General features: G+C 33.1%; 3 protein-coding genes and 1 long non-coding RNA gene across 4 annotated transcripts; 1 reads left to right on the top strand and 3 right to left on the bottom strand.

Annotated features, from left to right (window-relative positions):
• Nucleotides 1–19751: 19751 nt before the first annotated feature.
• LOC122298844 (zinc finger BED domain-containing protein 4-like) lies at nt 19752–20255 on the bottom strand. The gene has a single exon (XM_043108691.1). It carries the CDS (start codon nt 20253–20255, stop codon nt 19752–19754), a length of 504 nt encoding a protein of 167 aa, XP_042964625.1.
• Nucleotides 20256–43690: 23435 nt separating this feature from the next.
• On the top strand, nt 43691–46663 carry LOC122298461 (protein FLX-like 3). Its single transcript, XM_043108205.1, has 4 exons — nt 43691–43849; nt 45286–45822; nt 45976–46121; nt 46248–46663. Exons 2-4 carry the CDS (start codon nt 45296–45298, stop codon nt 46367–46369), a joined length of 795 nt encoding a protein of 264 aa, XP_042964139.1. The 5' UTR covers nt 43691–43849; nt 45286–45295; the 3' UTR covers nt 46370–46663.
• An 8947-nt stretch (nt 46664–55610) lies between these two features.
• LOC122299104 lies at nt 55611–55970 on the bottom strand. The gene is made up of 3 exons (XR_006239580.1): nt 55910–55970; nt 55748–55840; nt 55611–55667 (listed from the first exon to the last, which is right to left on the bottom strand). It is a non-coding gene; the product is annotated as an uncharacterized LOC122299104 (long non-coding RNA).
• An 11865-nt stretch (nt 55971–67835) lies between these two features.
• On the bottom strand, nt 67836–69858 carry LOC122299827 (3-ketoacyl-CoA synthase 6-like). Its single transcript, XM_043110286.1, has one exon. It carries the CDS (start codon nt 69751–69753, stop codon nt 68257–68259), a length of 1497 nt encoding a protein of 498 aa, XP_042966220.1. The 5' UTR covers nt 69754–69858; the 3' UTR covers nt 67836–68256.
• Between the last annotated feature and the right edge of the window lie 2231 nt (nt 69859–72089).

The raw sequence follows: 72089 nt of genomic DNA, 5'->3' as shown, positions 1-72089 counted from the left end.
GACATTACTTGTTTATGGCACATGTGTTTGGATAATATGAGTAAAAAAAAAGGAATGTCTATTCTGAATAAGCAGGGTTTGTTAGGTGATCAGAATATAGGGAAAATTGACTTTTGTGAGTACTGTTTGGGAAATAAAGCAGAGTTTAGTTTACTATAGGTGTTCACAGAACCAAAAATACTATGGATTATATTCATTATGATCTTTGGAGTTCATCTTTTGTCCCATCAGAAGGTGATGCTCAATATTTATTCACATTTACTGATGATTACTAAAGAAAGGCCTGGGTTTATTTTCTGAAACAAAAGAGTGATTTATTTGCTAACTTTAAACCGTAGAAGGCTTTGATTGAAAATCAGACAAGCAAGAAGGTAAAGTAACTTTGAACTAATAATGGAATGGAGTTTTGCAGAGGTGAGTTTGATGAATTTTGCAAAGATGAAGATATTGTCAGGCACTGAATAACTAGACACACTCCACAACAAAATGGAGTAGTTGAATGGATGAATAGGACAATCTTGGAGAGAGCCCGCAATATGCTTTCAAATACTAGCTTGTCTAAAGATTTTTGGGCTGAAGCAATCAACACATAGCTTGTTATTTGGTTAACCACTCTCTAGCCATAGCTATTGAATTGAAAACTCCAAATGAGGTATGATCTGGAACTTCTGCTAGTTCAACCTTTGAAATTTTTTGTTGTCCTGCGTATTCTCATGTTAGTAAAGGAAAACTTGAGCCAAGGGCAAAGAAACATATTCATTGGATATGCCAGTGGGGTGAAAGTATTCATATTGTGTTGTACCGATCCTAAATCACCCAAGTTTGTAATTAGCGATGATTTTGTATTTGATAAACAATCCATGCTTAATTTGAGAAAATATTTTACTATGTCTACACGTGAAGAGCAGGGTAATGGTAAGAAGGTGGAGTTGCAAGTTGAAGCTTCACAAGGGGTGCCAAGTGGTACTCAAGATCATAGTATTGCTGATGAGCATGATTCTAATTCTGATAATGGCAAACAGGTTGAGCAAGACTACTGTATAGATACCGATAGACAGAAGAGACAAATTAGGCTACCTCATCGGTATGCTCATTCAGACATGGTGATGTATGCACTTACTACAATAGAGGACGTTGATGGTCAGGAGCTTTCTAGTTATTCAGAAGCTATCAAGAGTAATGAGTTTGCATAGTAATGCACAACAATGGTGAAAAGATTGAGGGCAGGTTTGAGGAGTGAAAAGAGATAAGAATTTTATGAATGGTAGTAAGATAGTTTGTGAATAGTAGTGAGATAGGTTTTTTATGGAGTTTTGGGGAAGGAGAGAGAAAAATGTGAGTAAAAAATATTATAAAATTAAAATATTATAAGAATATAGTTTTATAATACTATTTTTGTTTGGAGATTCAAAAAGATTGGAATTGTTTTTTATTTTTTATTTGAAAGTTTGAAAAAGTTATAGTGATTAATTTGAAAATTTTGTATTTGAATTCTGTTTGAAAATAAGCTGGGATGAGATAAAATGAGATTAAATGAAAATTTTGTGTCTCATCTTATGCCCCAAACCTACCCTGAGTCTCTCCATAAGAACCAAATTTGGGATTTGATTAAGTTGCTTAAGAAGACGAAGATTGTTGGTTGCAAATAGGTCTTAAAGAGAAAAGAAGTAATCCAAGGTGTTGCAGATGCAAGGTACAAGGCATGCTTAGTTGCAAAGGGTGACAGTTAGAGAGAAGGTGTGGACTTCAATGAAGTTTTCTCTTCAGTTGTGAAACACAACTCAATCCGCGTGTTGCTCACCATGGTTGCTTTGTATGATCTAGAGCTATATCAACTTAATATTAAAACAACGTTTCTACATGGTGAGCTTGAGAAGACCATTTATATGCATCAGCGAGAGGGGCTCATTGTTGAAGGTAAAGAAGATCATGTGTGCAAATTGAAGAAATCATTGTATGGTTTAAATCAGTCTCTTAGGCAATGGTATAATCGCTTTGATACTTTTATGATTAATCATAGTTATTTGAGAAGTATCTATGATAGTTATGTTTATCACAAACAGTTGTCTGATAGGTCTTTCATTTATTTACTACTCTATGTTAATGATATGCTTATTGCTACCAAAGGCATGTCAAATGTTAGCTTGTTGGAAACTCAAGAAATGAGTCTGAAATGAAAGATTTGGGCACTACAAAGAAGATTTTGGGGATGAAAATCCATCGAGATAGGAAAGCTGAAAAATTGTACTTGACCTAGGGAAAGTACATTGAGAAAGTTCTTGAGAGATTCGGAATGTCCAATTCCAAACCAATAAGTACACCACTTACTATACATTTTAAACTTTCAGCATCCCTATCTCCTCAGACTGGAGAGGAGGAATAGTTTATGTCAAGTGCTCCATATTCCAGTGTAGTGGGCAGTATCATGTATGCAATGGTTTATATTTGTCTAGACATTTCACAGGCAATAAGAGTTGTTAGCAAGTATATGGCTAATTTGGATAAGGTTCATTGGCAGGCCATGAAATGGATACTCAGGTATTTGAAAGGGATTTCAAATCTTGTCTTAGTCTTTGATAAAGAAATTGATTTTAGTTCAAGGGTTGTTAGTCATGTTGATTCTGATTATACTGAGGACTTAAACAAGAGAAGATCACTGACAGGTATGTTTTCATTTTGTGTGGCTCTGCTATTAGTTGGAAAGCAGCGCTACAATCCACTATTGCTTTATCAACTACAGAAGCAAAATACATGGCAGCAGTAGAAGCAGTGAAGGAGGCCATTTGTTTGAAATGTTTGATTAGTGACTTGGGACTATAACAAGAGGAGTTTATTTGTCTTGTGACAACCAGAGTGCAATACATTTGACCCAAAATCAAATGTATCATGAGAAAACCAAGCACATTAATGTTAGGTATCATTTTCTTTTAGAGGTTATTAAAAAGAGTACTGTGATTCATATGATTTATTACAAAGGGTGTGATAGTAATTCATAAGATTGCTACTACTAAGAATCCAATAGATATGATGACGAAGCCAGTTCCTATATACAAATTCAATCTTTGTTTCGACTTGATTGGTGTTCAGGGTTGGTATTTAGTACAAATTTACTAAAGAGAGCATACTTGTAACCATTGGAGAGAAGAATGTAGTGGTTTGGTCTTCCACGTTCAAGATTCACTCTCTAGAAAAACTTACAGCGACGAGATGTGTAGACTTAGAATAAATCCAGAGTTGGGACCATAATCTACATATAATAACCGAATTTCAGTTTTGCCTATCATAAAATAAGGAAATTATGTCGGTCTTTAATGCATCTCCACATGAATTAGGCTCGTACCACTTTAATGCTCATGATCTGACCAAAATCATAGGCTTCTAGAGATGTTTTAGTGGCCTGATTAAGTCACTTTATCGATTACACTTATTGGGTCTTACAAATATTACCCAAGCCTTTATATTTGAAAATTATACAATATATAATTTATGAGTTATGTAGGTCCATTAATTGAAATACGTCTAAAAGCTCCCACTTGGACCACATAGATCTTTGGAAAAATCAAATGTTGTAAACTTTTAAGAGCTCAAACTATAATTGCCAAAATTTATAGATATCATCTCAAAACAATCTGGTTCATTGAATAATATCAATATAGGATCATGGTAGTCGTTGTCACATTTATTGTGACAGGACCCATCCATGGTCACAAACACTAATATCATCAACAATATAGATAAAGTACAGATGTGTAGCATGGGAATCTCATGTAATGTGATCCTTTATCATGCCTATTTTCATCTAATTCACCTTTATGACTTAAACATTAGCCCCTACATCATTCTTTTAAGCTTTATGTAAAACTACAATTTGAATGAAATGCAGTTTTATTTTAGAATCATCAATAAACCAAAACATGATAGTAACAAGTGTAAAAATAAATAAATACAAAATAGACAAGCTCCCACGAGAAAAATATATTACTAAGACTAACCACTCCCATATGAGCTTGATGAGTGTGCGAAAGTGCACTCTAAATACCCTATTATTGGATTAAAATGCTAAAATGTGAATAGAAATCATAGAAATTAATGTGGATTCTTAAATTGAATTTCTATTTACGTTGGGATACTCCTAAATGGTTTTTTATATTTAATTTAAGAGTTTATAAAATAGCAAGTTAAAAAACCCAGTCAAATTTAAATGATGAGTTTCATGGAGTTTGAAAGCAATTCCGATCAAGAAAAACAAGAAAAAAAAATAACAAAAGGAAACTGCAAGAAGTCCAAATCTGAAATTTGTTAGGAAATAGTTTGGACATATTTTAGTATTTTGACCGTAACTTTTTACTCACATATCAGATTGATGTAATTCTTGATGTATTAGAAATTAATCTTAAAGGGCTATAAATTTGTCTCTAATAAGAATTTCTAAATTTGAACTCCTAAAGTACGTATGTGGCTGCCAAGTTGAGTCCTAAAATTTAGGGTATTTTTTTATGCAAAAATTATGAAGACATTAGGGTTTCTTTCCTACCATATATAAGCATATCATTAGCATGAAATAAAAGAGGAGGAGAGGCACAAGGGCCTGATTTGAAGAGAGGAGAAAATTACTTCCATGACCGCTATTTGCTTTATCTTTCTCTGGAGATTTTTGTTGTCCATTATATTTATGGTAACTAGATTCTCAAGTAGGGTTAGGAATAAACTTGTAAATTAGATGTTATTTTTAATTTATGTATTTGATTTTAAATTATTAAAACTCTTTTGTTTTATCATTCTCAATTTATTGTTGATATTTTCTTCTCTGAATAATCATAGAATTTTTTCCATTTATTAATTCAGTCATGCTTTTTCTATTGAATGGATTGGTTCTTTGATTTTGTTTGTATCAATTATTTATCCATATTGATTTAGTTTTTTGTTACAATATCGCTCTTTGAGTATATTATCGTTGTTGGATTTTCTCAATAGGGATAATAATTTACGTATTTTAAAAGTGGTGAATGATTTTTCAAAGGGTTACATTTGGTTTAATGTTGGTTTATAAATCTATACCTTCTAATAGTAAATTTCATGAATTTAGTTTTTAATTACGTTATTTAATGAATTAAGAATAATTAAAATATCATATTTATACAAAGGATTTCTGATGCTCTATTATTCGTCAAATTTGAGTATTTTTTTCGTTAATCACTTTACTTTACTTTAATTTACATTTAAAATTAATATTTATTCTCTATTAATCATTTAATATTATTCTTTAGTTTCTTTGTTCCTTCTGCTATTCTTTTAATTTGTCTCCCTAAGAAATCAACACCCCAAAGCTGTGTTACAACTACTGCGTTATTCTTTGAGCATAATCAAAGCTACATGCTGATGCAGGGGGATCCGAGAAAAATGATGCTGAGCTGTCAGATTGCACCTTGATGGCGCTGAGATACCATGAGTTGGCAGATCAGTACAAAGCCGGGAATTGATTGTGATATGTTCCTAATTGGGGCCGTTTTGAGTGCGTTTCAGTGTTTTGGCCATAACTTTGGCTACGGGCGTCGGAATCGTGCATAAGACCTCAATTCGGAAAGCCCTTTTCGGCGCACACGCTATCCACATTGAGCAAGCTCCATGTGCCTTTTTTTCAACCTCAAATTCTGCTGTTTTTCTCTCCAAATCACTAGTTTTGTTATTTTTTACTATTTATGGTAATATTTCATTTATCGGTTAGGAAGTCATTTTAAACCTAATTTGGATCGGATTTTTTGCAGATTGCTTATTTTATTTTGAATTTCAATTTGGAGTGATTTTTGGGATTTTCTATTTTTGAAAAAATTCGGATAAACACGATTTTTGGCTATAACAGTCTGGCTTGTGGACTGATTTTGATGATTGGTTGATTTAATAATATTCAGTTAAACCCTAGAGACTTTTCTCTCTGGTTTTGGGTGATTTTTCTCCTGTGAATCATTTGTTGGAACTAGCTTGCAGGATAATCGCTATTCTATCTGGCGTCACATGCTCATTAAGCACTTTAGGTGGTAAGCATTTGGTGAGCAGATCCTCAACCATGAGATTTATACTAATGTATTCAGTTGACACATAATGATTTTGAACTATTTCCTTCACAACAAGAAATTTAATGTCAATATGTTTAGATTTTGATGAACTCCTATGGTTCTTAGAATATAACTCAACGGCCGTATTATCATAATAAGCCTTTAGTAGATTCTCATTCCTATCCACTACTTGAAGTTGGGTGATAAAATCTTGCAACCATATTGCTTGATTACATGCCTCATGGCAAGCAATAAATTATGCTTCCATGGTAGAAGTTGTAATTATTTATTTGGTGCTTTTCTATGACATAGCTCCCCCCATCTAACATAAAACAACATAACCTAAAGTGGATCTCCTACTATCGAGACAACCTTGGAGTTCAAGAACCCAATAATCTCTAGATGTACCACATTACCCTTTTAGCAACTTTTTAGTGATCCATGCCTAGATTGCTCAAATATTTGCCAAGCATTCCAACTACATATGCAATATCTAGGCATGTGCAAACTTAAATGAGGCTCCCTACAGCTAATGCATAAAAGGGTGTCCGCCACTTGTTTTCTTTCTTCAATGTTGTTCTTTGGGCAATTGAGCAAACTTAATTTGTCACCTTATGCAATGGGCGCAATTTTGCATGCCAAACCTACTGAGTAGTCCCTCGCCATATCCCTTATGTGATAAACCAACTAAACCACGTGATCCATCACAATGAATATGTATGCCTATTAAAAAAATATGCCTCACCAAGATCTTTCATTCCAAAGTGTTTAAAAAAAAAAAAAAAATTCTTCGTTTCGTGTAACATGCCTATGTACTACTTGCTAGTAGGATAAAATCGACACATAGCACCAAAAATATAAATTTGCTCCCACTGATTTTATGATAAATGCATTGATCCATAACATTTTCCTTAAAACTAAAAGATAAAATTACTAGGTCAAACTTTCGATGCCATTGGTGAGATACCTACTTTAAACCATAGATAGATTTCTTCAGTTTGCAAAACAAATAACTTGATTCATTAGTCTCAAAGCCCTCTGGCTGCATCAAATATATTGTTTCCTCAATGTCACCATTGAGAAAAGCTGTTGTCACATCAATTTGATAAAACTCTAAATCATAATGAGCTATAGGTGTCATGATAATCCTAAAAGAGTCTTTTGATAAAAGTTAAAAAATAAAATAAAAAATAAAAAAGTTCTCTTAATAGTCAATAACTTTCTTTTGAGTCAAGCTTTTTGCAACTATACGTGCTTTATACCTCTCAAGATTGCTTGTAGAGTCTCACTCGATTTTGAAAACCCATTTACAACAAATTAGTTTAATACCATTAGTCAATTTGACAAGGTTACAAATATCGTTGTCCTTTATAGACTTTAATTCATCTAGCATTGCTACCATCCACTTTGAAAATAAATTAGTACTTTATTTGGCTTGATTGAAGAGACTGGATCATCTTCCAAATGCTCTTTGAGATAACAATGTAATCGTTTGAAATTATTGATCTCCTCAGCCTATTTGATCTCCTTATTGGCACTTCTTGTTGTATTAGTATTAGTAATAGGCAACTCAATAATGGTTTGATGTTCTGCATTCGCATCTTGTACTATGGCAGGTGTGACCACCTCACCACCCTCAATATTTGTTAGAGGAATTTCAATTTGTTCCTCTTCAAATACAATATCCCTAGGTTGTGTATTCCCACTATCCTAAATATCATCGATGAATTTGGCATTATTCTTCTCAATAACAATATTAGTTGAAGGACAATAAAACTCGAAACCCCTCGATCTCTCAAAGTATCCAAGTAGTAGTTAATTGTTATTAAGTCCAGTTTCCTTTCACTAGGCCTATAGGGCCTAGTCTTAGCTGGACAACCCCAAACATGAAAAATGTCTAATACTAGGCCTCTTCTAGTCCATAACTGATATGAGATTTTAGCTACTGCTTTACTGTGTACTCAATTAAGGATGTAAACTTCGGTCTTTATGGCCTCTCTGCTTTGTAATATAACTATTTATATGCAAGGTTTCATTTGTCTTTAAGTGAGAGGCATGCAAATCTAACTAATAAATATTTTCAATTAAGGAGCCAGTACTAATAAAATTTGTATTTAAGAAAAAACTGAATTTCTTGTTTTTAAATGAACAAGAATAATCAGATTTGTCCAAACAATTAATAGAAATTAAATCTCATCTAAATGGCAGTACATTAAAAGTCTCATCCAAATCTTAAAAAAAAAAAATTGACTCTAATTTTAATCTATAGACCAAAGTTTTTAACTTTGTTCCGGTGACCATTTCGGTTGAGGCACTGGAACATAATATTTTAGTATTGGTATGATTCGATGTACCATTTCGAGATAGACGTTATATGAGTAAATTAGATATAATAACTATATTCCAAAATACAACCAATATAAATATTAAAAGCAGACATACCTGATAAACGTAATAATTCTCCTCATTACTCAATACAAGTCTTAAACACACATATTTAAAAAACTCAATAAAATATCATAAGTTCTCAATCCAATTATTAAAAGAAATAATCATAGATCTTCATCAATAAGACAATAAGGATCAACATTCGAAACGTTACTCAAAATATTTTCTTCAATGTCACCACCATCATCATCAATATCAAGACTAACATTACCATCGTCTTCCAAATTTAGTGAGACTAATGGCTCTTCAATACTTCCTCAATCCAAGTCTTCTTTATTAATAAGTTCTGATTCTTTGCCTATCCATCCCTCCATCAAGTCAATGTTCTCAAGGTTGATAGGATCCAAAGCATCTCTTCCCTTTTTATGTTTTGCCAAAATAAAAGTCACATATAAGTGAAAATGTTACATATTTTTCAACAGTGAAAAAGTTTACATTTCACGCAGCTTTAAGTTATAACGAACAAATACTAGATCATTCAAATGTTTATGCTCTAGTCTATTATCTTCTTTGAATGAATAAACTCAAATGTACTCTAATTTCTTTCACAGCTAGTTGCACTACAACATTGACTTAGTATATCAACTGCAAACTTTTGAAGAGTTGGAAACTCATTTCTAAAATTAGTCCACCATGCAACTATAGCAAATATGCAATTATAAGTTATTACTTAAAATTAAATAAAAGAAATAAAATATAGATTCCCACCATTTAAAAAAGGATATTGAGGTTACCTAAACTAATTTTTTCACGTTGGCAAATTGCTAAAAAATGTCCAAAATCACCGTTTGCATTCTTATACAATTTCAGTTGTTTAATTATCTTGTCTTACTTACCAGGATCAAGTTCCAACTTCATAACACAATTTATAAACCCTCTTGAAATATCATTTTTATTTTTAAAATAAGGGTTAAAGTAAATTTCAGAGTTAACAAATCAACGTGTCTAATGTAATGAACTATGAGGTTGCTTATCACACCTAGCATCAATGATCATGATGGATGACATAAATGTAGTAACTTTGTTCTTCAATCTTGCTTTCATATTCTCTTTAGCTCTTTCCATTGCATCATACAAATATCTCAATTCTTCCCCATCGACAAATTATAGTACTCGAACTCAAGGCTCACTGATTTTTACAATAAACTAACATTGAGCCCAAAACTTTCTATTTTCTAGAACAATCCTGGCTATTTCCTTCTCTTTGTTGCTTTTAGAATAACTTAATAAAACCCACTTTTCACAAGTAAACATTTGTCATTTTGTCTAAACTCTTTCTTAAACAAAAGTAAGCATTGGATACTTAAAGAATTTGAAGCAAACATTGTAACTGTAGGGCAACATAAATCACAACTTTTGGTGAAGTCTTTTCTCATCAAAGCCAAAACCCAAGCATGGTTATAAATGAATTTCATTATCTTCCTTGCCTTCTTTATAGTTTTATCAATAATAGGAAAATGCATGGGATCACAAAAATTCTCTAACATGAAATCTATACAATGAGCTGAACGGAGGGACCAAGAGAAAGAGCCATACTTCTGCTATAATTTTTTTCTTACAACCTTATAACTTGCATCATTTTCTGTTATGAACTGCAAAATATTCTCAATCCCAACTTCTTAAACAACTTCATAAAAATATTAAATGATAGTTCAGAATCTTTTCTAAGGCTCAATGTATAAATAGATTTAAAAAATATTGTACCTTTTGGGCAATAAACTAAAAAGTTAATTATTGGTTGTTACCTCTTATTTGTCCAACCATCTGCTATTAGTGAATAACCACTCTCCCCCCAAAATGTTTTAATATCTAAGAGATAATTTTGAACCTTAGTCACAATTCTTCAACAAATTTCCTCTCAACTCATCTAAAGAAGGACCCTTGAATTCTAACTCGATAACAGATATGGCATCTATAGCTGGTTGATCAAACATAGATTGAGATGCATTAAAAGGTAAATTAGCATCATACCACCACTTTTTTATAGCCATCTTTTCTTTGTCAATCATCTCATTTGAACACTTAACACTTTAAATAGAAGGTTGAGACTCGAGTTTTTCTTGAATGAAAAATAGATTAAATGCTCTCATTAGCTTTCCACCTACTTTCTCCTTCCCCTTCCCTTTTGAACCATGAATGTGTCCCTCATCATCAACATCAACATCATCATATGGTAAATCTACAGGGCTTCCAATCTTTGAGTTTATTTTTCTTTTCTTCTCTTTGTTTTTTATCATTTCATTGACCAAATCATTCATTTGCCATTTGATATCATCACTTTTTAGCATGCTTCTACATCACCTAAAATCTCACCTAAATAATACTTCAACCTCACGACGCCACCACCTTGAATTGTTTTTCTACAATAGATACATTGAGTACTACTTCTTGCCCCTAGCAATAAGCATGCATGGTCCCATGCTAGATCCTTTAATCTAGTAAGAGCAAGTGTCGTAGATGTAGCACTATTTGATTGACACCTAGACATTTAAATACTCCTACATAATGATAAAAAAAAAAATGGATCAGGTCATGAACCAACAATAGAAAGTTTACCAAAACAAACATTTATAAGTCAAACGTGTAAACTTATATTCAAATTGCAACATATTTGGGTCTATTAAAATACTACAAATTAAAAATACTCTTCAAATTATTAAGTTGCATCAAGTAAAGGAAACTCATTGGAATATGAGATGATCTAATCATGTAAGTCTAAAGTAACCAAGGCTACCAAGCTCCCACAGTAGCTTAGAGAGAATGCAGCAAGAGCCTCATTTACCATGGATGCACACCAAATCTTTAACCACATAAGCTTTATGCCCAAACATTTTGAATAAGTTTTCTAAATTTTCTTGCCTTTTACTAATAAAATATATTGAACCAACCGGAGGCCAAGGCTTAATCACATCTATATATAAGAAGAAATGCTCAAACCAAAATATCTTCAAACATTTAGAAGTCTTCAACGCACATGCCCAGTTAGCTCCCATTATTTCCATATATTGTAAAATCTTCATAGGCCATATTTGATTGAGCATTCATCAACATATATTGTAAAATTATATATATTGCAATATATTTTGTAAAAATATTATATATAATTGAGGGAGAAATTCCTATCTTATGATTTAATCAAAAGCAGATTTATTATATATATGAACATCAATCTCAAATTCTCAATACATAGAGCAAAAAGGGTGTAGATCTACAACTAATAATCTAATACTTGCAGTGATGTTAAATGAGATCTACAGGCTACGACATAGGAATGGCAGACTGGCCGAGACCAAGACACAAGCTACAGTGATGGAATGGCGTCTTTGCGCAGACTATAGAGTAACAAGCTGTGACGTTGTAGAGGCCAAGACTCATGAATCCATGATTCACGATAGGATGGCGTCATAGTTGTAGGCCAAGACTCATGATTTACAATGGTGTAAGTAGCGACACAATGGAGCTGCGGTGTTGTGGAGGTGGCGTCGTCGGAGTGTGGATTATGGAGATCGATGAAGGGTTTTCCACTTGCTGAGGCTAAGAGACTAAGCGACTGAGATGAATTCACAAGGGGAAAGGGGAGAATCAAAAAAGAAATAGTGAAAATAAGAACAAGTAGGTAAATTATAGATATGCCATGGGATTCAACATAATTACAAAAAAATCATTATATGTTCAATTTTGGACTGAAATAGTCATTTTGGCTAGAATGCCAAAATCCAGTCCAAATTGGACCTGATACAAAATACATAGCTACATAGTTTCTGTTATTGTTCCAGAACAGCAAATTTCGATCAGAATGAAATGATTTTCAAAACTTTGATGTAGACTCCAATTGCCTCCACACTAACTTTATTGTTTTCTCCCAATAGATGATTTTTTAACATCAATGTGTTTTCAACACTTAAGGTAATCCTGCATGGTAACACTTATGTGAATGGTATTTCTCGAACCTATCCACTTAGTGTTAGGTGGCACAACTCTTTATTTGCAAGCCACTTCACATACTTGAGACAATCTTTCTTCACATGACCACCCTTCTTGCAACAACAATATGTAGAAACCTTATCTTGATCTTATAGAACAATTGTCTGTGTAGTCCCAGCATCCACAATTGCTTTATCTTTATAATTCCTCTTTTTTTTATTGGCGCCCAAATTTCCATGAAGAAAAGTTGCTAGGTGAGCACTTTCTATCCTTTCTTGTTCAATATTTCTTCCTCTTGTACACAATAAGCAATGAGTTCATTAAGAGTCAATTTCTCGCTTAGGATATTATAATTAATCTTCAAGAGATCAAATTGTGCAAGAAGAGAAATAAGAATAAGATACATAAGAATTTCATTAGAAGCTCTAACTTTAGTGCTTTCAATCTAGTAACAAGATTTCATATTTCCATAATGTACTCCCATATATTCCCTTCACCATTACGGTGCATTAAGATAAGTTTGCTAAGAAGCATACTTGTCTCTACCTTTTTCAATGCAACAAATTGGTCTGCTATTTGGCTCAAATACTTCTTAGCATTTTCCTCTTTAGGCATTGCACCTCGAATAGAATCAAGAATATAATGCTTCATTATCATAAGACTTATGTGATTAGAGTGCTACCATTTCTTATAAGTTATCCTCTAATCAGCAAAATTCTGATAAGTATGCTTGAGAGGCTCACTGACTCGAAAGAAAAATAGTAACATGCACTTTCCATTTACAAGATTTGATCCATTAAGAATTGGAATATTTTTCAAATTGGTGATATTGAATATGCCTTCAGTATAAGAAAACAAAAGAAACTCACAATAAATAAATATCTCATCAATTTTTTAAGTATTGACAATGATAAACAAACCATAATTATCGTCATGCAAGCTTTAGTCCAATTGAATAGCAAAAACAATCAGACAACATGACAAAATAAATTAAAAGTGGAGCCTTATGAGGTACCTAGTGCATCATTGCAATCAAGCATTTGGGCAATAATCACAACATGCAAGTGGTAATCTCCCAGTAAGGCTAGTTAATGAAAATAATATAAAATCGAGACCTGGCTAAACAATAGCCTTCCTTTGGGCTCACTATTGAATGCATAGGTTAATCTCAAATTATATAATTTACAATTAACTATCTTTACCATCTATGACTTAGCAAAATAACAACTTTCCTTTTGAGATGATTGTTATTCGCATGGATATAAATGTGACTTAATGCAATTTATTAAAATTTTACATTTTTAAGCCAAGGATAAAATCTCCACGATAAAGGTCAATTCGGTGATGTATCACTTTACTTTCTCTAAGCAATATGTACGAATTGCCAGTTAATATCTCAAAGAAAATAATTATGTATATAAATAAGAAAATAATAAATAACATATCTATAATAGAGATATTCAAAGAAATAATTTTTTTAATATTATTAAAATAATAAATAATATTATTTTATTTTGTTAGATTTGGGTCGGGATTCTGATTCAGATCAATCGGGTCAAGTAAACCGGTCAACTGGGTCAACCGATCAAATGGGTCAGGGTCAATGGTCAAACTGTTCAAGGTCAATCCATGGGTAGGGATTTGTGATATGATCCAGCCCAATGAATACACAAAGGTTTCACAACTTGGACCCAACATATGGGCTAGACCAACACAAAACCCAATCATTCTACAAACCCAATTTACCTTATATCCTTATTAAGGGTTAGACCCAGAAATTGGACCAACTAAGGCAACAAGCCCAAAACTTATGTAAAAAAGTCCAATTCCTACCTGAATTAGAAAGTCATGACCCAAAGATTAACATATGTGACCCAATTAACTATAGCACTTCGACTTAACCAACGATTTTTGAAGAGATATGGAGATTTTTGAAAAAGGAAAAACAACCATAGGTCTATAAAAGGACTTTGGCCACCATAGCTCTATAACCAACGATTTTTGAAGAGATCCGAAGAAATAAACCCTGGCAACCACCACAGCAAACCGAGAACACCTTTCTGGTCACCCCCAAACACTCAAAATTGAACCAAAAATAATTTTGAATGGTCAAAAGCTCACAAATTTGAAATCATATTTACAAACAAAAGATATCGTATTGTTTTTCAAAATATGAAACTATATTTTCACATCAATTTGACAAGGAGCCTCCGATATTACTTGTTGGATTTGGAGAATCCAAATACGCCAAAATCTCATGTCAAACCCTTGTAGAAATTTATTAAAGAGAGCGTAATTGTAGCCATTGGAGAGATGATCGCAGCAGTTTGGTCTTTTATGTCCAAGATTCACTCTTTAAAAAAACTCACAATGATGAGATGCGTAGAGTCGAGAATATATTTAGAGTGAGGACCATAACCTATATATAATACACAAATTTCAATTTTTTCCATCATAAAATAATAGAATTACATGGGTATTTAATGAGTTTCTACACATGAAATGAGCCCGTACCACTTTAAAGCTCATGATCTGACCAAAATCATAGATTTATAGAGAAGTATCAAATGCTGATTATGTCACTTTATTGATCACACTTATTAGGCCTTATTAACATTAACTAAGCTTTATACTCGGCAATTATAGAACGTATGATTTATGATTTATATAGATCCATTAATTTGAAATATTTCTAACAATTTTACCTAAAGACGAAATAATTGTGGTAAATTTGAATTAGGTAAGCCTTACTTATAAAGTATAGCCAAATATGAAACAAACAAAAGTGCTACATTGACGTAGAATTAAGTGATATGTTAGATCTATTTTACAATAAAAATAATTTTAAAATCTGTTAAAAATACACATGCCAACTTTAAAAATAGATACTGCGTAGTTGTAGCAAATCTTTCTAAAGAGAGAACTATATGCAGATTTTGCCTACATTGCACAAATTTTTCCTTTTTTTATCGGTGAAATGTAGGCTACATGTCACAAATTAATTTTACACGAACGGTGATGTATGCCTTCTAAATATGTCTTCAAATATGGCACTAGTGTATTTTGAATTTTTTTTTTTTTTTAATGTTCAAAACACGCACACACAAATTTATTAGTAGTAACTTTTTTAAATATCTTAAAAAGATAAAAATACGTAAAATACACTAAAAAATACATTTGATAGACACATTTAGAAGGCATCCAAGCATTTCTCTAACACAAATGATCCAGATTAAGGCTTCGCCTAAATTGTGAAAGTGTTTCATTTCATATCATATCATTATTATAATTTTTTTAAATTTTTACATAAAATATAATAAATAATTTAATTTTTTTAAATCTTAAAATAATAATAATATTAAAAAATAATATTTTATTTAATTTTTAATTTTTATCTAAAATTATTTCATTAATAAATGCTGGTACCATTTCCGCCGTGCATATTAAATTTGGCATGTACCAGTAGTTTTTGCGCATTTAAGGCATACTTCTGACTTTTGAAGTCATCAACATCCCACTTGTGCCGCAACCATCCTTCAACGATGTCAGCATTGTCTCCTTCGTTTTGCATGCCATTATACGCATGTAAATAATTTATGAGTTTTGTTAAATTTATATATTAATTTATATGTTAATATTAATATTTTTATATTTAAATTTAAATTAATAATATTTTTAATAAAATTTATTTTCTGATTAATTATTAAATTTATATACGTATTGATGCGTAGAATTATTTATAATTATATTTTTTTATACAATTGTACTGTCGTAAAATATTCAAGTTCCATGTATTTCCAATAAAAAAATAAAAACAATTAAGAATCTACGTTAAACATCAAACCTTTTCTAATAGAACGTATTTTTATAAAAATTAATACGTGAGACTTTCGCATAAAAAATTTATCTTAAAACTATATATAACATTACTGTTTTACACAAGTCAAACGAGATGTGTGGCCCTGAAATTGGAGACAATTAGGAAAATCTTATAACCATGAGTCCATCTTTTGTTAGGATTATTGCAAAACTGAATTTTACACCACTCATTGAGAGATTGACACTTCGTTGATAAACATTCGCTTTGCAGTTCTAAGTTCCATCAAACATGGGATTCTTTAATTTGATTTGAAGTGCAAGAGGGTTGTCTACTTCAACATGATCGCCTTTGTGACCTTCATTTGATTTTCTTTTTATTTTTTTCACTGCCTTTTTCATTACCTTCACCTTTATATTGGAAATTGGCTTTTCAATTACTGTTCATAGCGTGCAATCGAGCTTTTGGAAAATTATATGAAAAGTTGATATGGGGCTTTTTTATTTTAGGGTGTAGAACTTATCCCTATGCTAGGCTGAAGATACTCTAACCATTTGCCATTTTAATATGAAAAATTATATTCTTAAGTCGGTATACAAAACATATTTAAGAAAGTGCTTACATGATATAAATTGATATGAAATATAAATTTTAAATTTCAATTTTATGAATTAAATCTTACAATTTAAGTGATATGGATGATGTGATGTACACATTAGCTTAATTAAGAATATAATAACTATATATTTTTTATGATATATCAAATAACTAACACATAATTGAAAATAATAAATAAACATTTTACCCATTTTATTATGTAATATAAGGATTTTAAAATGATGGTTATTAGATGTTGCATAATGCCAAAGACACGAACAAGAACATTGTTTTCTCTCAATCCATTTAAAAGATTGTCATGTGTATTTTTATTAGATGTGTCCCTTCATCATTTGAGAAGTACATTTTTTTTTTAAATAAAGAGATCTCTGGTGATTTTTTAAGGTCTTCTTTGGATATTAAAATGAGATGAGAAATCTCATATCTTCTCACTTTCTTCCAAAACATCACTTAAATAAAAATGCCTTTCAATTTCAAATTTTCAGTTTTTTTATTCAATCATTACCTAATCATTACAATTTTCCAAAACTTCCAAACAAAATACAAAAAATAATTCAAAATTTTCAAATTTCAAGACAAAAATAATATTACAAAAATTCTATTTTAACAATATTTTAATTTAATTTTTTTCTCTCTCATTTCTCAAAATTTAATAAAATATCGTAATTTAAATAATTTTACTACTATTCACATATTTCTCATTTCATATCAACATCCAAACTATTAGATAGGGGTGGGCTCCGACTCTGACTCCATTCGAAGTCGGACTCCGATTCCGATTGGAGTGTATTTGGGCTTTGGCCCACCTCTGACTCCGAAGGCCCACTTCCGACTTCAAAGGCCCATTTCCGAAGGTCCATACGCAATATTAAGTCCAACTACCTAAATAACATAAATACAAATGTCATTGATTAAACAGTCATACATTACACAACCAAAAGAGTAGTAAATTAGTAATTAAACAATAACAAAGTCTTAATTCTTGAACATCGAGAAAGGAAAAAAGTCTTGATTCTTGAAGTTGAAGCCAGTAGCCACTACCATTCGACATTCGTTCTCATAATGTTTTATATGCAAAATAATACATATGAAAATATTTAAAAAAAAATATAGTATGAATTATGAAATGGTCAATAATTTTTTAAATGATTTAAAAATACTAATCTAGTACCTAAATAGCATCACTCATCCATGTAACTTGTAACTCATCCGCAATTATCACTCATCTGCAACTATGCTAGGGTTCACTAGTAGGTTTACAAAATCATAAAAATTAGAAGTTGAATAATTAAAATATTACAAATATTTAAATTATCATTTAAAAGCATATAAACTATAAATTTACCTAATTCAAGCCTATAGTTCTCGGGATCAATGATATCTACTCCAATGGGCATTTCACAGAGCCAGTTCTGTGTACAAATGAGGGCCTCCACAGTTGAAGTTGATAATAAACTCTGATAAGCATCCAACACATGACCTCCAGTACTAAACGCCGACTCAGAGGCAACCGTAGTGATAGGAATAGCCAACAAATCTCGGGCTATTCATGAAAGAATTGGAAACTTGATGGAATGAACATTCCACCAAGTTAATAACTGAAATGCATCACTAGGTGCCTCGACATCTTCCATCAAATAGCATTCAATCTCAGATTTACGTTGCATAATATTCCTCGATGCACACCTTTGATGATATTGCTGCACCAATGGTGATAAAAGAGCTGCAGCAGAAGCAGTGTAATCACTGGAAGATGTCGAACTGGTCGGGTGTGAGGAGCTACGGCTACCACTTGCTGGAGTAGGATGACTATTATTGTTGTAGTGGCCATATAAATCATCAATATCCTTTCTCTGCTCTCTAATAAACTCTTCAGCCTTCTCTTCCCCAAGGATGTCAATAAAGAAAAATTGTATAATTTCAAACTTATATCGGGGGTCAAGAATTGCAGCCACAAGTAATAATCTATTTATCTTCACAATATCCCCCTAATATTTTTCATATTTTGATTTCATCCTCATAGCCGTGGCAAATAACAATCCCTCACTATTATCATAACTCTGTTGCAAGTGTTCATGAATCCTCGAAAGCTCATCAAAGTACAAGTTCGCAGTACAATATTTGGATCTAGATATCCGCATAGTTGTATCATAAAATAATTTCAAAAAATCAACGAAAGACTTCACACTATCCCAATCAACTACATCCGGCACACCGAGTCCCCTTCTCCCCCCAGTAGACTCCATCAAAGCATACCTTAAACCCTCATCCTCGACCTCCATTCGCTGGAACGCTCTTTTGTACTTCTACACCACTGCCAACATCATATATGTGGAGTTCTATCGAGTTGGAACATCCAAGCACAACATGGCTAGACATGGAATCTGAAGCTGTTCTGCTATCGCCTTAAATTTGCCAAGCCTTTGGGGGGAAGCCCTCACATATCTCACAATGTTGCGGACTTTGGTAATTGAATCATCAACCTCCTTCAACTCTTCTGAAACAATGAGGTTGATGATATGAGCACAAAATCGGACATGTATAAACTCGTGTCCATGAATGATATCTTCTTTTACCGTTGTATTCTTCTTGAACCACTCAATTGCAGTATCATTGGCACTGGCATTGTCAACTGTGATACAAAGGACTTTTTTAATTCCCCAGTCTTGAATACAATCATCCATCATTGCACCAATAGATGCACCCTTGTGATCAACAATCTCTTTAAATCTAATTATCCGTTTATGCAGTGTCCACTCACTGTCAATAAAGTGGGCTGTGATACACATGTAGCCCACATTTTGTATGGACATCCATGTATCAGTGGTGAATGACACTCTCTGGCTAGTCTGAGAAAACATCTCCTTCATTTCTATCTTCTCCTTCAAATGTCACTTTAAACAATCACGCATAACCGTATACTGTGAAGGCATGGGAAAATGTGGCTCAAGACAGCGCACAAATTTGTTGAGGCCTTTCTTGTCAACTGTGGTAAAAGGCATCTCATCAGTAATGATCATCTCTGCAAGTAATTCCCGCAACATCTTTTCACTATATTGAGAGATTATAAGCTTCTTAACATGTGATCTGCTAGCATCAGTTGCCATTTGAGTTTCGTAACTCAACTTGGTTTGATCAATGCCAGTGGCTGCCAATCCCTTCGTAATTTTATACTGCTGGCAACCAGTAAGATGTGCTATCAATACACTGGTACCTTGCTTCTTCGAATGACAACCACAAAATTGCCCACAATGGTTACATCTTGCTTGAGGGTTCACATGATCACCAGGAATTTTAGTGAAATATTCCCACATCCACGACCATTTTTTAGAAGGCCGTGGTGTTCGATCTTGCTCAATGGGCACATCTGCCATCTCCTCCTCTTCATTGAACATATCTTCATCTTCTCCTTATATATCTACTAGGAGTCGACTGGACGCACAGGAAGTAGCTGCTCTAGATGTTGGTCTAGATGCGACCTTAGATGGGGCTCTAGGGGTGGAAGTACACGCCGTCGTCGGGTGGAAGCCTCCACCGATGTAGAAGCACTGGTCTTGTCTCCACAATCTCTACTTCCACTAGCAGTAGAATCCATACTATTTGAAATCAAAGAACCTGAAAAATTAAATTAAAAGCAAGAAGTTAGTTGCTAAAATAAAAAAATGTAAATACTGTAAATATAATAAAATTAGAGCAAGTAAGTAAATGCCACATTCATTTCCATAGAGTTTGTGTGTATGTATAGATTGCATATGTACGATATATAAAGTTTGGCCTATTAATTAACATACATACATATGTGTGTGTTATATATGATATATAAATATATAAAGTTTATTTATATCGCTTAAAAAAAAAAAAATCATGCTCAAACATGATATTGAAAATTCATGCTAAAAAAATCATGCAAGTCCATAATACTGAAAATTCATCATCTTGACATAAATATTTTATCTTCTTGAAATTTATCATTTCCTCAAACATACATTCATTTAAAAAAATAAAAAATAAAAATAAAAACTCTAACTTGATTCCACTAACCTAATGGCCTAATAGAATATGACTCATTCTCTAGATTAAAAATTTGGATGCCTCTGGCCCTCTTGTATCAAAAAATTAAATAAAAAAAATAAAAAGACCTGCCATTACCTTTGATTTGTAAGCACCTTTGATTTACAAGAGTACTTGGGAAATTTCATAATTTATGCATGGGATTTTGTGTACGTACTCAACCTATATATATATATATATATATATATATATATAGTGTAGGTCTCTAGTAGCATCGATGATAAACACCAACTGAATTTGAACCTTTTTAAGGCATAATATATAGTCAATATTGAACTGTTTAATTTGTATTTGCGATGAGGCTAATGAGATGATGATCATCAAGACTTTGTAGTTTGTGCTAGCTGCATGGACTACCACTCGTACTACTGGTCATGAGCAATATTAATTTTATATTTCATTTCTAATTGACCTTTGATGGTCATCGATCATGATCACTGCTGCTTCTAGTTTGATCTAGAAACATTAATATTTCATTGTGAGGATAACAATTCAATCTGAATCATGCACAGCACACCACCAAATCTGAGAAATAAATACTGCTTGGTCGTATCAAACCGATGAATGAATGTTCTTTTCTACGTGCCAAAGTGATCATGCAATAGAATATATACATATATATATATATACAATTCATCCTAATTTTATTAAACTCTAAAATCACCTTAAATCCTAATTTTATGTGTATATATATCAGTTAGTATGTGTGTGTGTGTATATAAACAAGTCAAAATTGGTTTTGTTTTAAGAAACTAGTTTTGAAACAAAAGCTAAATGACCCTGGATTGAATTTAGAAGTGATTTAAGCCTTGTTCGGAGTGATTCTGAACGGAAAATCATTTGTTTTTTCTCAGGGACATTTTCACAAACACATTCCGTTCACTGTCCAACCACAAACACCATGATAAAATTTAACACATATTCACACCATGATACAAACATATTCCTAATTTTCTACAATCTACACAATCCAAAATCAATAGCCATATAGTTATACAGATTCACAAAATATCAATCAAGGCATGAATTTAAATCCCAAAACTTACCCGTTGATGGCGGTGTGAACTATGAATACGGCAACGTGACGACGACAACCTCGTGGTTGGTTGGCCCGTTAGGCGTGCGAGCCTGCGACGGTGCACCGTGAGCTGTGCAAGTCAGCGATGATATGTGCGAGAGACGAAGAGAGTGCTGTGGATTGTGAGAATGTGAGTGCCGACTGCCGAGTGGGTGCGAGGGCGATGCAAGAAGAAAGGGCTCGAGTGGTTTGGCCCTCACGAAGCAAAATGATGTTGTTCCTATTTAATTGAAACGGCATCGTTTAGTAAAATAAACATTAAACACAGATGCAAAATGACGTCGTTTTGCATCTGTGTAAAATTACTAAAAAATAATCAAAGTTCAGAGTTCGGAGTCATTTTTTACTCCGACTCCGACTCCAAATTCCTCTCGACTTGCAGAATCACTCCGATTTCTGAAACTCTGACTCCGATATAGTCGAAGTAGGAGTGGAGGTCGACCAGAGTCGGAAATTTTGAAAATCTGCCCACCCCTACTATTAGACATTTGAAAAATTGTATGTCACATGTTTAATAGACACCATTTTTATAGATAATTTCAATGAAATTTTCTCTAATTAAATTTGAAGGAAAACTTTATGCCACAAATAAAATCTACAAGAAAAGAAAGAGTAACGATAAACACACAATCTTTTACACAACTATATGTTAAAATGAGAGTATTTTTGTAAAATGGTGTTACATTTATAAGGTAGTTTATAAAGTGCCCCTAATTTAAAACATTATTGTATAAGAAAATCCAAGAATTTGTAGTTTCATGCACGATAAAGAATAGATCCTAATTGTACGTTTTATATTATTACTTACCTTTTATTGTTTCTTATCCATTAATTGTTCCGTTTGTTTATGAATAGCTCAAGTAGTGGCAATTTTCCTTTTTAGTAATGTCTGAGTCACGTAGTGGCAATAGTTCAAGGGGAGGAGATTCAATAATTGAGTACCCAATATGTTATTGTGGTATTAAAGCACGTAGAATAACTGTCCACATGTAGATAAATGAGGGGCGATGATTTTTTAGATACCAAAATGATATGGTTTAATTTTGTATTCTTGCCCATATTTCATGTGGTCATAGTCTTGTTTGCTACTATGTACTTGTTAATTTTGTAGGCTGGGCATTCGTGCAGATTTTTCTATTGGTATTACTCTAAAATATCAATATATGGCAAAAAAATAATCAAATGATTACAACTGTCAATTGATTGATCAAAAACTAAAATTGAAAAAATACAAGCAGCAATGGATATCCATACCACCACTCGGGTTAGTTTTAGTGTGATGAAGTGATGAAGATTAGTGGGAGGAGGTGGGTGTATAGAAGAAGTAAGACACTCAATAGAAAAGGATGAGTTTGCAAAGGTGGGAAAACAATAGTGGTCTTGTAGGCTCTTGATACCATAAAAAGAATCTAAGAATAACAATAATTTGTAAATGGCTACCTAAATGAATTGTTTTTTTTTTTTTTTTTTTTGATCACCAAAGAAACATAGTTTTATTCATCAAAACATCAATTACATCAAAGCATCATGACTAATAACTTGAGAAACAAACTCAGGAAAAGAATGCCACCAAATTACAAGATCATCTATATGCCATAAATGTCTAGCTAAACAATGAGCCACAACATTGGCCATCCGACCCTTATGCTTAATAGAAACTTTAGGAAATCTTTGCAAGAGCCTTCTGATCTCAAAGACCAAGTTCCCCCAGATAGACTCCTGATTTGTAGCAAGACTTTGTACCACTAGAAGGGAATCTAGTTCCACCTCGAGCTCAGCAATTCCCAGAGGTAAGAAGATTTGAATTGTTGAGAACTCATAGTCTATGCATAGATAAATATGAGCAAACAGATATATGGAAAGAATAGGTTATTTACAAGATCGGGGTATGTTAATCTTTATCTAGATTACAATCATCATTCTATTGTGTTTTTGGTTTGATCCTTTGCCTTCAACTTCTTATCCTTATCTGCAAAATGTTTGAATTTTTTTTGTTGTCCATCTTGATCTTATTCAATATTCAACTTCTTATCCTTGTCTGCAAAATGTTTGAATTGATTATGTTGCTCATCTTGATCTAAACCAATAGGCCCCCTCAGTCGCAATGGTAACTCGTGGACGTTGTGTTTTGAATAGTGCATAAACAAGTTGTTGACCGTGCTTTGGTAAAGTATCCACTACTTGGTCTTTACTTGAGATGACTTGGACGGAGAGAAGATGTTGAGCAACTTGATCACGAACAAAGTGAAGATCGAGTTGTATGTGTTTTGTTCGTGCATGGTAGACTGGGTTGGATGTTAGATAGATTACACCGATGTTGTTGCACCATAAGATTGGAGGAGAAGTTGTAGATACTCCCAGTTTATGTAGTAGAGATTTGAGCAAAATTAGTTCTGTAGCTACATTGGTGACAGCCCTATACTAGGTTTCAATGCTGGATCCTAAGATAGTGAGTTGTTTTCTGGAGCTCCATGACGTAAGGTTTGAACCGAGTTATAAGCAATAGATTGACAGAATGGTGATCTTCGATGCATCTAGCCCAGTTAGCATCCAAGAAAGCATTGAGATCTATACTTGAGTTTTTGTACAAATGAGCAAACCATGACAAATGGTTTGTCTAAGATATCAAAGGATCCTTTTAACGGTGCTCCAGTGATCATTGGTTGGACAATGTATATATTGGCATATTTTGCCAATGGAGGTCTTGTTTAGTGAAAAAAATGTATTATAGAGAGCCAACAACACTACATATCAAAGTTGGGTCAATGAATACATCACCTTTGAATTGAAATAGGTTTACAGTGGTTGACAACAAAGAGGACACTGACTTTGCATGAAGCATGTTGGTTTTTTGAGATGGTCACTTATGTATTTCTACTGAGTGAGGAGGAAACCCCATGTGTCCAGTAAGGCTTTGATACTGAGGAAATAATGTACGGGCCCAAGATCCTTAATTGCAAAATCTGTTTAGGGTTTGATTATAAGTTCCTAAAGTGATGTTGTGCTTGGCCTAGTAATGAGAATATCATCAACGTATATGAGAATTGTTGGACTAGAGAATAAATAGTGAGGTGTCAACTTTGGATGCAATGAAGCCGAATTCCATAAGTTTGTTTGAGAGGTGAGAGAACCAACCCCATGGAGCCTATTTTAGCCTATATAGAGATTTTTGAAGATGACACATAAGAAATAATTGATGATTTTACCCTGGTGGTTGGGTCATATATACATCTTCCTGTAAGTTGTCGTCAAGAAAGGCATTTTAATATCTAGTTGTTGAATGGGCCAATTTGAAGACACTATTGATAGACTGTGCGGATGGTAATTAGCTTGAAAACTAAGTCAAAATTTTCATTGTTATTGAGGCCCTAGATTTAATGCAAGCCTTTTGCTACTAATCAGGCTACACCTTGTAGCATTCTATAGATCTGTCAGCCCGTTTCTTGATTTTGTAGACCCATTTGCAACTCACTAGATTCATGTTGGGCTAAGAGGGTACCAAGACCCAAGTCCCATTTTCAATGAGGGCCTAAAATTCATCTTTCATAACTTTGAGCCATTTTGGGCTTTAACTACTGAAGAAAAACAAATGGGTTGAACGTGCAAAACATCAGAAATAGCCGTGAGAGCATTATGGGTATGGGGATATTGCACCATGTCTATTTGTACGTGTTTGGGCTTGTAGATATTGTTTTAAACCTTTATTTTCATTAGGTGTATGCAATTAGGTGAGAAGATTTCCCGTTGATTTGATTCAATAGATTTCACTAGAAAATAGAGGTCTTGAGACGATGTTGGATGAGAGGAAGGAGGTGATAGGAAGGATGGTGGGTTGGGATTAATGTAGAGAATTTGGATGGACACCAGTAGAGAGATAGAGGTAGAGCAGAGTATTTTGAGAGGGAGTGAGGTGGGTTTTGAAAAAGGAAATGTTGTTCGTCAAAGGTGACATTGTGCAATATGAAGATGCGATTTGAATAGGGGTGGAGGCAACAATAGCCTTTATGTTGCATGTTGTAACCAAGAAAAACATAGAGTTTGGAGCAATTGTCTAGTTTATGGAGGTTGTAGGCTAGCGTGGAGACACGGCCAACACATCCAAAGGTTTTAAAAAATTGGAAGTCTTGGAGTTATTCAAATGTCAATGGTTTGATGTTGGTTATCGTAGACTCGGAATAAGAGTGGATAACCATATTAGTAGTGTTAATATGAACCGGATATGGTATAAGGACAAACCTTTTGTGTTAGCACGTCAAGCTTCACAGTATTTTTACATCAAAGATACAAGGGTGAAAGGTAGTTGGTATGTTGTACAGAAGTTCATAAACAAAAATGTATATGACATTCCACCGGGCCCTATTGCAAAAGAGCATGAACCAGAAGCAAGGGACAATAATGCTTATCAGGAGGATGAGTCCTCTAATCTTTACACAACTGTCGAATATGCTGACATAGGTGTGGCGACTCCATTACATAGGAGTGACCTAGAACCAAGCCCAATTGATGACTCATTGAGAATTGCTGACATGATGGATATTCCACCAACACGAGATTTTATCAATGATGCTTTGCTAGAGTCTGGTTTAGAGGATAGCGATGGAAGTCATGAGGAGGAAGATAATGAGGATGTATCAATCAATAAAGATTTACTGTTAGACTAGACCAATCAAATCAGATGATTTTTTTTTATATAAGTAATAGACTTTACTGAACAAATGCAATAAAGTCTTGAAAGAAAGTCAAAGAAAAACAATTAAGACCTGGAGCTTTGTCTTTACACATACTGTGCACCACATGATGCACTTTGTCCTTCTCAAATGGTGAAGTTATAAGCCCTACTAATATTTTGGTGAAGTTTTATTTTTATTTTTATAGCAATGAGATTAGTAACTCTTGCCAATATGTTTGAATTTTATTCTCTTAAGTTTCACATCAAATGAAGTTGTTGGTGGGATCACTTGGACATGGAGGGTGTAATATTGGTTGTCTTTGTTAGTGACCAAAGAAGTTGAGGGCTTCATTAATTAGTTGTCTTTTTTAATACACACAGCTGTCAAAGGGTTCAGCTAGCCTGCATTTTCTCAAGTGTTAATGTAGATTTGTGATGCTACTCCAAGGGAGTTGCCCCTGCAATAGAAAAAATGGACTTTTTGCCTATTGCAATTGTGTAAAAATACTAGAGCCTTTTAAATGATCTACATGTTGTGCTTATAACTGAACTTATAGCCACGAATATTTGTGAGTTGATGTTCCATTTGAATATGTTGATGTTCTCATGCATTAGCTTATGTACTAGTATATTTCTATTCTCAGGATAAGTCAAAAATGATATGAGCATATCTTATTTTCATTTTTTTGGACTAGACATCATTAATAATAATTCTGATCGTTCTCTTAGGTGTATAACCCCGATACTCAGCTAATACCAGGAGAACATAATTTCAAGGGAAAAAATTATCTTTCCAATAATATAAATTTACTAGTTCATGGGCCAACTTCCTATTTTATTAGAGTATTGATCATATTGTTCATCAAACCATATGGCACCCACTTATTAGCTGGATAATGGCCACTTAGCTATCCACTCATTTTTAGGAAATAACCAGCCACTCAACTATCCTACCAAACAAAGTTGACACGTGACAAATATCTATGAGTTGGATAATGGTCACTCAGTAAGATGAAAATGAGATAAAATACACCATCTCTTGAATTTCATTAAAGATAAGAAAAGAGTGACTAACTTAATAATCAAAGTATCTCCAGTCCTTCAAGACCGTCGGAGGTTTGATGACAATTTTTTTGTTTCACAAGAAGAGTTCAAAACAACAGATAGGTCATCCCATCATTTAGTTGCAATTCTCATTTAACTGGTGAATGCACCAACACCAAATTTAAGGTTGGTCAATGTTCTCAAATCACTCAAAATTTGTTATGGGTCACCTACTTTGAAAGAAAGGAACTTGTTTTTCAATTCACTGGTGGCAATGGTAAGAGTTGGTAAGCATGGTAACCGTATAGGCGGCCAGGGTCAGCACTGATAGCAATGGTAAGAGCTGGTAAGCACCTTTGTCATTGTCAGTTTCCACAATCAAGCCTTTTTTGAATATGTCTTTCTTTCTTAAGAACTTGTGGTTCATTACACCAAAGGCTTTCTGTGAACTATTGAAACTATTGAGAGAGTACCAAATGCTAATGGTGACGAAGGTTACCAACTTTCGGTGGACGCGAAGCCAATGAGTTCAGTCAAACAGTGTAACAAGTCTAAGGTTACAGAAACATTTACCAACACTTGATAGGTATAGGATTGCAAGCAAATATTATAAAAATTGACTTCAAAGAATATTTCATACGTATTATGCATATGGGGTAGGTTGATAGCTAGTAACTTATAAAAAGTATGTCTCATTACAATTCCTCCAATAACCAATACTCTCATATTCATAATTATTTCCTACCCTTTAATTTTGTCCCATCAATTTTAGAAGAGATATTGGCAGGGAAATTAAAATGGCTGGGTAATTATGCAGGGTTGATGATTTTTAGCTTCATTGCACTTATACTTACTCTTGATCTTAAGGCCACAACTGTATAAACTTACATTTTATATAAAATAGAATTGAATGGGACATTACTATAATTGGCTCCATTGCATACATTAATTTGGGCATGAAAAACAGCTACAAGAGGGAGCTAATCTATTAGGCGGGAGGACTTGGCAGCTAGGAGGAAATTTAAGGTCTGAATTGGTAATTTAACCCTCATTTTGCTCTTTGATTGACAACAAAGTACAATGGGAAATGATGAAATGGCCTGTAGAGGTAAGATAACCCATTTCACAGAGTTCAAGTATGTCATTTTCACCCTTGTTCTGATTATACACAAACCTAAGAAGCAGTCCAGTTCCTTTCCTTAGGGCAAATTGCTGGAACTACTACTTAATTTATTGAGCCATCTTTTGGAAAGCTTTTGGATGAGAAGAAGTTACGTGATATCATCCTACCTTGTGGTGGGTTCTTTATTATTTTAGCCAAGCTGTGTAGTGAGGGTTCTAGGTTGAACATTGTAGCTACCCAGATGCAATATTTTATATGCATGGACTATCACTAAGACCAACTTGAAGGAAAAATGGTAAATATACTAACATAACATTTATCTTGTCTTTGTTCTAGCCTTAAGTTGGCCATATAATGTTCTAGTTTCTAACTTTTATTCTTCCCTACCCTTTCAAAAAATATTCTTTATTTATACCTTTTAATTATTCAAATAATAAGTAGGACATTTTTGGTAGGTGATTCAGAGCTATTACAAGCTTGCCAAATAACAAGTGCAACAAAGTTCCAACCATTATTTTGTGATCCCCTACTATTGTTAAGGTAAGTTGTGTAAAAAGCCTACATTTTCAGTAATTTATTATTTCCAGTACATGTCCATCTTTGAAGCTATTGTAAACATGCTGCTTTAAGATTTCTAGAATAGTATTGAGATAATTTAGACAATGTGTGATGTATATAAGTATGCCCCTCTGCCATTTGTTGAATTGTGTCCATCCATTCCTTTATGTCAATGATTTTATCATAGTATATGACATGTGAAATTTAATAAAATATGTGTAAAAACTAAATACTGAAAAATATAATAGATTGAATATAGCCGTGATGTTGGGCGCCATTATGCCCATTTGGTTGCTTTATGTGAATGTTTTCGCAAGAATGTAATTCAATTGAAGTGTTATTATGGGTGTGAAAATAGCATCATGTGTGAATATTTACAAAAGTATTTATTCACTATTTTTTTTATGACATTCTAACATGTACAGTACTTCATTATACTTAGCAAAGGCCGATGTTGCCTTTTGTGGAAGCGATATCCCATTATTTATAACCCTTTGAGTAGTAAATGTTAATGTAATGCTTACTTTTTGCCATATTAGGATGACCTATAAATAAATTTATGTTATATTCCTGTTTATTTTTAATTGACAAATGTCACTAATACCTTCTAATATCAAAGGCACTTGAGGCAATCAAAAGATGGCACCAAGTGGACGAGGAAGAGGGAAAGGCTGAGATGGAGGCAGTAGATGTGTTGGGGCTACGACAATTAGACAACCAGCACATGGTCCAGAACTTGCTTCAAGGACCCCTAGAGATGATGGTGACCATAGCTTTGATGACTTGACACAGCCACTAGACATGGTACCAGACTCTTTTTTAAATAATCTGTAGCTTCCAGCACAACCAAATAGGGATGACAATAGTAAGTTGAAATGTACATCATAGCTGTCACATTTTTTTGGTTGTATTCAATTGTCTACATTGAGATATTGTCTTCTTAGCACTATATAAGATTGACCCCTAAACAGAAGTTGTAGCCGAATCAGTGGAAGTACCAATAGCGTTACCCCCGAAGAAATGTGGACGTGGACTCGCAAAATCCAATGAGTTTGATAAGGTGTGGAAGCATGGGAAGTTTAGCTTGAAAATCAAGGATGGACAAATAGCTTCATGTTGTGAGAATGCAACTATGTTTACCACGAGAGTAACATGGATATTAGAACATCATGTAGACATGAGTCATGCTCGTTGGACTGATGTCCCCGATTCCGAGAAAGATGAGCTTATTGACCGTGTTAGGATAAGCCTCACTAAGTACAAACTAATTTTCAATGTAAATGTATCTTCACATGGCTGACATTGTATCATGTAATACCTAGGCTGACTTCATATTTGATTGGGATTTGGAGAATCATCGCAAAACTGTTTCGAAACAACTACCTAAGCGATTTATTGCCTTCCACCATCAGCTTCACAAAAAGTATTCGGACTATGCAAGTCACGAAGAAGCATTGGCCGATGGGTGTACCTTCGTGGAACCCCTAGTTTGGGTTAAGTTATGTGGGAGATGGGGAAGTGAAGTATTCAAATTATTTGGACACATATGCTGAATGTGTTCTTAGTTTTTTTAATTTGGATTATTGACTTAGCTTAAAATATAAATTGATTTGTATATGTTCATATGACAAAAAATGTCAATAAAAAATACAGAAAATAGGAAGAGGCTAAAGACTAATCACACAGTTGGAAGAAAATCGTTTGTGAGAATACTAGAAGAGAAGGTAAAATTGTATCAGCAATTTTATCTCTAGAGACAAGTATAGATGCCACCTAGAAGATCAATTTGTATTTCTCATATTACTTTTAACTATCATTGAAGTTCTAACATCTTTTTTTTTTTTTTAATGGACATGTAGCAGTCAACCACAGAGAACATGGTTGACTTCTACCAAGAAGTCCGTTGGTCTAAAAAGAAGGACCAATATGTGTCGTCTGCAACCGAAGAACTTTATGAGACATTAGAAAAAGTAGCTTTGTTTTGTTTTTTTTTGTTTTTTTCATGGTCTTTGAATGATTTGTTGCAACTTATTTCAAGTAATTAAGTTGATGGGCTTACAAATCAGGTATAATTTGTTGGTGGAGATGCAAATGGTTGGAAAGTTATCTAATTTGGAACCCTAGGTTCGTACAGCAGAGGCAACAGCTGAAGTTTTTAGGGAGGTTTTGGGGCAGGTATGCTAAAGGTTTAGGATAGATGATAATGCCAGAGTCTACCCAAAAAATGATTGAGAATGCGATAAACAGTATGCTGAAGTAGTAAAGAAGGCTGAGTCCTATAAGAATCAACTTGCAGAATTAAGGGGAGATGTGAGAGTCTTGTTGGAAAGACAACAGGAGACTAGCAAATTTATGAAGACCTTAATGTCTGAGAGGTAGTCCCAGGGAGAGTCTCTCCCTACTGCTTAGGATGTTAGGTCCTCCAAGATCTAATAATATATATTTTGACTTTTTGAGATTGATATGTTAGCATCCTTTTGGGAGAATGTGTATTTCATTTTTTAGGCTGTAGATAATGTGTTTTTGATGCAGTGTAGTAAGGAAACTAGGCCGCCTTATTTTGTAATGGTTGGAGGGTAAGCTAAATGAAGGATGGCAATAGTTGGGCAAGTAAAGGTTTGAGGCAAAAGATGGCGATATTGATGATTATGTAAGTAGAACTAATATTATCCAAAACATTCAAGAACATGGATAAATATATAATTTATAGTACAATTATCTGGCCTTCTTCAAGTGCATAATGTGTATATTGTGAACAAGTTAAGATAGATTATATGCAAATATATGGTGTGTTAACTTGCATGCATTCTGGATTCCAAACTGGTTATTGGTAAAAGGTTGACATGGGTAAATAGTGAAGTGTTAATTCTGAGGATGCTTGTATAATTGCCATCTTCTCTATGGATGTTTGTCCATTTACAAGGTTGGTAATGTGCAAAGCCCTACTGCCTCTTCTCTATGAGGTTGGCCCCTAAGAATATATTAATGCTATTTTTTCCCTTTTCTTCTAGGTGGTTTGGAAAGATTGATGTTTGTTGATGCTTGTGGTGAACAACTTAGATGTAATGATCTCTCTTGATGTGGTGAACAATTGTGCTACTATGAGTTGTCTTTCTTTCTACATTTGCTCTTTGTACCAACATCTCAAATTCTGAGAATGATGCCTTGTATATGTTTGAATTTTGCTTTAGAAATTCTTTGGTGTTCTGTTTGTTTAGAAATGCATATATTCTCAGCAATGAGCCTTGTCATCTCTATTTTGAGCATGTCAATCTCCTTAGAGAAAGCCCTACTAACTACAAGCACCCTGTATAGCTTTTGATATTCAAGCTGTTTGGACCCATTATCAATTAGTTCACCAACATTTGCTCTATTTGGCATGTGTTCATAATCTTTTTGGTTGGACAACTCCCATATTCTTGCCTCATAATCATCTCTAACTTTACTTTGGTCTTTTTTGACTTTCTGGATAATTTCTTCCAGTTGACTCTTTTGCCAACTTTGCAGTTCATTAGCTTCCTTCAATGCCTTTATAGCCACATTCTCATTTGCATCAAATGTAGAGGCCATTTGCATCAAATGTAGAGGCCATTTGCATTGAGAGCCTTCTAAATTCCTCTTGAAGCCTCTTAGCTGTATCAAGATTTCTCCATCTTGTCTTTTTGTAAGGCTTCCTTTGCTCAAATGGCTTTTTGCTCTAATATCTAACTTTGGCATGTGTCACAGCTTCCAAATCGAACACAAATCCTTACACCTTCTTCTCCATTTCTTCCTCCTAGCTTTTATTTCTAATTTTAAGATCTCTTATGGTAGCCAAAGAATCTAAAAATTCTTTCAACTGCTTCTTATCCCCTGTTGTGCTCTCTCTTGATGTGGCCTTGCATGTGTGTACATATATAATGTAAGCATATGGATTGAGTTTATAATGGATCCTGTTGTGCTCTTTTTCTACTATTTTATTAGATTGGTTATGTGTAGATACTTCAACTCCCTACTCTGTGTAGAGATTAAAAACACAACACCTAGACCCATAAACTCTCAGGTCTAATAATCCATGCCATTGGCTAGGCATCTAGGCATATTATTAATATAAGATTAAAAAACAAAACTAGGAATATAATAGCTTCTACTATTAATATTTTGTTCATATATACCTCATACTGTCACAATTAGAGCAAACAGGTACTGGTTTATTTTTTTCTAATATTGTTTCAACAAAAAATTGCATTATATGGATATTTACATTAAAGACCTGACAAGTATTTTGTTGATGAGATTAATAACATAAGAAAATGGTGCTTAAAATTGTAGTGATAACTAACGTCTACCCTCTATTGTTCTAGGCCTCTTCAAGTTATGGGTAGCTAATAAATACAATCATCCAAGAAGTTCTCGTACAAGCTCAATTTATAGGAAAGTATGGTAGGATGGATAAGTAGGTGTCAACAGCAAGGTTGGCTCAAGCAAAGCAACCCAGCTATCATAAATTACATACTTTCAGGTTATTTATGCTAGCATATGAAGACAATTGGATGGGAGGCCTTAATGGCTAGATATTACATGACTTAAGTAATACGTTTTACTTAAAATGTATCTATTACATTTTAAGCTAATTAGACTTTTTATCAAGTAAGTTGCAGATGTTGATCCACCGTATATTTGACTTGACTTCAATAGTTCATCAATGAAGATTAATGGATAGCAATGTTCTAGAAAATGTTTGGAATTGTGTCCGATCCGTTTACAATTACTATTTGATCATATATACTACATAACAAATTTCTGATGACATCATTTCATCCAAAAAAATCAATTTCAACGAAAAAATACCACCAAAATAATTAATTGCAGTGAATAAACATTCCTACGGAAATGATACATTGCAGTATTTCTAGCAGCTTATGAATCTTTTTGCTGCAAATCCTACTTGCCACAAAACATTTTTCACATCGTTAAACCAATCGTTGAGATAAATAGCTCCCAACGAGAAATGGAGCTACTGGGAAAAGTAATGGTTGGTATTTGTAGCAGTTAAAACTAGTTTTTCTAGCACTTCCAACTCGTTGCAAAAAAGTTTAAGCAACCAATAGGCAATCTCTTAGGCCACTTTTTTCTGTCGGTTTTTACGCTTTTTGCGTCATTTTTTTATTGATAAAAAAAGTATTATTATTGACAAATTTATGAATTCGACGAATAAATAAGTTGCAACCATACTTTGGCATCCAATGTGCAGCGGCCCAAAACCAATGCTAAAACTTTTTCTGTAAAAAAAAGCTACTTTTTTGGCGATTTTAACCGCTAAAAAAGGGAGTATTTCTTGTAGTGAGGGGCGGAGACATGGCCAACACATCCAAAGGTTTTAAGAAATGGGTAGTCTTGGAGTTGTTTGTATAAAAGTTTCAAAGGATTTTTGTGTTGGGTAATAGGAGAGGGAAGGCGAATTATAAGGTAAACAGTAGTGAAAAAAGCTTTATCCTAGTATGTTTGAGGTACAGAAGTTATTGCCATTAGAGTGAGGCCTATCTCGATGCTGTGACTATAATGACACTCAACAAAACCATTTTGCTCAGGGGCGTGGGGGTTGGAAAGTCAGTGGTTGATGTGATGGACATGAAGTGGGTGTGGAGAGATTGAAATCCTCCACCCCAATAATAGTGAACACCCTTAATGTTAGTATTGAAAAAGCGTTAAAATTGGGTTTGAAATTTGACAAATATGAGTGTGACATCTAATTTTGCAAAAATTTGGAAAAATCAAATATATTTAGAGTAGGCTTCAATAACACTGAAATAATATTTATTTTCTTGAACAGATTTAGTGGGGGAAGGACTCCATATATGAGTAAAAAGTTATTCTAATGGAGATTTTAACGATAACAATGGAAAAAGGGAGCTTATAGCTTTTGACAAGTTGACAGGTTGAGCAGATTGAGAGATCCTTGTTGTGGGTTACTGTAAGGTTATTTTGGAGACGATGGATTTGACTGTATGTGCTGTCGAATGACCAAGGTGAGCATGTTAGGTCCTTGATACAAAAATAAAATCGATAAAATTCAAAATAGATATTATTGTTAGATGACTAAGGAATGCATAGCCTTGAGGAGTGGATGCTTGAAAGTTTTGATCAAATTTGTGCCGATAAGAGGCAGGGACTTGACCAATTTTGGAGCATAGTTGACATTGAGGGTGAGTGTTTGAGGCGAAGGTGGCTAGACCAATGCGACCAAGCCCTCTTCCTCTTGATCTATTGTTAGATGGGGAAACCTCCTCGATAGGAGTTGGAATTAGATCCTCGACCAGAGTTAGAGGTAGTGGTTGCCACATGTGCTGAAGGATTGACAAATTCAGGGGTACTGTTTCGTTATTCTAAGCACAGCTTATGAATAACTAGGTGGCCAAAGAGATTATCAAGGGACATTGGAATGACACAGATGGTCACATAAATGACTAGAGATTCATAGGCAGAGGGTAGGCCAACAAGTAGTTAAGAGGTCATTTTAGTGTCACCAAGGTATTGGTTTATGGTAGATAATATATCAACTAATTGTTTTACTTTTGTGAAGTAGTCAATAATGGAGAGAGATCCTTCCTTGCGTGCAGAAAATTAAGGTGTGAGCTAGACATTTTTTCTATCTAGACAATAATAGAGGAGGTGGAGGAAAACATTTTTTCTAGTGTGAGCTAGACATCACGAGAGGTGTGAAGTCCAACTACTTGAGTAAGAAGATTTTTAGAGACAGAGGATAAGATAGTGCTGAGAATGTTTAATCTGGCTTAGTCCAGTGAGAGTGAGATGGATTTGGGATTTGAATAGAGGGGGAGGGGGGGAGGGTGGGAGGGAATCAAAAAGTACTTAGGAGGTGGGGCATGGAAGAGAGCTATTGAGGTATCGAACAAGATTTTGGCTGCGTAGGTATGTAATTATTTAAGCTAGCCAAGGAGATAATTATCTCGGATTAGTTTTAGCATGATGAAGTGATGAAAATTAGTGGGAGGAGGTGGGTAGAAGAAGTAAGAGACTCAATAGAGGAGGATGAGGCAAAGGCCATGGAAAAATGATAGTGGTCTTGTAGGTTCTTGATACCATAAAGAATCTAAGAATAACAATAATTTGTAAAGGGCTTCCTCAATGTATTCTTGAGGATTCGTAGTTTATTTATAGATAAATATGAGTAAACAGATATGTACAATGAATAGGTGGTTTACAAGATCAATTTATGTTAATCTTTATCTAGATTACAATCATCATTCTATTGCGTTTTTGGTTTGATCCTTTGGCTTCAACTTCTAATCACTATTTGTAAATAGTTTGAATATATTATGTTGTCCATCTTGATCTGATTCAATATTCACCTTCTTATCCTTGTTTGCAAAATGTTTGAATTGATTATATTGATAATCTTGATCTGATCCAATAGGCTGATATTGTTATCATTGAGTCCAATCGTCTTGGCCACAATTAAGAACAAAAGAAATTAAAAAAAAAAAAAGAACAAAAAAAGATCCTTCCCCTAGACTCATACCTAACAAGATTTGGAAGTGCGATTCCATATTATCCTTGGAGCTCACAAACAGCCACAAAACATCGTTCATCGACCTAGTGCTATAAAGTTACATGTAATGAAATCATTATCCAACTCGTACCCACCTCCACACCACACAAACAAAGTAAAGAATAAAAAACCCTTCTTCACAAAATCATTTCCCACTATAAAGTATGGGAACAAATGCTATTTCTTTAGAAAGAGAAAGTCCCACTTCTCTCTAGAAGAAAAACTCCTCATCCTTTCTGATCTACCATTCTGTTTGAGGGGAGGATTGAACCTTGGCCCCCATCCTCCTCTCTGTTCTTTTTCCTGGTACCAACCTATTTATAGGTTTTTATCCTAGTCTTTTTAATCTTTCCTTTCCACCGAATTAGTCTAGACCCAATCAACTGCATTTCAGCAACCGATTGTTTACACGCACCCCACCACACTACTCCCCAACCATCAATCTTCTAGTACGAAGCTAACCCATAGGAAAAATATCGACACGTGATCCTTACGAACGGCTTGTCCTGCGCCGCAATGTCAAAATGCATCTATGGCTACACGTGTTGTACCAATAGTTTTGTTCCCCCAAGATTTTTTAGATTTGACCCACCCTATCTCACTATCACTAGCGCGTGGAGTCCACGTGCTGTCATAGGTGGGTGTAAAGAAACTAGGTTAGCCGTAGTCCAAGCCAAATGATAGGGTGTAATTGATCAAGTCCGGTCTAGTTTTGGATAAAATTTCAGACAAAATCAGTACGTACCGGTTTTGGATTTTTCAAAATCGATTACGCACTAGTTTCTTCCTAAACCGATACTCTAGTTTTTTCAGTTTCAAGTCCAGTATTTTCATTTTAATATACTATATTATAGCCTATATAGTATATAGTATATAATATATAGTATATTATAGTATATAATACTATAGTAAAGATATATTGTAGTATATTATAATATATATTATAATTGTATCATAAACTATAGTGATATAAGATTTTAAAATTTAATATTATATTAATTAGTAATTTATCATATAATACAAAACTATATTATATATAATTATATATTATATATAAAAATTATATACAATAAAAAAAAATTAAAACATATATATATATATATATATGAACCAGTCTAGTCTGGTTTTAGAAAAAGAAAAAAAGAACCGGACCGATTTTGACTGGTTTTCAGATAAATAAAACAGGTACCAAGCCAAACCAAACTCGATATAAGACAAAACCCATTGGTTCGGTCCAGTTCACCCGTTTTTTTATACTCCTGCCAATTGATACCGATCTTTTTATTATATTTCTACTTTCTCTAACTAAAGATCTTAAAGCAGGGAATACGGGTCTCTTCTGTGAACATCTCAGGACAACAAAATGTAGTACACCACTAGCATCCACCGCCTCCAGTGGCAGCGTTCTCTGTAAAAAAAACCGTCACTTAAGATGGCGCCATATTTGTAGAGAATGGGTGGGGACCAAGTTTTTAGTCCTCAAACCTGATCTCTTTTTTTTTTTTTTTTTTTTTTCCACTTTTTGTATTGTGTTTATTTTAATGGAGTGTTTGTTAGGGAACTCCACCCTCTCTCCTCTTGTATCTTGATTTCCTTATGTTAATGAAATGTATGCTTGATTAGAAGGGGGAAAAAAATCATTTAAGTACCCCATACGCAAGCTTCACTGCCTACTTCTAGTGAGAGGTAGCCATAGAACTTTATAGGTTTTACATACAAACTCAATATGATCGGCCTACTACGTCTGCATCTTGCTACTTTCTGCCTGCACCTAAGAGAAATATGGATGTAGTATCGACATAGCATGGTAGCACTAAGATTAGTATACCTAAGAATACCAATGAGATTGTTGAGTTTGTAAAAACAAATCTCATATGTCTACTAAAATCAATTCACAATTCAACCGGCATTGTAATTGCTTCAATAATGGAGTCAGAAAATAGAGTTAGAGCAAAGCTTTCACCAAAACATGCAACTACCTAGTTGCAAAAGGATTGACCAATTATTATCATCACTTAGTAACTGAGACAATTATTAGAAAAAAAAATTAAAAGCTAAAATTTCAGCAAAAATAGAATAATATCCATCCAATATAGAAGAATGATGTTAAAACTCCTAGGCTAGTACTAACAAAATAGATTGGTGTTTGGGAAATCCCACAAAAAATCTAGGTGATCCATTATCAAGTCTCACAATCTATCTCATTGAAAACCACATTTACGATGCATCCGTGAGTAACAAAGGAAGCTTCAGAAGCTAATTAATTCAAATCCAACTTAATTTATGGAGACAACCTTCATGCTTGTTAATTTCACCTACTTTGGTTCTATATTGGTCTCTCATAAAGTTAACATTAGTTGTTCACAGTGCACATGTAAGTCAATATTAAAAAACAATTCATAGGGGAAGTTTGGGTAATAAGATGAGGTAAAAATTCTATAAATAGTAATGAAATGGTTTGTGAATGATAACAAAATTATTTGAGTTAAGATATTTCATTGAGCTTCAAGAAATTAGAGAAAAAAAAATTTGAATAAAAATATTATTTAGTTTAATATTATTAAAATATATTTTTTTTAAATTTTGAAAAAGTATTTTTTTTGTGTTTTGTTTGGAAGTTTGAAAAAGTTGTAATGATTAGGTCATAATTAAATTATAAAGTTAAAGACTTAAAATTAAAAAGTATTTGTATTTGAATGACATTTTGGAAAGAAATTATGAGAAATTTTTTAGATGAAAAAAGATGAGATAAAATCATCTCACTTCCTAAACAAGCTCTTAGTGTCAATGCATACCATCATTTTGGTCTCTAAGCTGATTATCATGGCTGCCACCATTTAGTCAATTAACTTCTATGAGATCTTCATATAGCGAGATAATGAAGTTTGCAACTTTTATTAACTCATCATTCACCTTAATCTCATTGAAAATTACGTAAATATATTTAGCACCCTCGCATCCCAACAATAAGGTAGTCAAATATACAAATTTTGAAATTTATTTAGCACTTCTTTGAATTTTGCAATTATGTATGCTTCTTGAAATTGCTTCTCAAGAGGACAGTGATTGGTGTACGAAATGTGGGTGTTAAATGAATTGAAGTCAACAATTCATTCTCTACCTTCCTCTGAAGAGATGAATCATATTGGTGTACAAATTGCTTCAATGTTGTTTGGAGTTAATGTTGTCATTAAAAAATGCATTCATGCCGTCATTCCATTGTATAGTTGACATTTCAACCCAAATTGAGTCTTAAATGTACATTGGCACCCAAAAAAATGCCTATCACTATGTAATGATCTCAATCATGCCTTCACATAAAGATGATACATATCAAGCAAATTGAACCAACTGTCTTCGATCTCCTTCTCACTTAAAGAGTCATATACACACTTTTGTAAACTACTCTTGATCTACTCGTATTGAGAATGCGATCCAAACTTCTCAGGAAGTTTTTTCATAGTGTGCCACAAGTAGAAACAAATTTGACTAAAAGTAAAAAATACCCTCGCAATTACTAGATGCATTGCCTTGTGTTGTTCTATAATAATTGCATTGCCTTGTCTTGGTATATAATAATTGCATTTAGTACTTGATTGTTCGTACACTTCAACAATGATTCAAAGCAACCACTCAAAAGTTTGTACATCCTTATTGGATATCAATCTACACTCGAATAGGATTAACTAACCACGATGGTTGATACCCACAAATGGTGCAAAATGCATCTTATAGGCATTTTTGAGGTATGTTGATATAATCACATCTCCAAACAATTTATACGCAGCTCTAAAACACATTCCTTAACCCAAGTCATTGTCTACATCCATCTCATAGTAAAATTCTGAATTTTTCTTTGCATTTTTTTGAATTAATTATGAAGAGCTTTAGCACCTCCCCCCGATGTTGTTGTGCTTTGTCGATATAGTTTCGATATTCATTCTCGTCAAATAGCACATTCTCGTACCCTCATTTCAACAACTAGAGTTTGAAATCTTCATATTCCTTCCTCATCATCTATTTCAAGCATGTTAGTCACATGAGCATATACTTTCTCAAAGCATCTAAAATATCATGCCTTTCCCAAACAACAAACATGCGAGTGCTCTAATATTACACAAGACAAGGTAAAGCAGCTTTCATCATTTAAAATTGCATTAATCTTAGACTTACATCCAATCTTCAAATTTGTTTGTCTTGGCTTAAGAATATTGATAGCCTAGCTCTTCAATGTGTCATATTGCGCATACATCAAGATAAACCATCTAATTTTTCGATCTTCTCCCTAACTAGAATTCCTTATTCGCACCCCAAGGTAAAAACATTAACCAAATATCTCTTATCAAAAGTGTCACATTATGTATCGAAAGCACTTGGTTTCCTTTTGTCAAAAGTGTCCCAAAAGCATCTAACATTAATATGTATCAAAAGCGTAAAGCAAGTAGATGCCAACTTTACATGTACATGCCAAGGCACTATGGCTTATGCATCTTCATATTCATCTTCATATTTATATAATATCTCTCTAGATTGATCTATATTGGATTATGCATTTTTAAAATTTTGCATGGCGATGAATAGTATTTTTTAAAACTATTCACCTTTCCAAACATTATTTTACTATTTTTTCTCTCTCCTATCCATGAAAATCAACTTTGTGGAATTTTGATATATAAAATTTATATTAAGTTGATGATACAAAGTGTTTTCTAGTACATATTAATATTTTTTTTAAAAAAAATTGTCATTTTGATATATGAAATTGGTAATATTTAGATATATGGAATTGGTATTTTTGAGCATATTTTGCTAATTGTAAAATATATAAAAATAAAAATTTTAAAAAAATAAAAAAGAAAAAATATTTTATTATTATTTGGTTCAAAGATACATAATCCAATATGAGAGTTTTTATAGATATGCAAAATCAATCTTTAAAAAATGTGAATTTGAAGATGCACTAAAAATATATATAATTTTTTATTTTTTATTTTCCGTAACTAACTCTAGGCTACGAAATATGGAAACAAATGAAATGTGTTTGATTAGATAATCAAGATGTAAACCCTTACAGAGGATTCCTTGGGGAGATTCAGCATCAAGTTTAACAGTCTCTTTGTACCTCATAATTCTTTGAAATGTTGGATAATATAACAAAAAATTCAACTTTTTTAAATTTTAAAATAATTGTTATAAAATAATCCATTTTATAGTTATAAAAGCTTTAATATTATTATGATAAAAGAATCAAATGTTTTATTTTATAAAACCTTTCTGTTTGCTTTAAAGATAAATATTCTGTTTTAGATCCAAACAGAAACGTAATAATCACAATAATCTCAGTTTGATATCAACCACAACCCTAGAAACAACAGTATACCAATAGATGACCAGATTATCAATATTCAGCATGATATTAAATAGTATGTTATACAGATCAACAAACTGATAAATATCTATCAAAAGAAAATCACAAGAAATAGATATAAACAATAAAGAATATGAAAGCAAGTAAATAACACACTAATATACGTGGTTCGACCCTAATAGTCTACGTCCACTGCAAGAATGGGCCTCAGAGCTCTTTTATTGATGAACAATACTTCACCGAGAAGTCTCAGTACACTTAGAGTCACAAAACCCTTACAGAAACCACAAGAAATCACTCAGATTTCTTTTCTCTACAAGGAAACTCCCGAAACCCTAATTCCCCTCTCTGTTCTCTCTCTCATACGCTCTGTCTCTCGAATGGCCAATATGCACAAAATGAATGAATTAGGGTTTACACCGTATAGCTATATATATATATATATGTTACAAGAGATGCCAACACGTGTAACCAATCCAGTGGCTCAGCTTATAATCCTTCTGAAGGAAGCACGGGCTTCTCACGTGATTTAATCAGCTCAGCATTAACAACTTCAAGTGTTCAGATTTTGCCACTTGCTCATTATCCATTTAATAATCACTTCAAGAGATCACATTAGTAAATTAAATAAAACATAATAGATAAATGTATTGACATACATATTACAATAATAATAATATTAAAAAATATATTTTAATAATATTTTATTTATCTTTCATATCAACTTATCTCACTTTAACTCACTATACAAACCACATTTTAGTTTCAAATGCTCTAATTTCAAGTAAAAGGGCACAATTTCATATGAGCGGTTTGGTTTCAGTTTTGAAGCAGTCTGGTGACTGGTCTTTAGACGTTTGTCTATTTTTTTAAATCATTTAACCAGCATGGCCACCCGTCTCATTGCCACTTTAAACGATAAGATTGAGGTGACTCAATAGCAACTCTCTAAAATAAAATTAAAAATGATATAAAAAAAGATAATATTAGGTGACTACGAAATGTTTCTACTAAATGTATACACTAGTACAAATGAGTTTTTTTTTTTTTTTAATCATCTTTTAAAAAACCTTAACCATTAAGAAAAAAATAAAAATATATAAATTTACTAATAGTCACTTTCTTAACTATTAAGAAAAGATAAATAAAAAATATATAAGTGGGCACATTCGTGGACATATTTGATAGTTATATTATTATTTTTTACAATAAAATTTTACATTACACACTTCCATTTAATCAATATATAATTTAATAATTTTACCTTTTTATTTAAAAACATACATATTTAACCATGAAAATAAGTAAAAATGATAAATCAGATAAAGCTTCTATAAAGAACTTTTTTCCTCAGAGAAAAAGATAAGAAAAGATCTACAGCGGTGGGTAAAGACGTCATTCAGAAAACCCAATGGGCAAGTAGGGCAGCTGGGCTCTTCAGCAAGCGAGACAGACGCACATCGTTCCCGTCGGAAGATCGGAGAGGCTCGTCTTTCTTCTGCAGCTCTCCGTCTCTCCACTGCCCTGTAAGTTATCCGATGTCCTCGTCTACAAGCATTACCTTTACCTAATATGGTACCCCTTACCTTGTTTCCCATAAATTTTATCTCCTGTTTGGTGTTGTTCTCGTTCGAACCGTAAACTAATTGTGAAAAGGCTATCGTTTTTAATTTTTCTTGTTGCTATTGTTAATGGATGTCGCTCTCTGCTGTTGAAGTTCATGTGTGTTGCAAATATGTTTAACACGGGCTATGCTTGAAAGTCACTGCCCAGAGTAACCTCTTTTTTTTTTTTTTGTTTTTTTGTTTTTTTTTTGCTATTAGCTTAAATTTTTTTCTCAGTTTAAATTTTGGAGGGAAAAAGTTTGTATTGCAAGTGCTGGTATACTCTAGTCTTTAGTGGAGCGTACTTGTATATTGAACTCTGTTTGCATCATTAACTTACTGAGAAATCTCATTTTATGTGTTCGAAGGTCTTTGCCTATAGTTAATGTAGTAGTAATGCCGTTTTCTGTTTTTTCTAAGGAGGCCGATTGCATTGTTGTTAGGTTTGGATTCACGCATGGGTTTGCTACCAGAGATGTAGTTCCACATTCACGTAGAAGATAAATGAAATATGATTATAAAAACTTCTTCTGGTTATTGGTTAGATTCGTAGAATGAGTGAAAGAAGTTGTTAATAAAATAGTAGTCAGTGGGGTTATGGAAATGATGGAAACATATTAATGGTTCCCAACCAAGAGTAATTGGTTGGTTCATTATCATTATTATTATTATTATTATTATTATTTTTTTGCAACTACAAACATTTGGAGAGTTTTCTGTCTACTTCTTCATTGAGGGAGATGAATCATAAACTATAAGTTAGACAGTCAGCAGGGATTGTTGCATTGATGAAAGATTATGTTTCATAAATGATGGTCGGGAGGTTAATTAGGCTGATGCTATTGTCCTCTTCTTTGGACTTTTATTGAGTAGGTTCCATGGTTACTTTTGGCAGAAAAAGATAAACAAGGGCCATTGATAAAGATAAACTGAACATAATGTTGGTTGGAAGTTTAACTAGGGCAATCCTGTCATCCTCTTCCTTAGACTTTATACTTGAATGGAGGCAAGTTCCATGTTTACTTTTTTCAGATGAAAGATAGACGAGGCAGGGACCTGCTGATAAATACTAACTACTTGAATCCTCTTTACAAGATATTGGGAAATATAAGGGTTGAAGATCTGCATGAGCTACTTTTTAAGATGCCAAATATAATTCTGGTGGTCTACAAATATAAGAGGCTATTTTTTCATTTTGTTAAAGTTTAATTGCAATATGGGAACAGTCAAGTAAGTTGATGGAGAAGCAAGAATGTTTCCAAAGCTTTTATGTATAAATATGCCTTTCCGTATGTGTAGCTTGGATTGCATGGAAAACATGTTATATCCTGTCGGTGATGATGGTATTGTTTCTGCAGGAACTTAAGTATGGCTGGGAGAAGCCATATGCCTCGTCAACCTGAAAACTTCCGCGGTTCACGTGATGGCCCTCGGCTTGTTGTGAATCGAGGACCAGGACCCCTGCCTATTCATCCTTCTGCTTTGGAAGAGGAATTTCAAATGCAGCATAGAGAAATGAAGAGAACAGTTGTTGAGAATCGTCTTATTATTAATGATAATACACATCTTCAAAGGGAATTAACAGCTGCAAATGATGAGATTCACAGATTGGGGCAGGTCATACATAAACTCCAGGCTGAGAAAGATGCACACGTTAGGGAGTTGATTGAGAGAGGATTAAAGCTAGAAGCTGACCTCCATGCTTCTGAGCCTCTGAGAGCAGAGGTTCTACACTTAAGAGCTGAAGTTCAGAAAATGAATGCTTTAAGACAAGATTTGTCAGCCCAAGTCCAAAGCCTCACACAGGACATCAATCATTTGCAAGCTGAGAATCAGCAGCTAATTGCCATGAGGGATGATACTGATATGATGCGCAAAGACCTTATTGAGGCCAGGTTTGAAAGAAGAGTTTCAGATATTATCAGTTTTTTGCCTATTCATTATATGTTAGGGAGGTTGAAGGTTGATAACAGAAACTAAAACAATTACAAGATATATTTATCATTTTGCTTTTCTCAATGGTTAAATTGATCATGTGACACTTCTAGGAGGGCTTACGAATATGAGAAGAAAGCTAATGAAAAACTAGTTGAAAAGAGGTTAGCAATGGAAGAAAACCTCATTTCTATGGCTCGTGAAATAGAGAAGCTGCGAGTAGAGCAGCTGAACACACAGAGGAGAACACGGGCACCAGGTGAACTCTCTCTCTCTCCCCTTATAAATTATTATTATTTTTTGCTCATGTCCATGTGTTGGGTTATTGTCGTGTTAAAAAACTCTGGAAAGCAAATTGGTATTACCCCTTCTTATATTTGTATAGATGATCGGGCTTATGGACTGTTGAATAGAAGCCACGAAACCAGATATCGAAATGATGCATTTGCCGATGGCTATGGCCGTAGTTGGGCAGATCACGATAAGTATGGTTCTCTTCGACATTGATTTTTCAAAAGGGTGTCTTGAGATGCTCTGGTGTTGGGATTTTTCATGATAACCTTCTTTGCTTCTTGGTGACTGAGCATACGGTATTCTAGTTGAGAAGAAGAAACTGATATGAGGCTCATGTAGAATGATCATTTTACGACCTCTTTAGTTTTCATTGTATCTCCTGCATTTTAAATTCAGAGACATTTTTCTTTTGATGTGTAACACAGATTATACAAACTGGAGAAAAAGTGTACTATCGAATGCCTCCTATATTAATGTTCTTCCAAAAATGGAAGCTTTGTAGAGTAATTGTGTTTAGAATTACCTATAAAAAATTGTGTTGGCAAGCCTTGTTTAAGTTTTGTTTTGTCGGCAAGCAATCTTTGCAGGCTCTCCATGAAAAAAACCTTCACTTTATTTGGGATTTTCAAATTCCATGGAACCCTCAAAAAATGCCTCTTCATCTCTGCATTTGAGCATTCTCCTTCCTATTTATCTTTCCTTACTGTTCTGAACAATCTATAGGCACTTTTACACTATATTTCCCATCTTTCTCCATTGCCCATATCAGTTTGTCTTCTTGATTTCCTGGGTTGAGAGCAATTTTCAGAATTTCTGCTGCAATATGAAAGGTAGAATAGGGATTTTGATCTGTATGCCACCACTTGGTATCATTATCAACAAGGCTTTCAACTCTATCCACTCCTTCCTCTTCCCTCATTCCACTTCTCTCTTGTTTCAAGTTCCTGTAGCCAAGAATCCAACTATCTTTCCAGATATCAATTGATTTCGTTTTCCCCACTCTCTAGTTTTATCTTTGAGTCAGTTCATGTTTTGCCTCCCAAATATCTCGCCATACATAAGAGGGGGGTAAAAGAACTCATGAAAGAATTCACAAAAGAGGAAGTAAAAGTGGCATTGCACCAAATGAGCCCAACAAAAGCTCTAGGGCCAAATGCACATATACTGATATATCTCTTATGTGCATTCTTCTTATGGCGGAAAATAGAACAAGAGGTAATGACACGGCCTACCAGCCCAGGGCTTGAGGGCAAGCTTTATTTAAGAGATAATCGGAGAGTGAATAGAAAGGCTTACATTTTCATTCTTGGTTTTGGGGCTTTTGGACCTTCTCATAGGTGAAAAGGGGAAATAAGCATTGTTTTTAAAATCGTAAAGGGGAAATAAGCATTGTTTTTAAAATCGTAACGTACCGGCTGGTATGGCCGGTATATTCCGTACCGGCCACTAGACCGGTACAGAAATTTTATAATTTCGTACCGGTTCAAATATTGGCCGTACTGGCCGATATGTCGGCCTGTACCGGCCGGTATTTTGGTCTCGTTTTTTTTTTTCTATTTTTTCATTTTTTCAAACTATAAATTTATTTTTTTACCCCCAATTTAGACTAAACTATTTATAATTTATATAGATATATGTATTTATGTATAATTTATTTATATATAAATTATTATTTTGAAATATAATTAATATATATATTTATATATATAATTTATTTATATATCGACTATTCCGAAACGGTACACGAAACGGTACTGGTATCGAAATATTTCGTTCCAGTGCCTTGACCGGTACGGCATCTGGTACGGTATTCAAAACATTGGAAATAAGTGTAAATCAATGCACATTAATGAACTATCATTGATAGACGTTGCAAATCCTACGAGAGTTGTCAATCTCCGTTGGGACATGCACTTGAGCCAAGAGAGGAATCCGTCAAGTACGTCAAAAACAGGTCCATATCGTGTTGTAAAAGAACCAATTAGCCTCTTTTGGATGGTTAAGTTGCCAACTCATCAAGTTCTGATCTTCCAAAGACTATAGGGACAATGATCAATCCCATGGAACTGATTAAGCGCATCTTCTCAATGGCATTAGACCTCTCAATGTTGCATATACATATACATATAAATATATATACATATGCGTGTGGGTATATGTATACGACCAACAATCTGCATCCCTAAACCGACCTAAGACCATGCAATCGAAGTGTCAACAATGATAATGACTAATATAGATAAATTTTGTTTGACCATGCATGCAGTCTTCATCTTATAACAATATCTTTGAACTTTTTAGATTTGGTCATGATGATGCTCCGGTATATAGAATGTGAAGATCATGATCCATATACATTCCTCCAACATATATCAAATAAACGTTCTGAAAAACAATAAACAAAACAACATTGCCATTTATCATAGGGGTGTCAAATCGTGTTAACGGGTCGTGTCCGTGTCGTATCAAAACATGCATATTATACAATATAAGTAAACCCTAACCCGACCCGTTAACCTTATTGTGTCAAGATCTTAAACCCTAGCACGATCCGTTAACATAACGGGTCGTGTCGTGTTAACTCGTTTTGACCCATTAGTGAATACTACAAAATAAGTTAACACGATACAATATGACTCGTTTCAAAATGTTTATGTAAATGGGTTGAATAGACCCGAAATTAACACGTTTGACTTGATTAAATTTAGTATAATTTTATATAAATGTTAAAATCATAATATCTATAAAAATTATAAACTAATTACAAGTCCAAAATTACAATCCAAACAATAAAAATATCAAAATTAAAATGATAACAATTTTACTTTTAAGTATAAGGATATAATTATAATTTTAACTTTCTTAACGTGTCATATCGGGTTATAACGGGTTAACCCGTTAAGCAATCGTGTCTTAACGGGTCAACCTGTTTTGACCCGAACCCATTAAGACTAAACCCTAACCCGCTATTATCGTGTCGTGTTCGTGTTGGGTTAACGGGTCGTGTAACATATTGCCCACCCTAATTTATCAGTAGTCCTAGCTGATGATCCCTTCAAAAATACCGTGAAGAAATTCATATCTTCCCACAATTCCTTAGCCTCATCATATGCAAGTTGGTATCATTATTTTATTCACACATATACATACATACATACAAACATATATACATGTAAAGATCCTTATACAAAAGACTCTGAAAAACACACATAAAATATTCCTTCTCTGGTCTTGCTAAGAAGTTTAAAAAAAAAAAAAAATAACTTTATTTAAGAAAAAATTAGAGCATTGGCATTAGATTGGTCATCTCAATCTTTAAAATTTGAAAAATATGTTACTTTTTAACTTTTAGCTAATCATTCGACACTTAAAATCTATATTGGATTAGTCATCACATTCTCTATAATAATAAAATATTATTATTTTTTATTATTTATATTTCTTTAATTAATTTTTATTTTTTAATTAGTTTTTTATTTTATTTTCATAATTTTCAATAATCGCTAACAATCATATTCATTTTCATTTTCACAATCCAACAATCTATAATATAATAATCTTATATGTACAATCCATAAAAATATCATATCCGTAATATAATAATCTCAAATATAAGATGAATATGGGATAAGAAATAATAAAATACTAATTTGAAAAAGTTACAGTTGTTTTCATATATAAAATGTAAGATGAATTTATTATAACTAATATTTTAAATAAAAAATATTTAACTAATTTAATGTGGGTTTAATTTTATTAATATTTTATAAAATATAAAGAACACTGACATTTGATTAATTCAATATCTGTGCGTTTATAAAAAGTGACTTATTCACGCTTTTTTATCATGTAAAAAACTATAAAATTTAAAACTCAAATTTTAAATTTTAAAATAAAATTGATAAAGCGAATCTAGTGAAATTATAAATATATAAAACACGGAAAAACTTAAAAGCTTGTCTTTTATACGAATTCACTGATAATGAACAAGTGTAGATGAGTAGCTGTCATGGTCTGGGTGCATATTGATGAGTACAGCTAGCATTGGCTGCAATCTGAATGCACTCTGCATTCAAATAGGGACACATGTCAAGCTGTACTAATGTTTCAATTAATAATTGAAAGCTATTCCCACCGACCAATGTCCTGCTAGCACAATAACACTAAGGTAAAGAAAGTCTCTCATTACAGAACCATTTCTGGCCGAATCTTATGGAGTTCTAACTGCTGTTCAGTTTGCATGGAAACTGGAATTGTCAAAAATAGTACTGAAAGGTGATTCACTTCAAGCCATATAAGCACTGCAGAAGGACAGGAGGCGTGGTGCAGTAACTGCAATTCCAGCATATTCTTTTTTGAAGCTAAATTAGGTCTTATTAAATTTGCAAAGTAGAAAGTCTCTTATATTGAGAGAGATAGTAATGTTATAGCTCATCTTTTTGTAAAGAATGCTCTTTTTATTTCAGATTGAATCATCACTATGGAGGAATACCCTTGATGTATTTTACGTTCATTGAAATGAAAAGATTTAAAGGTTGTTTGCCTTAAAAAAAAAAAAAAAAAAAATGTCCTGCACGCTGCATGGGGATCTAGTTAAATTCCTGATGCTCATGAAGGTACTGTTTGCTTTTATGAGTGTTTGGCAAATTTTATAAAAATAAATTTATAAATCCCCTTTGAATAATATAATAAGTTAGATTGTGAGTCTATTTTTAATTCAAAGTAAAAATTTAACATTTTCTACCAATACATGATAGTAATTTATAGGTTTAGTTTTATTAAATTTTTTTGTCACTGTAGTAAAGAATGCTAGCTAGGATTATAAATTTGAAAGGCCGTCTACATTTTGGCCTCTTTTAAATACATAAGTCATATGAGATATTTTGAATAGTAATAAAATTTTTGAGTTAAGATAAGATGAAATAAATTGTAAAAAAATATATGTTTAGATAGCGAGATGAGATAAGATAGGTTTACATTTTTTAGATTTAAAAAATATGTGAATTCTATTATTTTAACTTTCAGCAAAATTTGTGCACTGTTTATTACTGTTTGCATGCTATTTATTGTCAAATTTTACTGTGCATTATTGTTCCCGTAATGTTTATTGTCAGCTTTTACTGTTTATTATTATTTATTTAAGTAGATATTTTTAAAATTTAAAAATAAAATATAGTGTATTTAGATAGGAAAAATTGCTGTTCAGATGAATTTGTACTGAGTATCTAAATTGATAAAAAATTAAAAAAAAAAAAACCAAGTAAAAATAAGAAAGGAAAAAATAAACTTCAAATTTGCATCCTTCCGGGAATAACGCTTCTAAGACATCTAACCTTTTCATCTATTACAATTAAGAGAAGAGGTGGACTATGGAAACGTACTATATTGAAATGATAAAAAAGATGTAATATATGTAAACTATAAACTAAGTTAATTTTGTATATTGCTGAATAATCATGTATAGCAGTAACGTCGTATATTTAAAAGTTTTTAAGTAGCGCAATTACATACTATATAGCCAGCTATTTAGTTAACGTTGAACTTTTTGTTAAATATATTCCACCCAGATAATTATAATTTTTAAAAGAAAAATAATCTAATGCAAATATTATATTCTAATTTAATTTCTTGAAATAAAACAGAAAAATAAACTATAATTAGCATATAATTTTAAATGAGACCACATTCAAATTTGACGATAAATAAGAAATATCTATTTGAAAATAAAAATACTAAATGCAATCGCAAGACACAAATAACGTACAAACGACTTGATGATATGATAGCTTTCTTTATGAAAATGGTATCGTTTTTGAGTTTAGAGAAACGACGCGTTTCATTCTTTCTTTTGGCTCGATAATCCCCTCCCCTAATCTCTTCACGATGGTTCCCTTAGTTTTCTCTTCAGACCCATTTTCTCCTCAGCAGCCCAAAACTCTTCACGATTGTCTCTCATCTCAACCCATCCCTCAATAGTCGCAACCCTCTCTCATGCAGCGGCGCCGAAAGCTCTCAAAGCTACCGAGAACCCACAATAGAACATCTATTACGCTGACAGCCACAAAACACTGACAGTTGTCGAGAGCAAGACAGAATTGGTTGACTCACACACCACCACTCTCGCTGGAACAAAAAAAAAAAAAAAAAAAGTTCTTTGAGAATAGTGATGAAAAAAAAAACCGAATCTGAGCTTAGTTGTAGAACGAATAGAGCTCTTTTTTTTTTTTTTTTTTTTTTTTCCTATTTGCTATTCTTTCTATTTCGGGGCAAAAAGGAGTTTTGACAAACAAATCAATTAAAAACAAGCTTATGATGTGGCGACTGCAAGGCGATTTTATGGGACGACTGTCCATAGAGTTGTTAGATTTAAAAATTATTGACAATTTGCAAGAAACCATTTAAGAGTGGCTATTACACTAGGTTATAATATATATATATATATATAGCCTTGGGAGCCTTGCCCTTTGCCTGGTCCTGGTTGTAGCACTTCTCTCTAATTTAAGAATATATATTCATGGAGATCTCAATAATTATTCTAAAATAATTTTTTTTTTTTTTTTTTTTATTTTGAAAAAAAAAATCTTCATCTATTGCAACTGATCCTCATGCAATAATAATAGAAAAGTCGGCAATATTCAATCTAACTATCATGTTTATAAGGTGATCATGTTTAAATATCTACCGTCCTATATACGTACATTATTTGTATTCTTTAATACGATATTTAAGACCAAAGTCATGAGTTAATTTCCTAACAAAAAATTGGAAATAAAAAAGCACGTGCGAGCTCTCAAAAAATGCTCTAGCACTACCGAGCTTCAAAACATTAATTTAGGCGCCGTTTGGAGAGTAGTATGCGATGCCCTTCAACTTTTCAGGACTAGTCCGCCTTGGAAATGCTTGGTATTGACTTTTGGATTTTGGGATCTGGTGTGATAAACGTCATAATTCTTACAATGGATTTGCTAATGTGGCAGATTTTTATTGTATGCTAATGTGGCAGATTTTTATTGTAGGCTGTGAAGGCCAAAAAAGTAGCTCAGCCGTTCCAAAGCGGTTTTGTTTTTCATTTTTCTACCTTGTTTTTAAACATTTTTTAATAATTTAAAAAAATTAAAAAATAATAAACTGGGTTTTGTTTTTCATTTTCCTACCTTGTTTTTAAACATTTTTTAATAATTTAAAAAAAATAAAAAATAATAAACTTTATAAAATTATTATAAAAAATTTTCTTAATCATTAAGTAAAAATAAAAAAATAAAAACACAATTTGACATGAAAATTATGTTGGAATAGTAACTACAACATAAGTAGTCTTTCGGGACAAATGTTTTTGTCCTAAAAGACAATGATTTCGTTCTAAAATATATTTTGAAAAAAAAAAACTCTTGCCAAGTTCATTCCAATAATAGTGTCCCAAAAAATATTTTGGGACAAATTATAATTTCGTCCCAAAAAATATCTTTTAAAACGAATTTGAAGAAAACTGTTCGATCACATTCAAACAGAATATTTGTTTTTACACAATTGAATTTTGTTCTAGAATAACTTTTGAACGGTGCAAATTTGTTGTTCAAATGTATAATATGTTCGAACCTTGCATTCATGAGTGGTCGATTGATACTAAAATACATTCGAACAAATAGGCATTAGGAAACGTTCGAACAAATAATGTAATGGTCGAACAGTAAAATATGTTTGACCATATTGAGTAATCTGTTCGATATCGATGCATGATTGGATTGAACAATTTGTAATGGGAAACTATTCAAATGTTAGGAAAATAAATTTGAATATATACCGTATCAACTTTCGAATGTTTTAATAATACTGTTCAAATGGTGGATATTTTATTTTACCCAATAATAAAAAATCAAATAGACATTCATAATATTTGAAAAAATACATTACAATATGTTCAATACCCACAAAAATAGTCTAATAAGTGCAAACTAAATGAATAAAACAGTGCTAGCATTCTTCATACAGAAATAGATTCCAAAATCTATACGTATAATGTAAATCAGTTGCCTGGAGGCCTTAATTATTGCATAAGCATCTGCATTTGGAGTTGCATCTTTCTCTTCAACTTTTCTTGTTGTTTCATGCACATCTTCATATCTGCTTATTTCGCCAATTGAGCCTCTAACTCTTGCTGCCTTGTAGTCAATTCTTTGATATTGGAATTTGCATTCTCTAACGCTATAGAGGTCTTAAGAGGCAAAATTAGATGAAGAGAAAGAGGCAGAATCGTTTACACAGCGATCTAAATCACTCACACTATAAAAGATTTGATTTTTAGAGACAAAAGTTTGTCTCAAAAAATAAGAATTTCGTCCCTAGAAGTTTTTGGAGACAAAAATTTTTTGTCTCTATTTTGTCTCAGAAATACCGTCTCAGAAGGTTTTCGGAGACGAAAATCGAATTTCATCTCCAAAAAGTACTTTTAGGGACGAACTTCATTTCCTCTCAAAATGAAGTTCGAATGAAAAAATTACTGTTCGAACAACAGGAAATGATAATTCAAACCAACAACCATCTCTGATCGAATCCGTTCGAACAACACAGTTTGAAGTGACTTTTGTTTGAAGAAAAATTTTAACTGTTCGACCAGACAATATATTTACGGAAATATTTTGTTAGAACGAAGTTTTGAAAACATCGTTATTCGAATGAATATTTAATTGTTCGAATAAAGGCACTGATTGTATTTCCTAATACGTTCGAATGTGTTTTTTGTATTCGAATGGATATGTTTTTGTTCGAATGTATGCATAAATGGTAATTTACCATTTGAACGCATTATTTAAAATTCGAATGATATTGATCAAACAGAATAAAATTTAATTAAAATGATAATAGTAATACAAATTTAATCAAACATACATCAATTGTTCAAATATTTACAAACATCATAAATAAAGGTAATTAAAAAAATTAAATGAACTATGATTGTGGTGGTACTGGTGGCATAGGGTTTTGAGACATCATTGACTGAAATTGTTCAAATATTTTTTGATTATTTAATTATAGCCTCTCTTCTAATCTTGCCTCTAAATCTGCTGCTTGATCTAATCGGGTAGCAACTCTTTTTCCTTCGACCTCAATCGTTCTATCTCAAGTGTAGCTTCCTCTAACCTCTTAGTCTGGTCGTCATTTGATCTGGCTTTAGAAGAGGATGACGATGTTAAGGATGGCTTCACACAACGTCCTAAGCCCCTCAAATATCAAGAACGTGATCCAAGAACTTGAGAAAAGATTTGAGTATCGTTGACAGATGATTCATCAGATGGATCTGCAGCAGTGTCTTTAAGAGATTTCATCTTGTCCTACAAAAAGAAAAATATTAAAATTAGTATAGGTAACAAAAATATATCTAGACAATGAAATTAAATAAACTTAAACTTACATAATTTGCCTCTGCTTCAGGATTGTTCCAAATACCATCACGATTTTTATGTACTTTAGCATACAATTGGGTCAAATCATAATTAGCAGGATTTTCTTTTTGCTGCAAAATGGAAATTAATATCAGAATTTAATCCAGAAAAGTGTATGTATTAATATTTAATGGAAAATAAAATAACTAACCATTTTTTTTTACAAGCGATGAAAAGATCGAGAACCCGCATGATGGTGTATCGTTAAATTTGATCTATTTGCTCTGTTCACCGTACTCCGTTGCTAAAAAAAGTATTATAATTTTATATTTAATACATCTATCATATTAAAAAAAGACAGCAGCGAAATTACCTGATAAGCAGAATCTTCAAAAAGATCACAAACTTTCTCCCAATCGTTTGGTGGCATTGCTTGAAATGGATTTTGACGCATCTTTGTCGTAGTACTGAACTTCTAATAGTGTGCATGGCATCAACCTTTGTACCTGCGGAATGCATTCGACATCAGTTCCTCAATTGTTAGTCGATCCTCTCGTCGGCCAAAATTTAGTTCAAACTCATCCTTCAAAAAATTAGAAGCAATTAGTATAATTTCAAAAGTTATTTAAATAAAAATGTTCTCTTGAGTAACTTATTACCGGGCAACGATTTCTTATCTATCTATAAAAAACCCAATTCATGGGATAAGCACTATCAATAAACTATTATAATAAACGTGTCTGGGTACCATCTATTTTTAAGGTAGTTGGTTCTATCCCATTCGAGAGACTATCATCTATATCGCATATATACTCAGTCTAAAACTCATATGTTAGTAAAAATTTCGACAGCATTTCCTTACAATTTTTCAAGTATGCCAGTCACAGTAAGTCATTGACCCTATTCATGGGCCGATAAACTTACGAACTACATACTCGAAAAATGTAAGAAAATGCTAAACCAAAATTTTAATTGACTAACATATGAGTTTTAACTGAATATATATGCCATATAGATGATAGAATCCCAAACTGTCCACTTTGGACAATTCAAGAGTTGTACCCAAACATTCTTTATGAGAATATTTGGTCACAACTCTCAAACGGCTCTAAGGTTTAACTGCATGTAAAATAATTAGAAAATCCAATACCTCAATAATAAACATAACAAGTATACATCATAAATACATTACAAGATTACATTACAAGTATACATGATGGGCCATGCCATATATTTAAGTACTTATAATTCTTTACTTAAAGATTCCATCATGTTAATCATCTTAATTAGAATACTTAAATAATTCTGAAAATATAAGTTATAATTTTTTATAACTTATATTTTATAAGTATAATTTAAGTATTAATCTATTAATTAGAGTACTTAAATAGAATTAATTATGCATTATAATTCTTTAATTAATTACAATAAGAATATTTAGAGTATTAATCATCTTAATTAGAGAGCTTAAATAATTCTGCATATTTAATTATAATTTTTTATAACTTATATTTTATAATTATAATTGAAGTATTAATCTATTAATTAGAGTACTTAAATAGAATTAATTATGCATTATAATTCTTTAATTAATTACAATAAGAATATTTAGAGTATTAATCATCTTAATTAGAGAGCTTAAATAATTCTGCATATTTAAGTATAATTTTTTATAACTTATATTTTATAATTATAATTGAAGTATTAATCTATTAATTAGAGTACTTAAATACAATTAATTATACATCAATATTCTTTAATTAAGTACAATAAGAATATTTAGAGTATTAATTATCTTATTTAGATTACTTAAATATTTTCAATTAGAGTAGTTATAATTTTTTATAACTTATATTTTATGGTTTTTTTTTAGTATTAATCTATTAAATATTTTCACTAATTTATTAAACTTCTTTTATTAAATATCAAATAATTATATTTTAAGTTTTCAAATATTACAATACAGTACTTAAATATTTACAATTATACATTATAATTACATTTTATAATTACTTTATAACTATCATCTAATTGATATTGTTCGAACAAACACTCAATATGTTCGAATAGAATAAAGCCATTATTTGATTCTGTTCGAACTGATTACATTCAATTCGAACGGTATTCAGAGTGTTCAAATGGGACAAAATCAAAAACTAGTCACCAAAAAGAGCAAAAAATTGAATCGCAAAACACAATTTTCACATACATGATGGCATATTTCAATATGATACATTGGAAACTATATGATTATCCCTAAATATGATTATTAAATAACTTAGAAAACTATAAAAACTTACCTCCAATTTTTGCAATCCAATAAAAATATCAATCCACAATACCTATATATGCATAAAACATATTAAACAGCTGTTCTATCCCAACAAAATAAATGCAAGAAATGAAATTGTACTTGTAAATGAAAATCAGAATGAAAAATAACAAAAATACCATTTACCTCTTTTCCTTCTTTCTTCTCTCTCAAGAATCTCTTCTCTCTCACTTCTTTGAAGCTCTCTCTCTCCACAATACTCTTTATCAGCTTCTGCCACACTCTTTCTCCCTTTCTTAAACTTCAATCCGAGTGAAAATGAAGTTAAAGGATCGGGTTAATAATATGTGAATTTACGTTTGAACATATTTTTTATAAGTTTGAACGCGAAAATAAAAAAAACCGCAAATTTTTTCCACAATATTTTCCCGTTCGAATTAATAATATTTCAGTTCGAACGACAAAAATAGAATATTCTCCAGCATATACCGATAATAATTTTCCCTCCAAACAAAAAACTTCATTCGAACAAAATTTATATCTATTCGAACAACTTAATATGCGTTCGAACAGATAATAATAGAAATATATAAATATAGTTATTATATTATTATTAGTATATGATAAAATACAATACACGTTATAATACTAAGTGTCAGTAATAGTATAATACTAAGTTTCTTATTAATATATAATATTATGTATTACTAATAGACTAATATTTTATTTAGTATCACTAATAGTGTTATACTTATAATTAGTATCACTATAAGTATAACACTAAGTATCACTAATAGTATAATATTATCTATTATAGTATAGATAGCATAAATATTTGAAAACTAATAGTACTATAACACTTTCTAATATATTCTAAGTACTTGGTTTATTAATTACTAATACACAAACTAAATATATTAGATATATGTATTTTATACTTATATTTAATGCAATGTTTTACTATAGACTTAGTATATTATAATATAATGCAATGCTTTACCTGAGACTATTTTATACTCAGCTAATGCATAATTTAAATATTAGTACTAATACTAGTATATATTGTTTTACCTCTTGTACTTATATATATCAAATTATTTTTGAATTATTACAATATCCATTCAAACATATACCCTTTCAGTTCGAACTTATACCCTTTCCATTCGAACGAATTTATGTTATTTAAGCCACGATACAGTTTCTTCTTCGGCCATTCGTGCATCCTCTCATTTGAACCGTCCAATCGAATCCTCCGCCGTTCGCAGCCCCAACGCCGCCGCAAACTCCGACCAAGTGCTCAAATCCCCTACAACAAGAGGTATGGGTTAAATATTTAGAGTTTTAACCGATTAAGATATAAGTTTTGGGGGGGTTCGGATTTTGAATCAATCCGACCCCATTTTGTTGTTTTGGGGTTAAATGACCCAAAAGTAATCAGTAGAAATGATGGGGCTTTACTCCTCAATCATTTCTACCGATTAAAATATTGGTACATTGAGTTGTTTGAATTTGTAGATTCGGGACTGAGTTGACTCAGCCATGTCTGTTTGGCTCAGTCCCATTCGAATGAGCTTATATTCTGTTCGAATTAAAGTTATTTCAATTCGAATGGAATTTATGCTCATTCGAATGGACTTCTTGCTAATTCGAATTACTTTTATGGTCATTCGAATGAAATTAGATTCCATTCGAATGGACGTTTACTTCATTTGAATGAAAATTGAGGCCATTCAAATTGAATTTTAATCATTCGAACTAAACATGATATTTGGCAGCCCTTATTCGAACGGATTTTAATCCCTTCGAATAAAGACTTGCCAAACACTGCAAGACAACATCATCAGTAGACAATATTCACTTTAATTAAATTACATAATTATTTTGTATATCAACAGTATTCTAATGGCAAGCAGCAGCGGAAGAAAACGTTCCCGACCCCAAACAGGCCAAAGTAGCAAAGCAGCTCCTTCTCAGCTTGTCGTGCGGCCTATACTTGTTGAGCAAGAAATCATTCTGGATGATTTTCGTGATCTCACTTGGGAGGGATGGAGCATACATGAAATCATCATCGATTGTGGATGGACCCCGATCTGTCGACAGAGGGGCGCAGCATATCCTGAAATGGTCGGTGAGTTTTACCGTGCCATGGGAGAGCAGTCTAGTAATGCTCTGTGCTACAACTTAGTAGTCCAGAGAGTGAGTATTATCTTCTCTCCCCGTGTTATTGCTGAGTTTCTTGATCTGCAGCGGGAGCCCGGTGTATATCTTGCAGCACCAGCACCAGAGACAGCAGTGACTGCACCACTGGAGAGGACACACCAGTCGCATCCTCATCGCCAGCACTGGATGTACAGACCGCAGAGCTGGATATCGACTCAGATGATAGTTAGAGCCGCGTTGAGGTACCTGATGATGGTCTCACAGACGATTAGGTTCGTGGCATTGTGCCAGAGCCTTTAGCTCCTCCATATGATGGCAGTAAAGTGATCCGACAGGCCGACTGTATAGCAATTTTCAGAATGCTTAATCTGATTGTCGGATATAATATTGATCCAAAAAAACACAAGACTGATTTCGGGCTCGAGCGGGCCAAATTTTTGTTACGGTTAGCACAGGGGGAGCCGATTGATTTGGCATTATATTTCTTCCTCCGCATTCGATCAGAGTCACGCTATTCGGGTGGAGGTAGTCTACCATTTGCACTGCTGATATCTAACCTCCTACTCCAATCGGGGGTTCAAGTGACTTCGACTGAGCGGATGACACCACAGATGAGCCCGTTAATAGGATCACATTCAGCAAGAGCAGGGGTCACTTGCCGAGGACTCATGCAGTACAGGATCAGGATCAGCCTCCGCCTACTGATCCAGCTTCTACTGCTGCTGCCCCTATTGAGAGACAGCCTGCTGGGGCTACTCCGGAAGATGTACGAGCTATATTGGCGGAGCACTGCCAAATTATATTTAGGGACTTCATTCAGCCCATTATGGATAGGCTTCAGGACGTGGAATGACGCTTACAAACCTTGCAGGAGGATTTTGATTTACTTAATAAATAGATATTGTTAGTTATTATTTTACTTTTTTTATGTTGTATAGAACGTTTAACTCTTTTTAGGATGTGATTAATGTATGATTTTTATTTTTAGTGTTTGCTAGCCTCTTTATTGTTAATTATATTTTCTTCTCATTATACTTAATGTTCACAATAATTGAAAAAATGACATTATCTTTAAGTAATATTTATTTAACTAAAATATTTTTAAAATAATTACATAAAATTAATTTATGAATTCGTAAATATTTTAATTCATTGTAAATCATAATATATAATATATAGAAATTTTTATTTAATTTGAAAATGATAAAAAATTAATAGAAAAAATATGTATTATTACAATTTTAACAATATATCTTTCAATTAAATAATACCGTTCGAACGAATTATTACTAATTCGAATAGATTATATTGCATTCGAATAGATTAATTTTATGTTCGAATTAAATTTTATTAGTTCGAACGGTTTCAATTTTTTGAGACGATCTAATTCGTCCCAGAATCTCCTGTTAGTTCGAATGGATTTATAAGGTTCTCCCTATTTTGAGACGAAATTTAAATTTCGTCTCTGAAAAGTATCTTTAGGGACGAAATTTATTTCCTCCCTAACAAATTTCGTCCCTAAAAAGAAAATTTCTTGTAGTGTCAAATATCCTAAACATTGACCAAGACCTTATGTAAAAATTCCAACATCACTTGTTGAGGAATTTTGATCTGATATAGATTCAATTCGTAGGGCAACTATTTTAACCTACACATAAGAGAAAGAATTAATATCATCATAAAAATTCTAATATGTTTAATTAAAATAGATTATAATGCTTACATAATTTTAACGGGCATCGGAATGAGTCCACTCTCCATTACGATCAGTATATGTAGCATATAATTTTATTATATCATAATTGACATTTGACTTTTTCTACAAGAGACATTTGTTAAGATATAAAGTCACTAGAATTCCTCCTTATAATTAACTATATACAATAAAAAAATAATAATATTACTAATTTCTTAAAGAGGCAATAGAAAGATCTTGAGTTTGCATGTTAACGAATTTTCAGTTTCGATCTATTTGTTTTGTCTATAGAACTTCGCCCTTGCATAGAAATTGACATATTAGAAAGCAAAATTATAAATATGATTTTTTTGCATAAAAATTTCATTTAATTATACCTTATAGCATGGGTCCTCAAACATGTGTGAGTTACAATTTCTGACTTCCATCCAAACAAGTGAGACTTCCTTCCAAACAGTTCGAGAGAGGACTTCTAGTTTACTAGAGTAGCAGGTGAAAATTTCTACCTTCCTGACTCTTATCTAACAGGGTCATTCCCTACCATCAGTCTTCAGCAATCGTGGTTGAGCACCAATCCTAAATCATAGGGAAGAAGCAAGGGAGCTCGTGTCTTATATTGACATCGTCGCTGAGTTCTATAAATAGATTAGTGTTTCTAGCCTAGATGAAGGAGGGGCATACACAATCTCTGTCTAAGGAGCTCCAATTATATTTTCAGCGAATAGACTCGCTGAATTTCTCAGTATTCCTAGGTTGTGCGATGCATATCTGAATGTGGTGCCTAGAGAGTTGATCCTTTAGGTGATGCGGAGACAACTGAGTACAAGGGATCAATTTATATAGATGAGCTCAATGCCCTCGCTGATCATGAGATGAGGGACTTGGTTGTTGATCCAAATGCTCTTCTGTATGATGAGACAAAGAGTATCAAGCAGGCAGATCTATCTTCTTTCTTCAAGATTATGAATTTGATAATCGCCAACAATATTGACCCTTGCCAACACAAGATAGAGGTTGGCATAGATTGGGTGAAGTTTATGTTATGCGAATCTCGTGGCATTCCTATCGACCTAGTGGGGTATGTATTCGATAAAATTTTATTAGAGTTCTGGTACATTACAACAGATATACTGCCATATGGGATCCTGATCACTTGATTTCTGCCACATGCTGGAGTTATGCCAAATGTTTTCGAGCGTAGACGAGAGCCGATGGGACCAATCAACAGCACCATCCTGTCACGAAGCACGGGACACTTGAGACTTCGTCTTCATGGACCTGTTCCAAACCCGATTAATCATCAGAGAGATACACAGCCGGGAGATCATGGAGTATCAGCTAGTGAGACATCCACGCAGATCGAGGCATCACGCATAGCTACTCATGAGGAGATGGTCGATATAGTGGGTGCAAAGATCAGCGATGATCGATACAGTGCATATGGAGGGCCATGCTGCCATGTTTGAGTTACGTACATAGATTAATGGTAGCATTTTTGACTTACGTACAGAGATTAATTCTAACATCTCTAAGTTATGTACATAGATTGATGCCATGTCTACGACTTAGGTAACAATTAGTACTCGATTGACATATATAGAGACACGCTTAGCTATAGTTGAGGATGTGTGCAGAAAGTTGGGATCTTAATACTTTTTATCTTTTATTTACATTTTTTTTTTTTTGGAATGGACAATATCTGGTGTTTTGTCAATTTTATTTAATTATGAATTAAGTTTTTTTTGTCTTTTCTAAATTAATTATTGATTTATATTATTTCGATCCTATTTTTAATCGATAACTTTTATATAAATTAGTAGTTAATATAAAAATAATTCTATTTATCATCTCTGGTACACCATAAAATTCACCTATTTTATTTTAGTTTTTTTCCCTATAACAAATATATAGTGTATGGATGATAAGTAGAACAACTCAACTAGTTTAACAAGAATAAAATAAAATAAAAATAAAAAATCATTTTAAAATATGTAAAGTAACATTCCTCTAATCACTGTTCGAATACTTAATTTTACGTTCGAACATTGATTAACGTACCATTCGAACGGTATAGTAATATATTTGAATGGTAAGTCAATGTCCCGCCAAAATTTATTGACTTAACCCGCCAATTTCCCGTTCGATCATAAATAATATCTATTCGAACATTGTTTAACCTTAGCGTTCAAACATTTTTGTATGATGTTCGAACTTTAGTCAATGTCCAGCTAAATCTTTTCACTTAATGCGCCAAATTGTCGTTTGATCATATATAATTTCCGTTCAAGTGTTTATTTCATTCTATTAGAATATTTTTGTGGATGTTCGAATGGTTATCTTATTAGGGACAAAATTTTTCATCCCCAAATATACCGTTCAAACGTATTCTAACAGTAAACACCTTCCGTCACTTTTTTAGAATAAAATTTAAAATTCGTCCCTACATCTCATTTTTTGAAACGATTTTCATTTCATTCCAAACAAAAATCATCCCAATATCACTTTTTGTTGTAGTGAGTGTTTCTCTTTTGTTAATTCTTGTTTTAAATAGGATGATAGGATGATCCAATTCAAACTAATAAACACATGGATGTATATATATTTGTTTAATATTTATATATATAGGTGTTAGAATTTTCAATCAAAATAATGCTAGATAAAGCCTTAGAGTGTGTAAATTCTGTATATTCCTTTTGGAAAAAAGTAAGGTTTATTATTAAAAAAATAATTTTTTCAAATGAGTCTCAAATTTAACTATTTTTTTTTTTTTCAAAATGAGTGCATATATACAGCTTGTGCCTTCTAAGACTACAAATATCATTCTTTTTAGTAATGTAAACTTTGCATAATTTCATATTCTGCCTTTGCCTCTATTTGCACAAGTCAACTTGGAAAACAAAAATTATAGAGGAATTAATTTTTTTTTTTTAAAAAAGAAAAGTAGAAATTTTAAACACACATGATGTCAAGTTTTCATGATTTGATAAGGCCTGAATTGATGAGTGCAGCTAGAATATTGGAAGGGGATGATCTTAATCAGAATCATGTGTATATATATATCAAGACAGCTGAAGCAAATCCATTGTTTTAGATTTTGGACTTATTTGGCAACATAATTATTTTTAAATATTCTCAAATTATTCATAAATTATTTACTACTTTTTTACTATTATTAACGAATTATTTAACTAATATTTATAAATATTCTAAAATATTTTTATGAAAAATCTAGTTACAAGCACAACTGTACACTAATATGTATACCAATCTAATGTGATTAGACAAAAAGTAGATTTTATTGAAAACAGTATCAATATAAATTTTAAATATAAATAAATCAGTATTTATACACAAATTAATACGTGACTTTATTTATACTTAACAAAACTCATATTTTTAGTATCTAAACAAGACGGCCTTCATCTTCTATATTTTGAACTGGGAGTAGGTTTGGGTCCACTACATCCTAATTCTTGTCCTTGGGAAAGGCTGTGGGTGGGGATCGGACAGTGGATGTTGTAGGTGGGGATCGGCCAGTGGATGTAGGTTTCATTTATACTATTTCAGTCTCTTCACTACCTGCAGAATTTACGATTAAAGTTAGCTAGCCCGTCTTTCCTTTTTTGTGCTCATGATATCAAAAATTTAAGGTGAAACTAAACTATTCTAACTAATAATAATAACATAATAGGTGTTATTGTCGATGTTAGATTTCAAATATTAATGAGAATATTCAAGAAATTATTGAGTGATGTATTGACCAAAGACTAGTATAAATAAATTATAAATAAACTAAATATTTTCGATCATTCTATTTTTTTTTTTCTTTTGAAATGCATGCATTGATTTTAGTACCGTCGTTCCAGCATCAGTTTGCCATATATAAATAAGAGAAGTGATACATCTAGAAATAATAATTAATAATAATAATAAATTAATTATAAAAATAAATTAATGTGATTTTATATGATAAATTAGATCTACTTTACATTCTAACGTACAATATTAAATCATATCAATTAATTGTAAGTTTACATTCATGAAATTTATTTGCAGCTAAAGTGTATATCTATAAATAATATCATTTAAATTATAAAAATTGAAGAAAAAATTATTACATAATGGCATGCATGCATGTATTCAGCTTACTCTCTCTCTTTTTTCCTCTGATTATAATATTAATTAGGCTTCAAAAATATTATTCGAGCTTCACGATATATACAGCATGATATTAATCCAAGTTCACATTTATATAAATATATATATATATATATATACATACATGCAGACGTACGTAGGCCAAGGACTGATCTCATTGATCATTTAATTTTCACAGCAGAAGGCTAGCTAGCATATATGCACAGCTCGATACTGGCCTCAAACGTTTTGTAATTAATGTATTCGCATTTGTGGATCACATGCAGCCGTGAAATTCACGAATATATATCCTTTCCAGCTTGTAGCACCTGTCATACATTATATATGTACGTAGCTCACCAATGAAGGAAAAGCAACTTTGGTCTATGATAATAAAGCTGCATTCCCACATAGAGTGGGGATCAAATTAAGCTCATCAATAAATATTAATTGCTAGCATGCAGGTGTACATGAAATTAGGTTAGGTTTTCTTTTTCTTTTTTCTCTTTTTTTCTTTTTGAAGTTTTTTTTTTTTTTTTATCTAATAAAGGGTATTAATTTGGATGTATGGGCCAATTTGGGTGATAGAGTATTCTCGGTATATTTTATTATTATTTATTATTTTATTATTATTATTTATTTATTTTATACTATTATTTATTATTATTTAATATTTTATTATTATTTTTCATTACTTTTTCATTAATATTCACAGAATATCTGATATCATCGTAGTACCCAAACACAACCTAATATACTGAATATAGCTAGTTAGACTTAACATCCATCGATCATGTTTTGAAAGTTCAGGATCTGGTTTCACTATATATATAGACTATATCTGGCAATATTTATACATGAGCCTTTGCTAGAGGCTTAATTTCTTTGTTACACTTTAATGGAACTATAGAAGTCATGTGACTCATACTTGGATGTTCATTAGATCATCAACATGAGTCCCAATATAATGGATCTTTACTATTCTAAATAAAGCATGCACTATATATAATGAGTTATGATGAGACTAAAACACACTTCTAGGCCTAATTCTCTTTGGTGATTAGGTCGAAACTATTTGAGTAATGAAATGGTTAATTAAAGATTCTCATCTGCAACATAATTTAAGCATCTAGCCATCATTTGCCTCTTTGAGATAAAGTTTTCAGATTCGGTAATCATAATTAAGTTTTCAGTTAGTGGTTCCCATGCATTGAGGATTCATGGCTTCGAACTTGCTTGCTAGACTTGAAACAAAAAATTATATCCTTTGCTACTTATCACATGATTTATGAATCTAGGTTTTCTGTAGGGGTTGAGACTATATTAAAGAAAAAGATTTGGTTCTAAGACTTGAAACAGACATTCTGAGCACATTATTAGATTGATCGTATGAGAAATTGTGCAATAGGTTATGCAATGGTAAGAGAGATTAAGATTTTTCAAATAAGAGTTATCTATTGAAGAGCCATTGTGGAGAGCCGAAAGAAAGTTGGATGAGTAAGGTACAAGATAAGATAAGCTTAGGTGGATAGAGTTTTCAGCTTCCTAGCTAATTGGGTTGGAGACGTTCTTTCCAACCCATTAACCCATTTTAAAAAGAGTAATATTAGTATAAATTCTAAATATACAAGTCTCGTGCAAGTCTTTTGTAAAAAAGTGAGTCTTACTAATAAAAAATAATTTTTTTACACTTTTAATATGGGTTTACTTTTTTACAAAAACTTGCATGGGACCTGCATGTCTCTTTGGGACTTTTAAAAATCATTTCTCTTTTAAGAAAATAATACGTAACACTTGAGGACATAACCAGCACAATGATTTAATAAAGGGACGCATGATGGTCAATATTTTGTATTGGAATTTTAGAAAAACATATTCGATCTTGTCAGATGATACTTCTCATATTTATAAATACGGGAAAACTTACTCCAACCCATTTTGGAGAAAAGCTCTCTCTAAAAAGTTGGCAAAGTGAAGGAAAATAGAACTGAACTCTCTATTAAATTAATATTAAAGCTTTAAACACAAAGGAAATTAGTCATAAACATGTTTATAAATCAATTGCAGCATTTCCCACCAATTGATGCTTTATTACAAGACCCACAAACCCTCAATTTGTATCAAACCCGAACGTTAATAATATTTTCCATGTATTTTCCTTTTCCTTACAATATCTAAGACATTGATTTTTCATTTCTTTTTACTCCAAATCAAAGGCATTGGGTATCTATGCTACTAGGCAAGAAATATACATTTAGAAAAAATAAAGATAGAAAGTAAAAACAAAAGGTGAGAGGGAGAAGGAGAAGGGAAGGTGGCAGATTAGAAACAAGCAGCAATGGTGGAAACAGTACTGTAAATGCCACAACCCAGCAGACTGTTAAAAGCAAGCAAAATGACTTGAATCAAAGAAGCACAGCACCATCACGAATCAGAAGCAATCCGTAGAGCGCCTCTAGAGCTTCACAACCTCCGGAATATGAACTGGGTATCGATCAATGCAATCTGCCCAAGGTCCCTGTCCATCTATGGCGGTTTTGATGGTTCTGTTGCACTTCCACACTGCACTGTTGCACTTGAACCCACTTCCGAACGCAATCTGCCAAACCCTATCCCCTTTCTTCATCCTCCCCTTTGCCTCTATATAGCTCAGCTCGTACCATAGCGACGACGACGACGTGTTCCCGAACCGGTGGAGTGTCATTCTCGAGGCCTCAACGTGCTCTGCAGAGAGCTGAAGATTCTTCTGCAATTCATCAATCACTGCTCGGCCGCCGGCGTGGATGCAGAAGTGCTCGAAGGCTTGCCTGAAGTCGGGGATGTAGGGCTTCCATTTGGGGTTGAAGATTTTCCTGCCAATGAGGGTGAGAAGGAAGAGGAGTTGCTCGGAAGCCGGAAGGACGAGTGGCCCGATGGTTGTGATGTTTGATTTCAAGGCCTCGCCGGCAATGGCCATGAGATCTTTGGAAAGAGAAATCCCGACGTTTCCTTCTTTGTCTTCTTCCTCGAAAACACAGCGATAGGCTTTATCGTCAGCTCCTTTATGCGTTCGAACGACGTGAACTAACCGGTACTTGGCTTGCCGTCGTTCCGACCTCCGATTTGTTAGCAGAATTGCAGCTCCACCCATTCGGAAAAGGCAGTTGGGAAGAAGCATAGCCCTCTCATTTCCTTGATAATAGTTGGGAGTAATGATCTCTGTGCTCACAATAACAGCATTCGAATTGGGATGAACCTGAAGAAGATCACGAGCTAAATCAATGGAGATAAGCCCCGCACTGCATCCCATCCCAGAGAGGTTAAAGCTCTTGGTGTTGCTTCTGAGCTTGTACTTGTTGATCACCATGGCCGACAACGAGGGTGTAGGAGAGAACAGACTACAATTCACGATGAGAATATCGATATCTTTAGGCTTGAGCCCTGTTTTCTCGAACAAAGAATCCATGGCCGAAAATATAACAAGCTCAGCCTCTCCTCTCGCGGCCTCCATGTTTGGGGTCGGAGGGATATAATGAATTGCAGGAGGCAAACACGTCTCTTCACCCAAACCAGACCGCTCAAGGATTCTCATTTGAAACTCAACGCTCTTGGGTTTGTCCTTGAGAATAAGCCTCGAATGCTCCATGAACGTAGCAAAAGGAACCCTGCACGTAAGCGGCGGCTTGAAGCAGGCGTAATCCACGAGAAAGATGCTGCGCGGCTTTGACATGAAGTAGAAGGTTGCGATGAAGATGATGAGAAAAGAGCAGCAAAGAATTTGAACAACGTCGAACTGGAGCGACCTCCATAGATTCAAGATTTCCTCAGGGCCCATGCGGAGAACCTCAACAAAGATAGCAGCCATGATGGGCAAGAGCGTGAGTGTCAGAATATGGTTGACAAGGTATTGGTATCCAAGCTTGACATACTTGAGCTTGACTGAGTTGGAAAAGTCCGGCAAACTTGGAGGCATGTTTGCTAATTACAAAAAGAACAGATCAGGTCAAGAGGAAGAAGAAGATGATGATGACGAAGATGAGGGTTGGAGTTTGGTTGGGGAAGTATTTGTTGGTGGGATAAGAGGAGGGAGTTGGGGATTTAAAGGCATAAGGGACCAGGGTGCAATGAAGGAGGCAGATGAAAGGATTAAATGAAAGACGACACGTAGCTCAACGCTCACATTTAACTTTTATTTTGATATGATACATAACTATCCCTTTTCAAATGTAACTAATCCCAAGGCTACTTATGCAAAACTTGTATGTTTTTTTTTGGATTGATTTTGCTAGCCTTATGAATTCATTTTGGGTAAATTATCTTCTTGTTTATTGGCCAATAAGGGGCTTCTTTAACTACTTCTTTTACCCACTGTCATGATATGATTGAAATACCCATTGGATCACAGGAACATATCCATATCCATGGTTGGGAAAGACTGACACATGCATGCATTATCATAGGTTAGAAATATAGATTGTTGATATTATGTGAAATAATCATTTTTATGATGAATTATATGTGATAAAAATGATTATTTGTGATAAAATAGATTCATTTTAATAAAAAATATTTTGACTAATTTCATAAAAAATAATTGACCATAACTTAATAGATTTTTTGTAGTGGGCTTACATTCACTTAAAATCTTATTGTATAGGTCCTATTTAACAAATAAATGGGTAAGTTTATTATAGGTGAAAAAATAAGTCAAACGGGACGTATTCGGTGAACTTTTAATAAGATGTAAGCTAACTCTTTATTAGATTACTATAGATAACAAGTGTTTTTAAGATATTATAGTAATTATATATATATATAGAATGTTCTAGATCAAGAAATTTTGAAGATAGCTAGCTTCCGATCGATCAATCCATGCAAAGAAATGAAGTGCATCATCATAGTTACTCATGTTGCTAGGAGTCACTTCCACGTGTCGCCCGTGTACTGGTGGCAGAAACTATTGACTAATTGACTTCTTCGAATTCCAGCTCCATCGGGAAACTATGGAGATAGGTACGTACGTATCATAAAACTCCAAAGCTAAAAAGTCAAAACGTTTTGTTTTGTTTTGTTTTTTTTTCCAGGTTACGGTTAGTAAGTGGTTGGGAGAGTCTTCAATCAATCCGGTCTCATTGGTATATTTTTTTTTTCCCCCTCTTCTCCTTCTCATCTCTTTCTTTAATCAACAAGTGGACTGTTACAATTCATTAGATGGAAAAATTTATCGCTTCAAAAGAAATCTCGGTCATTGTGTCCACGGCCAGGCCCGGCCCCACCTGCCCCATGCGAGAGCAAGGGCCCCTACTCACATGGGCGGGGCCAAGTCTCTTCCGCACCCCACACCCTATTAATATATATATATAAAACAGCGTCATTTTGAGATTAAGTTAACCATAATTCCCTCATCTTCCTACAATCTCTCATCTCTTCCGTCTTCACCCTCTTTGTCTTTCATCTCTAGGTCTTTATGCAAGCCACTGGCCTCTTGTAGTCACCGTGGCAACTTGGCCTGCGTCCTCTTCTTCTTATCCTCATCCTCTAATCTTTTTCTTAGTCTCTTGAACCCTCTCTCCCTCTCGCAGTTAATGTGTATTATGTTTAGATTTTTGTTTTCCTAGTTTAGATTTTTTTTTTCTTCTTGTTTCCATCATTCCGATTTGATTTGTATTTTATAACTTGGTTCATTGTTGTGTTGTAGTATTTTGTGTTGTATTTTTTATTTTTTAACTTTGTTGGTTTGTTCATCATTTTCAATTTGATGGTCTAAGGGCCAAACCTCCCCCCTCTCACCCCATGCAAGGGCGGGGTGTGGAAAAGGGGTAACCCCGTCCCGGTTAGGCCGGTGCGGGTAGTACCCTTAATGGTCATAAGATATATTCATAAAGGATAGACTCACATGGATTTAGAAAAAACAAAATTAATGGGGTGGGAGGATATACAGTATTAGATAATATACATATTTGAGATTGTGCTAGAAAACAGAATTTTTTTATAGTAACACTTTTAATTGTAGAGTTCTACTAAAAGACTAATTAAAAAGTTAATTACTGTTTAGTAAACAAGCACTTTCCTAAAGTGCTTTTAAAGTCAGTCATCGTGGTCATGATTTTTTAAAAATATATCATTATTTGCAAGAGTTTTTCAACAAAAATTTCAATTTGGTGCATTTTTAAAACGTGGATTTTTTAGCTTTTTTTGAGGTACTTTAAATACTTCTAATTTTCTAAATTTATTAAACATGCTATTTTTTAAGGGTTTTTTAACTTGTTAAAAGCACTTTTTAATCCCCCAAAATAAAACCGCACTATA

This window comes from Carya illinoinensis, chromosome 16, assembly GCF_018687715.1.
Source record: "Carya illinoinensis cultivar Pawnee chromosome 16, C.illinoinensisPawnee_v1, whole genome shotgun sequence".
Lineage (NCBI taxonomy): Eukaryota > Viridiplantae > Streptophyta > Magnoliopsida > Fagales > Juglandaceae > Carya > Carya illinoinensis.
This window is presented reverse-complemented; position numbering and strand designations above follow the sequence as displayed.

Excerpts from the sequence above, each read along its gene's own strand:
- LOC122298844 (XM_043108691.1), bottom strand. The coding sequence starts at position 20,255 with ATGTTCAATGAAGAGGAGGAGATGGCAGATGTGCCCATTGAGCAAGAT.
- LOC122298461 (XM_043108205.1), top strand. The coding sequence starts at position 45,296 with ATGGCTGGGAGAAGCCATATGCCTCGTCAACCTGAAAACTTCCGCGGT. Across the intron at positions 45,823-45,975 it reads AAAGACCTTATTGAGGCCAG|GAGGGCTTACGAATATGAGA; the intron begins GTTTGAAAGAAG and ends TGACACTTCTAG. Across the intron at positions 46,122-46,247 it reads GAGGAGAACACGGGCACCAG|ATGATCGGGCTTATGGACTG; the intron begins GTGAACTCTCTC and ends ATATTTGTATAG.
- LOC122299827 (XM_043110286.1), bottom strand. The coding sequence starts at position 69,753 with ATGCCTCCAAGTTTGCCGGACTTTTCCAACTCAGTCAAGCTCAAGTAT.